This window comes from Malania oleifera, chromosome 1, assembly GCF_029873635.1.
Source record: "Malania oleifera isolate guangnan ecotype guangnan chromosome 1, ASM2987363v1, whole genome shotgun sequence".
Lineage (NCBI taxonomy): Eukaryota > Viridiplantae > Streptophyta > Magnoliopsida > Santalales > Ximeniaceae > Malania > Malania oleifera.
The window spans coordinates 136,117,405-136,189,493 of NC_080417.1; the positions used below are offsets into that span (position 1 = coordinate 136,117,405).

A 72,089-nucleotide genomic window follows, 5' to 3' on the forward strand; every position below is an offset into this window, starting at 1 on the left:
GGTTTACCCTATGCCCACATTCAAACTCAAGCCTAAACATTCAATTTTTTTGTGATCAAAATAAACGTCTCTAAATTCATGTTCTGAAAAATAAAAAAAGATATAGATAATTTTGTGATTAGTTATTAAATGTTTAATATATTACCAAATTATAATTTTAAAAACAACTTCAGATATTGTGTTATAAAATAAATTGTTCATTGGATAATAAAAAAATCATATTAAGGATGAGAATAAAGAATTAGTTGATATCCGCCACAAATTATCCAATTTGACCCATCATAAATTCGCAACTTAATCGAGTCGGATATGAATTGTAATACCTTCAACCGATAATTGGCTTCTTACCCGAACCACTTTGCGAGGTCAGAGGTCTACATAAAACCTCAATCATTGGTGATTACATAGGCTTGCAACTGTTTTCTAACCTGGGAGGATTGGCACATACGTCTGAATAATAATAAATAATAAATAGAGGAAAGCGGCGGAAAATGCAGCGATTTCTTTTGTATTATAATAATTATTATATTAATTATAATATTAATATAAATAATTATATTATATAAATTGTAAAGCAGGGGAGCAGTGAGTAGATGCTCTGGCTAGTGGCTACGCGGAGCGGCTAGTTTGGGCGGTCTGACGGCTCAGGGCAGCTTACGCTGCACGCCACTGGCCCACTGCTCATTACTAATTACTAATTAATGACCCCCCTGAGCAAATGTTCTACAACCTCCTTAGATAAAATATTTCTTCCCATTTTTGATAGCATTTAATTAAGGGATTGTACGATACAATTTGATTTAGTGATTTGATTATAATTCGTTTTGTAAAATGAATAATCATTTTAAAAGAAGTAAAGGCAATTATTTGAGAAGTAAATGTTTATTTATAAGTATTTAGTTTGTACTTATTTTTGGACAAGAAATTTTTGAGATAGTAAAATATTTGCAGTTAGTTTATTTAAATTTAAGCCACTAAAATTAATACTTTTCATTTTAAATATTTATTGTTAATTGATCATGTGTTACTTATTCTACAAACTCTCCTTTATTATTTTTTTAAGAAAAAATTTAATTCATGAACCATACGTATTTATTTACAAATACACCAAATCTAGTCTTATTAAAAATTAAAAATTAAAATAATCACTAGTTTCAATAAGTAACTACATGTAATTTTTAAATTGAAGAACTTCAAGACACTATTTTCACTTGTTATATTAATTAATTCACATTCCTTTTTTTTTTTTTTTTTTGCAATTTGAACTTTAATTAAATTAATAAGGCTGTAAATATTTATAGTGACAGAAACTATAGTAACATATATTCAAAAAGAAAATTATTGATTTAATCTCCCCACGATGACTCAAGTGGTATATTTAAAAATCTCTTAATTGAAATATCAAGGTTGAAGTCTTGAGAACTACGCCTTATTATTTGAGATAATATCCTGATATTTAAGTGGAAAAAGATAGAAAGATAGACTTATTATTCCAATGAACTAGTAGACTTTCCAAAGTATGTTGAGTATCATGGTCTTAATAAGAAAAATACATTTATTAAGTGGTTATATTTTAAAAACTTATTTGGATAATTATTTTTTTTTAAATTCAAAAAACAAAAGTTAGAATCAATATACAACAACAATAACAACAAAATCAAACCTTAAATCTTACTAGGTGGGATCAATTATATGAATCAATTTCAACCAGTTTATGTGGCCATGAACCATTTATTTTTAACAGATTTAGGACTATTAAATTCATACTATATCTTTCTAAGTTATTTTAGGTTTACTCGTATCTTTCTAAAGTTAGGATCATATCCCAACCAAAAAAAAAAAAAAAACAAAGAATGAGAGTACAAGAATTTTCACTATGGTTAGAAAACAAAAAATCGATTGCTCTTTAAAAAAAAAAAAAAAAAATTGTTTGGGTTATGTGTGTGTCAAAATTAAGAAGGCTTTTTCATAAATAAAAATATTCTATTGAGGTGACTTAGCTTAAATATCAAATATGAACCCCCTTATGGAAAATAGGTGGGACGACAGGTCTTCTTATTAGGGATCTAAGAACAACAATCATACACTAGTAAAATAAATGCGCAAAAAATAAGAACATCAGATTTATGTGGTCCGATCTAATCTGATTTACGTTCATGAAGCACACTAAATTTACTATAATTCGAAAGAAAACAAAAAAAAAAAGCACACAACTCTACTCAACTCTCTTCTCACCTTCCACACTTTCACACTTCTCACTCACTTACTTGCTTACGTATTCACACACAAATACTCTCATTATATAGATACATAAAATGATAATAAAAAAAAAATTAATTATGATTTAATGGGATAAATTTAATACGCGGTATTACCATTCTAGTTATGGAAGCTTATTCCTCCGTGACACTCATTCTTATATGCAACCCATTCTCGTCAAGATCATTAAATTTTTCCTTCCCATTTAATCTTTATTTCTTTGCTTAACCCTTCCCACATTCCACATGACATATTTTGTCTTTTATAAAAAAGCAAGCCCTGGCCTTTATGTCAGAAACACGTGGCAATTGCTCATATGCTCTTTTGGCAGAATAAAGTCAATCCAACACCGAAATTCTCGAAACATGGTTAGAGCTTACTGCTTAGCCGAGCTAGCTGAGACACCGACCCTGTTCCAAGCCGTCCAACTTGAATTTATTTATTTGTTTCTTAAAAAATACAACACCATCTTCGATCCACTGTACTGTTCTGTTCTGTGTCTTTGTCTTCAAAAGCAGAGGAAATTTAGTTTTAAAAAAAATATTACAGACATTCTTAAAACCTTTAACACACAGACACACACTACTAAATCCTAACCCTCCTTCCTCACTCTTCTTATACTCTTGCTTGTTTCTTCACTCTCTCTCTCTCTCTTGCTTGGTACTGAAGATTGATACAGAGGAATGAGGGGTCCTTTGGGGCCAGTGATTGGGAGGTACCCTTCAAGTGATGGGAATGCTCAGACGGATGGGATCATAAGCCACAACAGGAAATGCAGAGATGTTGGGGTTCTCATTGTCTTTATCGCTTTCTGGGTTGCTATGATTGTTAACTCCAGCTTTGGATTCAACAGAGGAAACCCCTTGAGGTGAGAATCTAACACTACACACTAGTACTTCTTCACATGCTTCATACCCTAAATGGATGCCTCCTTTATCTGTCTAGAAATGGGGTACCCTTGTTCTTATGTTTAGATGTGCTTACTTATTCTTTTAGGTTAAATGTACTCTTATCTCAGTGGTAGTAGTAATAGTAGTTGTTGTTTTATTTTGTTTTTCAATCGACCGAGGAGTTCATAATTGACATTTTCATCTTTCATGGGCATGCCATTTTTCTTTCAATTTTCTAGCACGTCACTCTGTCTCTGTTAAATTTATTAGTCTATGGTTGGTTGCTTAAAAAATGAAGGAAAAAGCAAAGGAAGAAACAAATTTTGGTTCTTGCTAAAGAAAAATGAGAAGTTTAGCTTAATTGAGTTTAGTTGAATTGGAACAGATAATAGTTTTTGTTTCATGGTTCTGCAAAATGAGAAATTCTAGAGTGAAACTTCAAAATCTTTACTCTTTTGATTATCCTTGGTCAGTGAAGAAGGCGTCACAGTTTAATTGTTTTTCTTTTAATCTGCAAAATTGTCCTGCAAAATTGACCATATGTACATTTAAGAATTAGCAAGATGAGATGACAAGGGTGTATCTGTTAAGTTGGTTACATTGTTATCAGAATCATGTGCTACCATTGGGTTTATAGCTTTTAGATTTTTCCCATTATCAGGAAGCTGTGTGAAAGTCATCTTTCTCTGTGCTTACATCTGGGCTTGGAAGCGTATTTCTGCGAATAGATGAAGGTAAAAAGCCTTGTCCTCGATCCCTCACACCATCTTTTGGATTATGTGGAAAGAAAGAAATGCTAGAGCGCATGAAGGAACTCCAACTTCTCCCATGATCCTTATGGATAGATGGCTCTTTATGGTTTCTTAATGGTTTAGTGAGCAGTACATGCTGGACATTCATTTAATTTTCAATCTTTGGTTAGACATATTGTCACACTGTTGATTGTACTCTTGTTTTTTCTCTCCTCTCTTGCTTTAAATGGGCCTTTTTTAGTGAGTTCTCTGTTTTCTAAATAAAGAAAAAAAGGTATCAGAGAGGCTATTGAGCTTGATTTGAGTTACTCATTTGAACAGGCATGTCCAACTGTGCTTTCTTGCTCTTGAAGGCCTCCATGAGAGGGCAAAGTTAAGCTGAATTTTGATGTATGCTCTTTTGTCTGCAGTTATGGAGTGGGGTACTTTGAGAGATTTGGGAGGGGAGTACTTTTTTAGCATTCCTCTGAACCAATTGGGAATGTTTTCAAAAGTTATGCTGAAAAATCCTAAATGTTTGCGGAGATCTAAGGGTTTCCTTCAGCATGGTTTGAGGAATATGGTGTTAGAGAAATATTTTAAACTTTTTATTTTTTATTTTTTTATTTTATAATTGGGTGAGTCCCGAATCTTCTGATTTATTTAGGTCTTTGCAGCATGTTCATTGTGTACGTGAGATTAGGGACCTGTACATGTCCTTAGGTGGTCAACTTGAAGTGATATTTTAGAGACACGAATTAGGTTTCAATTTTCTGGCAAAAGAATGGACATTGTCTTTCTTGTTTTTGGGGGGAGTGGGGTGTGGCTTTAGATCTCTTTTGGTTTTTCCAAGTTGGAGTTATATCCTTCCCTCTTTGGTGCTTTTAAGACTCTTTTTTGAAGGATTCATCATCCTTCGGATGTAATTTCGCACACACACAGACACACATATTCTAAGAAACCACTCTATCTAAAATCTTAAGACATCAGGTGAGGATCCAATAATAAATCTTACCAATATACATCCTCACGCGCATGCCTGTTGGATTTGAAAGTATGAACAAAGTATAGGTCCATCATTTACCTTGTGCCAAAATATATCTATAAGAATAGGAGGTGTTCATAATCTTTTTAAATTGGAGAGGCTTTGGTAATTGACATCATATTAAGGATCACTCCACCTAAAAGTAAAAGCATTGGGCGAGGTCACGAGGGCCTAAGAATAGGTTGATTATATAACAAAATAAAGGACCTAAAGTTTGGCCCTGCATCTCAGTCATTTTTTCCTGCTATTTGGATTAAATGGGTTTGAGGGACCATCTTTCTTGAATCCATACTAAGAAACAACACATTTTGTTTTGGTCTTAATAATTAGAAGAAATGGGGAATATAAAATTGAGGGTTTAGGAACCAGAAGGCAAGCTTTTGAGGTAGAGCTGTAGAGGTGAGTAACAAGTGTAGTTGGAACCTTCCTGAACCTGCAAATCAAAATCAATTAACGATTTGGCAAGCTAGGCATGATGTTATCAGCAATGGAGATAAAATCTCACGAGGTGCTAATAAGCGATGGTTAAGCTCCTAAGGGCTTTCTGCTGTTAATAAGCTTGGTCGGTTATTAGACTTGGTACAAGCTAGGTAAGGGAAATGGTTTCTCCAACAGTTTGCTCAAGTGAGCTGTCTTACATGTCTCGGATTGTATTCCAAATGGCACCTCCAAACCAATCCTACCTCCCACGTCTTGAACCAATTTGGATCTATCTTGGCAGCTTAGATGTTCCTTCTTAGCCTTGGTCACACACTCCCACACCCAAAGTTATGAATTGTCGGCTCTGATACCACTTGACATCAATCCATGCTGTCATTTTCTATGAAAGATCATTTGCAGACTTAGGATTCTTTAGTGAAGAAAGGCATTGTGGGTTCTTCCAATTGCCCGTTTTGTGGAGATAGCAGATAAAATGTTAATACTTTGTTTTTCTTGAGTGTGGTTTTTTAACAGCCATCTGGGCGTCATTGCTGCTGAAAGGCAGCCATATTGAATTGTTTGCTCGAGAGATCAATAAGTTAAGTGGTTGCAGAATCATCTCAAGAGGAAGAATTTCACAATTAGTGATATGAGAACAACAGCAACTGCTGCTATGTATGATTATTGGTGGAAGGGACAAATTTGGAGATTGCAATCAAACTTTTGCAGGGTCTTCTCTTGAGAGTTGTAGAGGATGTCAAACTGAAATTTTCTAGTTCTAATATGGTTGCAGATACAAGGAGAAACTCCGTATCTGATATCTAGTATCTTGTCTTTGATATTGTCCAATTATTTGGGGCTAATGCTGTGGTTTCCATTCGTTTGACCTGTTTTTTATTGTTCTGTTTGTTCATTGGGGCTTTCCTCTACATTGGGTTGTAAACCAGTCTGGGTTTTGTAATGCCTCTTGGCTGCCTGTCTTTTTGGTAATAAATTCACTTTTACCTGAAATTTTAAAAAATAAATAAAATAAAGATGTAGTTCTCAAAAGGTAAAGGTGTCTTGACATCCTTGGGGTTTTGGATGAAATTCTACAAGATTCTTTCTTCCCTGCACATATGCTGCCCCTTTTGGTAACAGTATAAGGTATGGTGCTTCTATTACCTTTTCCTCTTGCAAAACCAAATATTCCAACGAATGGTGGGTGTTAAGCAATGATGTCCAAAAGAAGAAGTGGCGTAGCGGAAAGCGGTTTCGAGGCACTTTACAAATGTGGTCTTCTATGAAGATTTTTTTTGCTTACACCACAATCAGTGTGTAATAGGTTCAAGCGAATGTCTTTTAGTATCCATGGGCATTTGCACAAACAAAGATGGACTATTGAATGCTTGCAAGTGAAAGAAGATTGCAATTCTGGAAGAATTGTCCCTGCAATGGACAAACAGTAAATAAGAAGATCTTGTAAGAGAAGGAAGAAATATGGCTGCCATTTCACTCTTTGATTGCAGTATTTTCTTCCAGCTCAATTACCAGTCCCTTCTATATTTAGTGTTAAAATCCCAAGTATCTTTGTGAATAATGAATAAATTATGAAGGTGGATAAACGTAGGAGATTTTATTTTATTTTATTCTATAGGGAGATTATTTCCTTATTTAAATTAGTTGGTTGTATTATAAAAGATTGGGATGTACATACGTAAATTGAATGGAAGAATTATTCATATAGAATTCTTCTTACATGGTATCGGAGCTAGGGTTTCTAAACCTTAGCTAACTATGGCAAACGAAGCCGCCGTCAACAGCAGAGGGTCAAGTTCCTCTGAAACTCTCGACGGCAACTCTAACATCATCTCAACCGTGAGTTCATAGGGGCTAGACAACATGGCCTTTCCACTCTCGGTGGAGAAATTGAATGGAAAAAATTTCCGTGAATGGGCTCAGTCCATTAAACTAGTGATTGAAGGAAAAGGGAGGTTAGGATACCTTACTGGCGAACGGAAGAAGCCCGCCACAACCGACATTGCTGCTTTGCAAAAATGGAAAGCCAAGAATTCCATGGTGACGACGTGGCTCACAAATTTGATGAAGCCCTCAATCGGCAAGATATACTTGCTCCTTCCAACGGTGAAGGATGTCTAGGACTCAGTTCGCGAGACATACTCTGATACCGAAAGTTACTCCCAAATCTTTGAGATTAAGACTCGACTGTGGCAGCTGTGGCAAGGAGAAAGGGAGGTCACCGAGTACTTCATGGAGATGACCACCCTCTGGCAGGAACTTGACCTCAGCATTGATGAAGAGTGGGAGTGCTTCCCCGACAGTATACGGTACAAACAACGCCTCGAGAATGAGAGGGTGTTCGAGTTTTTGGCGGGTCTCAATCGCGACCTGGATGATGTACGAGGGAGGATCCTTGGCCGGCGTCCCCTATCTTCGACTCGGGAGGTCTTCGCAGAGGTGCGGCGTGAGGAGAGTTGCTGCAAAGTGATGTTGAAGACGCACGACACTCCTGAAATTCCAGCCCTAACTCGAAAAGAAATGGGGCCTGAAGTTTTGGCCCTAATGTCAAAACACCCTATGAGTAGATTTGAAATACCTACGGGCTCGACCTCGGGCTTGGGCTCCGATTCTGGACAAAGGCCACAAAAAGGAAAGATTTGTTGCGAACATTGTCAAAAGTCAGGACATTCAAAAGACACCTGTTGGGAGATTCATGGAAAACCTACAGATTGGAAGCCGAGACAATATCAAAAAAATCGTGGGTATCAGGCTACTTCTGATTGTTCAACTGAAAAACCACAAGGTGAAAAAACCAACAATATTTCAAGTAGTGCATTCAGCCTTGGGCAGTTGGATCAACTATATAAAATGATTTCCTTAATTCAAACATCGGGTCAGTCTTCCATTGGTTCTCTGGTTCACCGAGGTAATTATTTGTCAGCCTTAAATACTATATCATGTTACAAACCACCATGGGTAATTGACTCGTGTGCATCTGATCATATGACTGGTTCTTATCAATTGTTTTCATCCTATTCACCTTATGCTGGAAATCTGAGAGTCAAAATTGCATTTGGTTCTCTTGCACCAGTCGTCGGTAAAGGAAATATTCGCATATCTGACTCTGTAACTTTAAAATCTGTCCTCTATGTTCCCAAATTATCTTGCAATTTGTTATCTATCAGCCAGTTAACGAAAGACTCCAATTGCTCGGCTAAATTTGTTTCATCTCATTGTGTTTTTCAGGACCTGTCATCGGGGAAGAAGATTGGCACTGCTAAGGCGTATGAAGGACTCTACTACTTTGAGGAGGCAAGCTTGAGTAAACAATATAATACTGCAATTTGTGATTCTGTATCTATTTCTAGAGAGAATGAACTTTTGTTATGGCATTCTAGAATGGGTCACCCAAATTTTTAATATTTAAAATGCTTGTTTCCATCTATATGTTCAAATAAAAAGTCTTCTGAGTTTCAATGTGAAGTGTGTGAGCTTGCAAAACATCGGCGTGCCTCTTTCCTATCATCCATATACAAACCATCCTGCCTATTTACTATGATTCATAGTGATGTGTGGGGACCCTCACGATCCCCCAATCGCACCCATGCAAAATGGTTTGTTATTTTTATTGATGACCACACTCGTCTTTGTTGGGTTTACTTGTTGAAAGATAAAATAGAAGTCCAATCCATTTTTGTCAATTTTCATTCCATGGTTCAAACACAATTCCAGACTCAAATTCAAATTTTACGTACTGAAAATGGTACAGAATATTTTAATGAAATTTTGGGAACTTATCTTCAAGAAAATGGGATTATTCATCAGAGTTCTTGTGTAGACACCCCTTAACAAAATGGGTACTTGAAGTAGCTCGGGCTTTGATGTTCACTACAAACATGAAAAACTATTTTTGGGGAGATGCCATCTTAATAGCTACCCATCTCATTAATCGAATGCCGAGTTGAGTACTTTCCTTTGTCACTCCTCTCCAGAAATTCCAGGAATTTTTTCCTACCTCTCGCCTTTCCTCCAGTCTTCCGCTAAAAATTTTTGGTTGCACTGCATTTATTCATGTTCATGCTCACCATCGGGCTAAATTGGATCCTCGTGCTGTTAAATGTGTTTTCATTGGTTACTCCCCTACCCAGAAAGGATACAAATGCTATGATCTTGTCTAAAAAAGGACGTTTGTTAGCTTGGATGTCACATTCTTTGAAACCACTTCTTATTTCTCCAAGACCTCTCTTTAGGGGGAGAAATGGAGTGAAGATCGGTTCGTTGACTTCTTTACTACTGAATATGTACCATCTGAACCCGTACTAGCTATTGAGCCTCCCAATGCAACATTCCCTGACCCATCTATTGAGTCTTCCATTGCTTCACTTCCTGACCTGCTGAACACAAAAGAGTGCTTAATCTCAGGGGGAGATACAGGAAAACAAAAAAACGCAGATATACTTGTTTACTTAAGAAAGCCGAACACAGAACAGGAAGAATCTCATACCTGAGGTACCAAGAGCGTTGGAACCAGTGATGACTCCGAATAACCATGAGTCCACATCCAATCTTGATCCGGTAATAGAGCTCCCATATGATAATCTTGTACCTGAAGACATCAATTTACCTATTGCAATCAGAAAACAAACTAGGTCATGTATTCAATATCACTGGTCTAAATACATGTCTTATAAAAGTTTGTCTACAGGATAACGTGCTTTTGTCTTTAATCTTGATAGGACTAAAATTCCAGAGAACATTCAGGAAGCCCTGGAAATACCTAAATGGAGGGAGGCGGTCATGGCGGAAATGTGGGCTCTAGAAAAAAATGGAACTTGGGAGTTAATGAATTTGTCGAAAGGGAAGAAGCCAATTGGTTGTAAATGGGTCTTCACAGTGAAACATAAATTTGATGGGACAGTTGAACAATATAAAGCCAAACTTGTTGCAAAAGGTTTTACACAAACTTATGACATTGACTATATGGAGACATTTGCACCAGTGGCAAACTTGAATACAGTTCAGGTCCTCCTGTCCTTAGCAGCCAATTTAGATTGGCCACTACAACAACTTGACATTAAGAATGCATTTCTAAACGGTGAGTTAGAAGAAGAAGTTTACATGACTATACCTTTAGGATTCAGCAGGAAAGGTGAAGAAAACAGAGTGTGTAAACTCAAGAAGTCCTTGTATGGACTTAAACAATCTCCCAGAGCATGATTTGACAGATTTGCAAAAGTAATAAAGAACCAAGGATATCGACAAGGGCAATTAGATCACACCCTGTTCTTCCAACAGTCTGAAAAGGGCAAGAGAACAATTCTAATAGTATATGTTGATGATATAATCCTAATTGGGGATGATACGGTAGAGATGAAAAGATTGAAGAGGGTTCTAGCTACTGAATTTGAAGTTAAAGACCTGGGACAAATGCGGTTCTTCTTGGGCATGGAAGTTGCTAGAACGAAAAAGGGAATTAGTGTTTCTCAGCGAAAGTATGTTACTGATCTCCTAAGTGAAACCGGTATGCTTGGATGCAAACCCAGTGAAACCCCGATTGAAGCAATAAAGAGGATTGAAGACTGTGGGATGCCAGTTGAAAAGGAGAGGTATCAGAGATTGGTTGGTAAGCTAATCTACCTATCACATACTAGACCAGATGTTGCATTTGCAGTTAGTGTAGTAAACCAACATATGCATTCACCAAAAGAAGCTCACTTAGATGTTGTGTACAAGATCCTTCGATATCTCAAGGGCTCCCCGGGCAAAGGACTCTTCTTCAAGAAATGTGAAAACAAGAAAGTAGAGATCTTTACAGATGCAGATTGAGCAGGATCAGTGGAAGATAGAAGGTCCACCACAGGATATTGCACATTTGTCTGGGGAAATCTGGTAACTTGGAGAAGCAAAAAACATAATGTAGTGGCTCGTAGTAGTGCTGAAGCAGAGTTCAGGGCAGTTGCTCAAGGAATATGTGAAGAACTGTGGTTACAGAAACTCTTGGAGGAACTACAGGTCCTGGTGGAATTTCCTATCAAACTCTATTGTGACAACAAGACAACCATTAGTATCTCTCTCAATTCAGTTCAACATGACAAGACCAAACATGTGGAAGTGGACAGACACTTTATCAAAGAAAAAATTGAAGAAAGAACTATTTGTATGACTTATGTACTTACTAAGGAATAAACTGCAGATATCTTCACTAAAGGGTTGGGACGACAGAACTTTGATGATCTCATTAGCAAGTTGGAGATGATTAATATCTATGATCCAACTTGAGGGGGAGTGTTAAAATCCCTAGTATCTTTGTGAATAATGAATAAATTAGGAAGGTGGATAAACGTAGGAGATTTGATTAGATTTTATTTTATTCTATAGGGAGATTATTTCCTTATTTAAATTAGTTGATTGTATTATAAAAGATTGGGATGTACATATGTAAATTGAATGGAAGAATTATTCATATAGAATTCTTCTTACATTTAGAGTTTATTGTTCCTTTTCTAGTGGTTGTATCTGTTGGGCATATTTAAATTTGCATCATCAAATCTGACATTTGAAAAGTGGTGGATATAAAAGGAGCCACGGGGTGAATCCTCAACCCACACTTCCAATTTCTCTTGAAAATTGGAAAATTTATAGATAACCAAAATTGAAAGGCAAAATTCTGTTCTGCCTCTTCATCATCTGGACTAAGATAAATGCAAGTACATGACAGCCTTGCACGTTAAATAAAGAGGCATACCCGGGCCACACGGCTCCCGGCTTTTCGAGGTGAGGGGGAGGGTCGTCACATCGTATGCAGTCGTACCCCTACTTTTATGCAGAGAGGTTGTTTCCTTGGACTCGAACTTGTGACCAATTGGTTACTAAGGAGTGACCTTACCATTGATCCAAGGCCCACCCTTCTAAATGTTAAATGTGTTGTGGAAATCGAGTATAGGATGCACAGAGAAATTTGTAAATTGCAGCAAATCATGAAACAAGACAACACAACCAGTATATTTGATAGCAAATGAAGAAACAACAAGAGAATATACGTAGTTCAGCAATGCCTACATCCACGGTAGCAATCCGGCCAAGAATTTCACTATGAAATGAAAGTTTACAATACACTTCATACAATGATTTCTCACACTTCAAAATATGCCCAAAAGGACCTATTTAACAACCCCTCAGAGGTTTCCCTCCAAGTACCCAACCTCCCCAACGTTCCAATTCAAAATTTGAATTCTTCCTCGCAACCCAAAACACTCGTCAACGAGAACAAGGCACTCGTTGATGAGAGAGAGAAGACCACTCGTCGACGAGCCTTCGAGTTTCTGATTTCTTGCTTTCGGTATATCAGAACTTTTGCAATTCTTGGGCTCTCAGTATCTACTCGTCAACGAGTTCTTGCTGCTCAACACCAATGAATCCATATGTTTTTCTTCTTCCTTTGTTTATGAGCCCCAACAAGTATAAGAGCCACACACACAAATACAACAGTCTCCACCTTGACGATTATATGCCCCTTAAGAGAACTTGAAAAAAAAAAACATATCTGATTGCTCCTCCTTGATCTTAGAACATCTGGTTGGGTTTGTCTCTCTTCTATCACTTGGAGACATGAAGTAAGTTCAAGCAATGCTTGAACTTTTCACTAGTGAGTGGTTTTGTCAAAATATTCGCTGTGTTTTCAGATGTATGAACTTTCTCCAATATAAGTTCACCTGAAGTAATCAATTCCCGAACCCTGTGGAACCTCACATCAATATGCTTAGTTCTAGCATGGTACACTTGATTCTTTTCTAAGTAAATAGCACTCTGATTTTCACAACGCAGTACAACCCAGTTTTGCTGTAAGCCCAGCTCTTTGACCAAACCGGTAAGCCATAAGGCTTCCTTTGCAATTTTAGCAGTTGCCATATATTCAGCTTCAGTTGTGGACAATGCCACCAGAGATTGAATCATGGATCTCCAACATATAGGTCCTCCTACAAGGGTAAAAACATAACCCGTTATTGACCTTATGTCATCCATATCTTTTGCATAATCAGCATTTACAAGCCCCATAATTGAAGGACTACCCCGTTGCTTGCCAAACATGATGCCATATCCCGATGTGCCCCGTAAGTATCTGAAGATCCACTTGACGGCTTCCCAATGCTATCTTCTTGGATTAGGATTAGAGAGAAACTTACTCACCACACTCACAACATGTGCATCTGGATCTTCATATAGGAAGATTGTCAACTTACTGGTTTCTGAGCTAGAACTCCCCGCAACCAAATTACCATGATTATTGCTGTTGCCCTGAGCTTCCAACTCCACCTGCACAACATGTTCATCTCTGCCTCAGTTTTCTAGCTTATGTTTCTGATCATCACAATCTTGAGTATGCTTCACCATAGCCTTCTCATCAAAGACTACATTTTACTAATCACTACCTTTTTTGCCGCTGGATCCTACAGCTTGTATCCGTTCACACCCTTTTGATATCCCAAAAAGTTACAACGTCTATATTTTGGGTCAAGCTTGGATCTCTCCTCACTAGACACGTGAACTTAGGCTGGACACCCGAATACTTTCAATTCGGAGTAGTCTACTGCATTTCCCGTCCACACATCTTTTGCCACTTTACCCTTTGGTGATGCCCTTGGTGATCGGTTTATCAGAAAACAAGCCATACTAACTGCCTCGGCCTAGAAGTTCTTTGGTAGCCCTGCATTAAGCTTGAGACACCGAGTTCTTTCAGCCAGAGTTCGGTTCATCCTTTTTGCCACTCCATTTTGCTGAGATGTCTGGCGAACGGTAAAGTGTCTCTTAATGCCCTGCTTCTCACAAAACTCCATGAACCTCGAATCAGTGTACTCGGTTCCATTGTGTGACCTAAGACATTTGATTCTCCTCCCTGTCTAGTTTTCCACTTCAGCTTTGAACCTGGCAAACGTATCGGACTTGTGCCGCATGAGTATACCCAGACTTTCCGTGAGTAATCGGCAACAAAACTCACATAATACACGTGTCCACCCTCTGATGGTACTCTAACCGGACCCCAAACATCATAATGCACTTAATCAAGAATATCTTTTTGTCTTGTGAACATCTGATTTAAATATTGCCTTGTTTTGCTTTCCTAGAACACAAACCTTGCAAAAATCCAGCTGACATGATTTCATACCTTTCAAGAGTTTCCTCTTGTATAGTTCCTTCATACCATGTTCTCCCATATGCCTGAGACGCATATGCCACAAGACATTTATATCAGATTCAGTATCTACGACTGTAGCTCCACCTGCAACAGTAGTTTCCTATAGTGTGTAAATATTTCTATCTAGCTTTTGCCCTTTCATCACTGTCAGATCATCTTTCCATACTTTCATAACCCCACCTTCGGACTTGTAATTGAAACCATTCAATCCAAGGTGCCAAGTGAAATAAGACTCTTCCTTAACTCCGGTATGTGTCTTACATTTCCCAAGGTTCTCACAGCACCATCAAACGTATTTATTTTAACATTTCCTATGTCAATGATCTTACAAGAAACATCATTATCCATAAGAATTGAACTTGAGTTTACCAACCCGTAGGTGTTGAACCACTTCTTGTTTGGAGTCATTTGGTAAGAACATGCCGAGTCAAGTATCCATGAGTCCGTAAAGTGATCCGTCCTTGATGAAACCTAAAGAACATCACCATCACTGCAAACTGAATCTCCTTTTTGAACCACATTCACTGATTTTGAAGTTCCCTCATGCTTTTCAGCATTTCCTTTCTTCCAATCTGGACATTCCGATTTTACATGCCCATTTTTACCGCACTTATAACACTAGATATCCTTTTTCTTCTTGGATTGAGTACGAGATTTTTTGACTCGATCCATGTTTGGATTTTCCTTTAACTCCGCCTGTGATGCACTTAAATGTCCTAATTTTTTCACACACAGCCGGTCCCAAGCCCGGGTTAAGGAGGAGGGTTGCGCTAGGTAGCTGACAGCCAGCGTAAAATTTGTCAGATCACTATGATATGAATCCTTACCGAATATTTGCTGGGGCGTCCCCTACGAGCGACGCGTTGCACTTGAACCACCCGGGTGTAGCGAAAAGTGGGCGAGGGTGGGCTAGGTCGTCGCCCCGAAGCGATGCGCCGTGTCGGCGCCCGGGTACGGTGTCAAATATGCGAGGGTTCCTGCATCATTCTGGACGTGGGCAAGTAAAGACGTTAGTTCAGGAAACTAGGATTAGATTAGCAACTTGGAATATAGGGACACTTACGGGTAAAAGCATGGAAATTGTGGATACAATGATTAGAAGAAGAATTAATATAATTTGCCTTCAAGAAACTAAGTGGGTGGGGGAGAAAGCTAGAGAAATCGATAAATCAGGTTTTAAACTTTGGTACACTGGAAAAGAAAAACATAAGAATGGAGTAGGCATTATTATAGACAAAAACTTAAAAGATAGCGTTGTGGATGTAATTAGAGTAAGGGATAGAATTATAAAAATCAAAATGGTATTGGGACAAGAGATAATAAATATCATTAGTGCTTATGCTCCTCAAGTTGGCTTAGCAGAAAATCTTAAGAGACAATTTTGGGAAGATATGAATAGTATTATACAAGGCATACCAGGGACTGAAAAAATATTTATAGGAGGATATCTGAATGGACACGTTGGAAGAGATAATAAAAATTATGAAAGGATACATAGAGGATATGGATATGGAGACAAAAATAAGTCTGGGGAGATGATCTTAGACTTTGCTATGTCATATGATTTTAGTATAATGAATACTTGCTTTAAGAAGAGAGAAGAACACTTAATAACCTTTAAAAGTGGACAAAATAGAAGTCAAATAGATTTTTTTTTAACTAGGAGGGTAGATCGTGTATCATGCAAGGATTGTAAAGTTATTCTAGGTGAAAGTCTAACCACACAACATAGAGTCTTAGTGTTAGATATATGCATTAAAAAATGGAAGAAAAAGGATAAAATAAACCAGTGTAGGAGAACTAGATGGTGGAACCTAAAAGGAGAAAATATAATAAAATTTAAAGATAAAATGATCAAAGATGGGAATTGGACCTTAGAGGATGGGATAGATTCAAATACTCTTTGGAATAGATTAGCTAGCTCTATTACAAAGATAGCAAAAGAGATTTTAGGCGAATCAAGGGGAAGATTCTCAAATAGCAAAGAAAGTTGGTGGTGGGATAAAGATGTACAAAAAATCATAAAGACAAAAAGAATTTGGTATAAAACGTGGCAAAAATGTAAAAATAGCGATAACTTTGAAAAATATAAGGAGGCAAGAAAAGATGCAAAAAGGCCGTTAGTGAAGCTAAATATAGATCATTTAATAGTTTGTATGATAGATTAGGTACAAAAGAAGGGAAAAGAGATATATTTAAACTTGCTAAAGCTAGAGAAAGGAAGAACAAGGACTTAGGAAATGTAAAATGTATAAAAAGTGAGGATGATATTGTCTTGGTTAAGGACGAAGATATTAAAGAAAGATGGCGAAGTTACTTTAGTAAGTTGTTTAACGAAAACCAAATAGAAGGCTTAAATTTAGAATTGTCAAATGAGGAAAAGACTAAAAATATAAGACTTATTCGAAAAATTAGAGTTAACGAAGTTAAGTTTGCACTAAAAAAGATGAAAAATGGGAAAGCTATGGGACCAGATAACATCCCAATTGAAGTTTGGAAATGCTTGGGTGATAACGGAATTATATGGTTAACTAATTTATTTAATACAATTGTAAAAACTAAGAAAATGCCAGATGAATGGAGGAAAAGTACTTTAATACCTATATACAAAAATAAAGGAGATATTCAAAATTGTAATAACTATTGTGGAATTAAACTTATGAGTCATACGATGAAATTATGGGAAAGAGTAGTTGAACAAAGATTAAGGTTAGAAACGAAGATCTCAGAAAATCAATTTGGTTTTATGCCTGGGAGATCTACCACAGAAGCTATTTATCTTTTAAGAAGATTAATGGAAAAGTTTAGAGAAAAGAAGAGGGACTTGCATATGATATTTATTGACCTTGAGAAAGCATATGATAGGATACCTAGGGAAGTTCTATGGTGGGTTTTAGAAAAAAAGGGTGTATGTTGTAGGTATACCGATGTCATTAAGGATATGTACAATGGAGTAATGACTAGTGTAAAGACTATAGATGGAGAAACTAGAGAATTTCCAATTACCATAGGTGTACATCAAGGATCTGCTTTGAGTCCTTATCTTTTTGCTTTAGTGATGTACCAATTGACTAAGAGTATTCAAAAGGAGGTTCCATGGTATATGTTGTTTGCAGATGATATTGTATTAATTGACGAAACTAGGGATAGAGTAGAGGCTGAGTTAGAATTATGGAGAGAAGCTTTGGAATCTAGAGGCTTTAAGATAAGTAGAAATAAAACAGAATATATGAAATGTAATTTTAGTAATGATAGGAGGAATATTGGAGACAAAGTTAAACTTGATGATGAAGAAATAAATAGCACTTGTAGATTTCGATACCTTGGATCTATTATGCAAGCTGAAGGAGAAATTGAAGATGATGTAATGCATAGAGTTAAAGCAGGTTGGGTAAAATGGAGAAGTTCTTCAAGTGTTCTATGTGATCGTAGAATACCCTTAAAATTGAAAGGGAAGTTTTATAGGATAGCTATAAGACCAGCTATGCTATATGGATCAGAATGTTGGGTGACGAAGAAACATAATATCCAAAAAGTAAAAGTTGCCGAGATGAGGATGCTTAGATGGATGAGTGGTATAACATTGAAAGATAAATTAAGGAATGAACATATTCGTGGTAAGTTAGGTGTAGCTCCTATAGAAGATAAGATAAGGGAAGGACGACTCAGATGGTATGGACACTTGCAACGTAGGCCTTATAGTGCACCTGTGAGGAAGAGTGACTTAGTTACTGTGGGGGGCAGTAGAAGGGGTAGGGGTAGACCTAAAATAACTTGGGAGGGGATAGTGAGTAAGGATTTAATATCTTTGAATCTATCAAAAGAAATGGTCCATGATCGCATAAATTGGCGGAAAAGGATTCATATAGCCAACCCCACTTAGTGGGACTAAGGCTTGGTTTTGTTGTTTTGTTGTTGTGTATGTTTGGATTTTCCTTTCCCACGCTCATAGTTACCTTTTACCACTAGTCCTTTTCCTTCATCACATATTTTCAGCATTTGATGAAAATTCAGTAAGACACTTGTCACCCCTTCTAAATTAAGAGTCTCTTTTCCCCATGTAAGAGTGGTAACTAAATTTTCATAAGTATGGGTCGTTGGCAAGGAGTTTAGTAACATCAAAGCCTTATCATCTTCATCAAACTTAACATCAACACGCATCAAATCACTCATGTTTTGATTAAAGGCGTTTATATGTTGATTTAAGTTCGATCCATCAACCATTTTAAGCCAATAAAGACACTGCTTACATCCATGGGAGCAATTTGGCCAAGAATTTCACTATGAAATGAAAGTATATAATACACTTCATTCAGTGATCTCTCACGCTTCAAAATATGCCCAGAAGGACCTATTTAACAACCCCTCAGAGGTTTCCCTCAAAGTACCCAACCGTCCCAACATTCCAATTCAAAATTTGAATTCTTGCTCGCAGCCCAGAACACTAGTTGACGAGAACAGGGCACTTGTCGACGAGAGAGAGAAGGCCACTCGTCAACGAGTCTTCGAGTTTCTGATTTCCTGTTCTCGATATCTTAGAACTTTTGCAATTCTCGGGCTCTTGGTATCTACTCTCACTTGTCGACGAGTCCTTGCTCCTCAGCATCAATGAATTCATATTCTTTTCTTCTTCCTTTGTTTATGAGCCCCAACAAGTATAAGAGCTACACACAAATACAACAAAATGTGCCTAGGAAAATGACTATTGCTGACTTGACTTTCCTAGACTGGGCCATAACAATGACACTTGGATAATAATAATTAATAAATATAATAATTAATGGTATTAACTATGCTTTTTCTGTTGCAGCAGTACTGCATCAAAGATTATGATGGTTCACATGGAGAAAACATGGAGCCATTTTTCGCAGTAGAATAAAGAGGTGGGGATCTGTCACCCTCAAGTGCGCACACACATGTTGGCAGTTCCTCGGTCTTTGTCGTCTTAATTTTTTTTTTTATAAAATTGTTTTAAAAAGAATTTATCATCCTAGTGTGTCTAACTTCACATCATTTCTCTTTTTTTCCTAGTTGTTTTCCTTATAAAATATTTAGCTTAAAAACATAGCAATTTAAGACCTAAATTTATATCACCTATAAATTCCAAACAAGCTGGAAAAGATATTGTTGTCAGGAAAAATTTCAAGATTGAACTGTGGTTGTTGATTAAGTGCCGTCATAATGTCATTGGAAACTTTAATCATCATCACCTCTCCACGAAACTATTTAGGGTCTTGTATGTGCATATGATCATAAGAATCCTGTATATTTTTTATAATAATGTATATTGGGGAGACATAGAAGAACAGGGCGCAAACAAACATAATGGTTACTGTAACCAATTTGTGCATCAATCCTATCTGCATTTAAATAATTTTTAATCCGTTTCCTGGGCTTATTTGTGCTTCTGAATGGAGTTCACATTTACCTTTTCTTTCCTTCATCTTATTGTTTTTATTTGTTTTGCTGTGTCTCACAAGGCTAACTTATGGCCTGGACTACAAAGGAAATATATGTGGGGACAGGCATGCAAATCCCAACCTTCGCCAACTGGAACTCAAATATTGGGTAAATCCTAATCAAGTTTATCAAAGTGGTTTGAAGAACAGCCAATTCGAGCTGGCTAATGCTAGGAGTATCTGCTTGATGGACTGCCCTACTCCGTCAGAAGATCAAGTAACTTGGGTCTGTGATTATCCAGAGGGAGAGTTCCGTCTTTCTATGGATGAATGGATTGATAGAAATTATGACTATTTTGAGTTTCTTATTCCAGAGATGCAGAACACTTCTCTTAAACTTCAAGGTCCCTGTTACCCTGTCATATTTCCAAGTGTAAATGGTAAGTGAATTTAGATTCCCTTCTGATGTTGTCATATGTTGGATACTTTGTTGTCATTTCACAAAGACACACGCAGCCTTTAGTAATGTCTATCATGGGGAGATGTTTTTAGAACTAAATCAGAAGAAGATTTGCTTCCTTTATTTTTTTCTTTTGATGGACATATCAGTCTTCCATCTCTAAAAAAAATAAGCATTTTGTATGGTTTTATGTTATTTGTTCTTTTTCAGTTTTATGGAGCTGCCAATTTATTGCTCGTGCATCGAACATGAGTTTGCGCCATTGGCAGCAGATGGGCGGAGTGAACATCGATCAAGACATTATGATAGATAAAGCCATTCACAAGTCAATCAATTCTCGGTCATCTGTCATAAAGGTTGAGGAATGTTTTGGGTTTTGGCTATCTCCTTTTATAGTGATCATGCTTGTATTATCTAGGAAAATATAAAGACTAATATGGTAATGCATTAAAATCAGCATTGTTGCACCCCACCTGTTAGTAAAATCCAAGCCTGAAAGTTTATTTAGTTATATCTTTTCTATTATTTCAAAGATATGAATATTGAAGAGCCACTTGTACTAAAAGCTTAAGCTTTTAGGCAAGGCCCCAGTAATGGGCTGTATTATTGAGCATTCGCCCTCAGAAGCAGGTTCATTTGACTGGAAAGGCTGGACAAGCATATACTTGCCATTTGCATTGTGCTGAAATTTAGTTAATTACAAGAATGGTAATGCCTGGCCTTCAGGTCAATAATGCTGCGATATCATATTGAAGAGCCGCTTAACCTAAAACCCAAAGCAGAACCCAAAGCAGTGAAGTGAGGCCCCAAGAATAGGTTGTATTATTTACAATGACATCCAATTCTGTTGGATGTCTTAAATATCTCAGTATTCCAATTAATTGAGTTGCTTATGCCTTGCTTCACTCTGTTTCTGAATAAGGTAATTCCTCTATTGTGTACTGTGTATCCTACGTTTTACAATGATTTGTTCATGATTTCATCTGCTTTTTGCAGAGATATGTGGCTGACATTGGAAAGGCATGGCCAGTATTGATTGTTTGTGGAGGCATTTTGCCACTCTTTCTATCAGTGATTTGGTTATTGATGATTCGGCATTTTGTTGCTGGGATGCCATGGATAACGGTTTTTCTTTTTAATGTACTGATAATATCAGTCACAATGTTCTACTACTTGAAAGGTCAGGACTACATCCTCTTATATGTGTAATATTTAGAAGCTTTTTTGAAAACCAAAGTTGTGCTTTCCATACACATGAAACAAGCATCATATGAAGAAAGAAAAATTCAGTTTTATTTGAGAATGAGTTTAATTGAAGTTCATTTTGAATTTACAGGCAGTTTGAATCATGTTCATTGGTGTTGCCTAGGAATTTTGAATCTTAAACATACTTCTTCAATGTAGTATGGCCACACTGTTGAGCTTCTCCCTCCCCCCTCTCTGTAACTTTTGTTCTCATATGCACTCATAATAGAAGCTTTTTTGAAAACCAAAGTTGTGCTGTCCATACACATGAAACAAGCATCATATGAAGAAAGAAAAATTCAGTTTTATTTGAGAATGAGTTTAATTGAAGTTCATTTTGAATTTACAGGCAGTTTGAATCATGTTCATTGGTGTTGCCTAGGAATTTTGAATCTTAAACATACTTCTTCAATGTAGTATGGCCACACTGTTGAGCTTCTCCCTCCCGCCTCTCTGTAACTTTTGTTCTCATATGCACTCATAATAGAAGCTTTTTTGAAAACCAAAGTTGTGCTGTCCATACACATGAAACAAGCATCATATGAAGAAAGAAAAATTCAGTTTTATTTGAGAATGAGTTTAATTGAAGTTCATTTTGAATTTACAGGCAGTTTGAATCATGTTCATTGGTGTTGCCTAGGAATTTTAAATCTTAAACATACTTATTCAATGTAGTATGGCCACACTGTTGAGCTTCTCCCTCCCCCCTCTCTAGTAACTTTTGTTCTCATATGCACTCATAATGGAACCAAAATAACAGGGACACTTGCTCCTTGGTCATCATTATTCTTTGTTTTTCACTTGTCATTGTGGTAAAACTACTAGGACTAAGTTTCTATCTTAATCCTACAACAACCACCCCCAAGTTGTAAGCTCCACTAGACTAGGTGGGGTTGGCTATGGATGCTTTTCCACCATTTTGCACAACATAGGGCAATATCCTCAAATTGTCAAATGCTTACTATCTCAATCCAAGTTATTCTAGATCTACTCTTCCTCCCCCATGTCATAGGCTGAACACTTCACACCTCGTGAAGGATCGTGAGACACTAGTTAAAGCACTCTTGCTTAACTAGTCAGCCAAAATTATATCATTGTTTACCACAAGAATGCATTCACAACCATCAAATGCAAATTAAGTGGAAGTAGTAAGCAATTCATGTAAGCAAATGGCAATCACACAATATACATTGAAGCAACCCAATTCGTTAACAACACCTTTGTAGGCAACATATGTTTAATGAGAGAGGCTAGTGTTGGGGATCTAGGAGCAACAATCACACCACAAGCAAAATAAACAAGCAAATTAAATACCAAGATTTAACGTGATTCAGTCCAAACTGACTTACGTCCGCGGAGCACACTGAACTTTACTAAAATTGGGAGAAAAAATACAGGAGGAGGAGGCTCCTGCACTCCACTCAACTCAACTCGCTCTTTCTCACACCTCTCTCTCTCTCTCCCCTTCAACTCAATTCCACTCATTTTCACATATAATTTCATGCCCACACATATCCATTTATAGATGGATGGGGATGGACATAAATGGAAGATGGGTAATAAGGGTTAATGAGGTATTTCAATGAGATGAGCTGGGATTAGCACCGATTCTCCAGCACATCAAAGCTGGCTCTCCACAGCTTATCAAGGCTGTCTTTCTATAGCTCATCAAGGGCTCATCAAGGCTCCGTTTCCATTTCAGATCAACAGCAAGTAGGTTAAACTCATTTACAAAATGCTCTTGAGTTTTACAATGACTGATGAACACTCTCCTCCTCAAAAGAGCTTTATATGCTATTTTAGCTTTGACACTAGGAAACATCAAACTAACTGAGGAGTCATACTCTCATTTTACACAAAGACATAAACCCAATAAATAAAAACTATACTACTATTTACATGATGTTAACCCATCTCATGCACACAAGATAAGCAGTCAAAGGAAAGCATAATGCCTTGAACAAGCCTGGCTCATAACATTTTGCCTTAGTTACGCAATCGGTGTCCTCATAGGCTTTGATGCTAAGTACCCTTCAACTTTGTCCACAAACAGCTCCATGTCTTTTGCTAACATCCATTTGATTTCTTTGTCTCCAAGGCCTTTCCACGTCATCAAGAACTTGTGTCGCTTCTTCCTTGATGTGAAAACTTTGTCTACAAGAATGACTTCAACTTATCTTTTGTCAAGTTGTGTTTTCTTTAGTAGGATTTGGTTGACTGATTTCTACTTGGATCTTCAGTGGCAGCGTTGAATGGTTTGAGGTAGCTTATGTGAAACATAGGATGCATCTTCATTCAGCTGAGAGCATCAACCTAGTAAGAGGTCTTCCCAACTTTGGCTAAGATGGGGACTGGTCCTTCATTTGTGCGAAGTAGTATCATACCTCAACCCCCATAGTGACTTGATTTGTTCTAGATGGAGCTTAATAAATAAGTACCAAATCACCCACGTTGCAGTGCAACAATCTTCTCCCTTGATCTTCCCACTTATTCATTTTCTTGGTAGCTTTCTCCAGGTATGCTCGGGCAATCTCCACATTCTATTTCCATTCTTTGGAAAAGATGTATGCTTTTAGATTCTTTCCTCTGTACAACTTGCCATTATGTGAAATTACAGTATCTACTAATCTATAACAAGTTCAAAAGGACTCTTATTGGTAATTGAGCTCTTTTGGGTATTGAAATAGAACTGAGCCACCACGAGTAGTTGCACCCAATTATTTTGGTTAGTGGTGATGAATGGTGTAGATACTCCTCTAATAGCCTGTTGAATCTCTTCGTCTGTCTATCTGTTTGTGGGGTTCAAAAGGACTCTTATTGGTAATTGAGCTCTTTTGGGTATTGAAATAGAACTGAGCCACCACGAGTAGTTGCACCCAATTATTTTGGTTAGTGGTGACGAATGGTGTAGATACTCCTCTAATAGCTTGTTGAATCTCTTCGTCTGTCTATCTGTTTGTGGGGGTAGCTTGAAAAGATGTCAAGATGTGAATTGCATATTCTAAAAAAGCTTTGTCTAGAAGTTCCTTGTGAATCTCAAGTCTCGGTCACTGATAATGTCTTGGTTTGTTCCCGAATATTTCACAATATGTTTGAAAAATATGCTGTCTCCTCTTCTGAATTGTACTTTGGTGCGGGTATGAAAGTACGCACTTCTAAAATTTGTCTATAACTAAGGGTGTACTCAGTTTTCATCTGTTCAATTTTAGGTAAAACCAAACATCGAACTGAAACTAATCTGTTCCTACAATTGCAATCTGCTACCAAACTGTTAACCGACAATTCAGTTAAATAAAAATCATAGTTCGTCGGTCCGATTTTCAGTTACTAACCGAACTGGACTAAAATTTTAATATTAGGCCCATTTTTAGAAGTTCAATGGGCCTTAAACAAGATGGACCAAGCAACAATTAATTTCTGCTGCTGCCCAGGCAGAGTACTCCATTTGAAGTAGGGTACCTGCATTTATAAGTAGAGAAGGCTCCTCCAATACTGATGGTAATCGATGTGGAACAAGGGCATGAAGGCCTGGTGTGAAGGCTGGGCAATGGAAGACTGAGCATCCTCATTCCTCTTGAGAATCTTGTTCCACATCGATAAACCATGCCCCTAATCCTCTCTTCTTCTATTATTGTATTGGAATGCATATTAACTTAAGTAAACTTAATATACAATAATTGAGTATTAGAAAGTTAATAATTGAGAGTTAAATATTGGGCCAAAATTTTTGAATAAAACATATATTTCGGTTTTTTTGGTTCGGTTTTCCCATATAAAAAAAATTGAAACTGAAAATCATTTTTTTAATACTGAGAAATCAAAACCAAACGCTGAAATAGAAAAAAACATACCAAAATGTTAAACGGTTTGGTTTCGATCCGGTTTTCGGTTATTCAGTAATTTTTGTTTACCCCTATCTGTGAATATAGACCCTGCATCTTCAACTCTAGGCAAGTTGGTGAGAAAGTCAAGTGAGAGACATTCCCACGGTCTCACTGGTACTTGAAGATGCTCCAATACCCTGCAATCTTCTTTTGTCAACTTAGTTTTGTTGGAAGGTGAGACAAGTTTGGGTATACACCGTATACTCGACCACCTCATTATGCACGTGTAGCCAGTGTACTTTTACTTCAAGTCTTCAACAATGCTGAAGTGTGATGTTATCTTGGGTGACCTACCCACATGGTGTCATGAGACTCTCTTAGTAGCGTCTTCCTCTAATCATGGCACGAATGTTAGGCACAAAGAGCCGGTTACCATGTGTTATCAACAATCCATCTTCTAATCAAAACTGACAGGCTTTGCCCTTTTTCACCAACTTCATGAGGTTCTGGGCTACTGGATCTTTGACAAGGTTCTCCTTAATGCGTCTCCGCATTGTTGTAGTAACCTTATTTTCAAGTGTGTTACATTTTGTAAGGCATCAAAAGCTTAGCTTTCTTTCTCAGTGCATTTGTGACTTGATTCATTTTCCTTGCCTTATGCTTGAATGAGAAATCAAGATCCACTAGGACTTCTTGCCAACAGGTTTGCTTGGGCGATAACTTTGGTTGTGTAAGGAAAAGACTGACAACCAAGTTATTTGTTTTCACCATAAACTTTGACCCAAGTAGGTAATGACGCGACACATGAAGGCAATGTATCACCATTAGCACCATCTTCTCTTGAGTTGTGTACTTTTGCTCTGCTTCGCTAAGCTTATGGCTCTTGTGCGTAATAGGATGTCCATTTGTAACAAGACTCCACCAAGGGCATATTATAATGCATCTTTTTGTACCTCGAAAGGGTTCCTATTTGGGAAAGCAAGTATTGGATCTCGTATCATGGCTTCCTACAAGTTGCCTATGGCTCCTTGACTTTTTTGTCCAGTTCCACCTTTGACCTTTTTTCAATAGTTCTGTCAATGGAGTAGCTCTCCTCGAGTATCTTTCCATGAACTTGCGGTAATAGTTGGTGAGTCCAAGAAAGGAACACAACTCCTTCACTGTCATTGGGATCTTTTAGTCTTGAATAGCTCACCTTCTCCATATCCATTTGGATACGATCTTGCTCGATCACATGACCGAGGAATTTGATGCTCTGAGAAAAAGTGCAATTCTCTTTCTTCCTATAAGGGTTGTTCTCCTTTAGCTTGTCAAACACCTATTGTAGATGCTCTTTATGTTCCTCTAGAGTGGAACTGTACACCACGACAAACTTGTCAAGTTACTCATGAAACACTTGGTTCATCAATGTGCAGAATGTTGCTGGCGCATGTTGAGAATTCCACTTTTGAGTTTGTCCCACATTGAAAAATTTTAGTGGATGATGGGTGTTTATATACATGGTTGGGCCCAAGACCCAATAGGCTTAAGCTTTTGGGTCAAGTTGGTGCTCGCTCATGTGTATCAAGCCCACCCATGGGCTCCTTCGGTGCTAACAAGTGGTATCAGAGCCGATGGTTCGTAACTCGGGGCGAACGAGAGCTTAAAGTCGAGGTGTGAAGCTAATTCTTTTGATGTGCTAACACTTAGAGGACCAAGTGTGTGACCGAGGCCAATAACTTGGCTTGACTTGACTCTAAAAACACCTTAGAGAATAACTCCCAAGTATAAAAGTGTCGGCAAGTAGTTATTAAGGGAAGTCCCTAAGTCATCTCCACAAGGAACGGTGTATGTGAATTCCAAATTTAACTATTATCCGAAATTGAAGAGAATTAAAACACTACAACTAACTAAAATGGTATTTACAATGAAATGAGGTTTTCAGACATGATTCGAAAATTGTTCCGTACATGATCCGAAAATGGTTCTTTTTCTTGATTTTGTATGAGATGGTAAGTTATCTGTTAAAATCCCAAGTATCATTGTAAATAATAAACAAATTAGGAAAGTGGGTAAATGTGGGGGATTTGATATTATTCGGTAAGGGGATTGTTTCCTTGTTTAGAATAGGTGATTGTATTATATAAGATTGGGATGTACATATGAAAAACTTAATTCAATGTAATTCAAGGCTTCTGCTTACATGGTATCAGAGCTAAGGGTTTCTTGACCTTAGCTAACAATGGCTAACAGCACCAGCAAAGGGGCACCCTCATCTGGAAAATCCGACAGGGATTCCGAGGTTACATCCGATGGGGGTTTGAATGGGCTGGATAATACAACCTTTCCACTCTCAGTGGAGAAATTGAACGGGAAAAACTTTCGAGAATGGGCTCAATCCATAAAGTTGGTGATTGAAGGAAAAGGGAAACTAGGTTACCTTACTGGGGAAAGGAGGAAACCCGCCCCTATTGATGTTGTCGCCTTGCAAACATGGAGATCCGAAAACTCCATGGTCATGGCTTGGCTCGTTAACTTGATGAAGCCAGCGATTGGTAAAATATACTCGTTCTTACCATAGAGAAGGATGTCTGGGATGCCGTTCGTGAAACCTACTCCGATGTTGAGAGCTATTCACAAATCTTTGACATCAAATCTTGGTTGTGGCAGATGAGGCAAGGTGATAGGGAAGTCACGGAGTATTTCATGGAGATGACCCATCTTTGGCAGGAGCTCGATCTGAGCATCAACGATACCGAAGGAGGTCGAAAACGAAAGCATCTTCGAGTTTCTTGCCAGCCTAAACCGAGATCTGGATGATGTGAGGGGATGCATCCTTGGCCGGCGACCTCTTCCTTCAACTCGAGACGTCTTCGCAGAAGTTAGGAGGGAGGAGAGTAGGAGGCGTGTGATGCTGAGGCCCCAAGTTGACCAGGTCGGGCTGAGCCTATCCGTATTCGCCCCAAATTCAAATGGGAACACTAATGGGCCTGATGTCTCGACCCTTTATCAAAAGGCCTAGGGGGATCCAGTCAACGACCACAAAAAGGTAAATTATGGTGTGAACATTGCCGCAAAACAGGTCATTCAAAAGATATCTACTGGGAGATTCATGGAAAATCGGCAGATTGGAAGCCGAGACAATACAAAAAAAAATCGTTAGTATCAAGCTAGCATTGACGGGTCAACTGAAAAATTACAAGGAGAAAAAACCAATAATACCTCCCCAAGTAGTGCATTTAGTCTTGAGCAGTTAGATCAGTTGTATAAATTGATTTCGTCAATTCAAACATCGGGTCAGTCTTCCTCTGGTTCCTTGGCTCACTGAGGTAATTATTTGTTAGCCTTAAATGCTACATCCTGTTACAAATCTCCATGGATAATTGACTCAGGTGCATCTGAACATATGACATGTTCTTATCAATTGTTTTCATCCTACTCACCATATGTTGGGAATTTGAGAGTAAAAATTGCAGATGACTCTCTCTCACTAGTTGTCGGTAAAGGAAGTATTCACATATCTGACTCTGTAACTTTAAAATCTGTCCTGCATGTTCCGAAGTTATCTTGTCACCTGTTATCCATCAGCCAGTTAACAAAAGACTCAAATTGTTCTTCTAAATTTGTTTCATCTCATTGTGTTTTTTAGGACCTATTATCGGGGAAGATGATTGACACTGCTACGACATATGAGAGACTCTACTACTTTGAGAAGGCAAGCTTGAGTGAACTATGTAATACTGCAATTTGTGATTCTACATCTATTTCTAGAGATAGTGAACTTTTGTTATGACATTCAAGGATGGGTCATCCCAATTTCCGATATTTAAAACGTTTGTTTCCTTCTATTTGTTTAAATAAAATGTCTTCTGAGTTTCAATGTGAAGTGTATGAGCTTGCAAAACACCACCGTACTTCTTTTCCACCATCCATATGCAAACCATCTAGCCCATTTACTATGATTCACAATGATTTGTGGGGTTCTCAGGTTCCCTCAATCGCACAAATACAAAATGGTTCGTTACTTTTATTGATGACCATACTCGTCTTTGTTGGGTTTACTTACTGAAAGACAAAATTGAAGTCCGCTCCATTTTCATCAGTTTTCATTCCATAATTTATACACAGTTCTAGACTCATATTCAAATTTTACGTACTGATAATGGTATGAAATATTTAATACTATTCTGAGAACTTATCTTCAAGAAAATGGGATTGTTCATCAGAGTTCTTGTGTGGATACCCCTCAACAAAATGGGGTTGCTAAACGAAAAAATAGACATATACTTGAAGTAGCCCAGGCATTAATGTTCACTACCAACATGAAAAACTATTTTTGAAAAGATGCCATCTTAATAGCTACACATCTCATTAATCGAATGCCGAGTTGAGTACTTTCCTTTGCCACCCCTCTTTAGAAATTCCAAAAATACTTTCCTACCCCTCGACTCCCCTCCAGTCTCCCGCTGAAAATATTTGGTTGTATTGCTTTTGTTCATGTTCATGCACACCACCGGGATAAATTTGATCCTCGTGCTGTTAAATGTGTCATCATTGGTTATTCCCCTACCCAGAAAGGCTACAAATGCTATGATCCTGTCTTAAAAAGGCTGTTTGTTAGTCTTGATGTTACTTTCTTTGAAACCACTCCTTATTTCCCAAAGCCCTCTCTTCAGGGGGAGAAATGGAGTGAAGATCGGTTCTTTGACTTCTTTACTACTAAATCTGCATCATCTGAACCCGTACCACCTATTGAGCCTTCCATTGCTTCATTCCCTGATCCATTTATCGAGCCTTCCATTGCATTACTTCCTGACCTGCCAAACACAACAGAACACTTAATCTCAGGGGGAGATACAGGAAAGCAAAACAACGCAGACATACTTGTTTACTCAAAAAAGCCGAACACAAAGAACAGGGAGAATCTCATACCTGAGGCACCAAAAGCGTTGGAACCGGTGATGGCTCCAAATAACTATGAGTCCACGCCCAATCCTGATCTGGTAATTGAGCTTTCTTTTGATAATCTTGTACCTGATGATATCAATTTACCTATTGCAATCAGAAAACAAACCAGGTCATGTGCTCAATACCCCTAGTCTAAATACATGTCTTATAAAAGCTTGTCTATAGGATATCGTGCTTTTGTCTCTGACCTTGATAGGATGAGAATTCCAAAGAACATTTAGGAAGCTCTAGAAATACCTAAATGGAGAGAGGCAGTAATGGAAGAAATGTGGACCCTAGAAAAAAATGGAACTTGGGAGTTGATAAATTTGTCGAAATGGGAAGAGGCCAGTGGGTTGTAAATGGGTCTTCACAGTGAAATATAAATCTAATCGGACAGATGAAAGATATGAAGCCATACTTGTTGCAAAAGGATTTACATAGACTTACGGCATTGACTATATAGAGACATTTGCACCAATGGCAAACTTAAATATAGTTTGGGTCCTCTTGTCCTTGGTAGCCAACCTAGATTAGCCACTACAACTTGATATTAAAAATGCATTTTTAAATGGCGAGTTAGAAGAAGAAGTATACATGACTATACCATCAGGATTCAGTGGGAAAGGTGAAGAAAACAAAGTGTGTAAACTCAAGAAGTCTTTGTATGGACTTAAACAATCTCCTAGAGCATGGTTCGACAAATTTGCAAAAGTAATAAAGAATCAAGGGTTATTGACAAGGGCAATCAGATAACACCCTATTCTTCCAACAGTCTGAAAGAGGTAAGAGAACAATTCTAATAGTATATGTTGATATAATCCTTACTGGTGATGATACAGTAGAGATGGAGAGATTGAAGAAAGTTCTAGCTGTTGAATTTGAAGTTAAAGACTTGGGACAAATGCGGTATTTTTTGGGCATGGAAGTTGTGAGAACGAGAAAGGGAATTAGTGTTTCTCAGCGAAAGTATGTTACTGATCTCCTAATTGAAACTGACATGCTTGGATGCAAATCCAGTAAAACCCCGATTGAAGCAGTAAAGAGGGTTGAAGACTGTGGAATACCAGTTGAAAAAGAAAGGTGTCAGAGATTGGTTGGCAAGCTAATCTACCTATCACATATTAGACCAGATATTGCATTTGCAGTTAATGTAGTAAGCCAACACATGCATTCTCCAAAAGAAGCCCACTTGGATGCCGTGTACAAGATCCTTCGATATCTTAAGGGATCCTCGGGAAGAGGACTCTTCTTCAAGAAATGTGAAAGTAAGGAAGTAAAGATCTTTATAGATGCAGATTGGGCAGGATCAGTGGAAGATAGAAGGCCCACCACAGGTTATTGCACATTCGTCTGGGAAAATCTGGTAACTTGGAGAAGCAAAAAACAGAATGTAATGGCTTGTAGTAGTGCTGAAGCTGAATTCAGGGCAGTTGCTCAAGGGATATGTGAAGGACTGTGGTTACGGAAACTCTTGGAAGAATTACAGGTCCCGATGAAATTTCCTATCAAACTCTATTGTGACAATAAGACAGCTATCGGCATCTCTTTCTAGTTCAACGTGATAGGACTAAGCATGTGGAAGTAGACAAACACTTTATCAAAGAGAAAATTGAAGAAGGAATTATCTGTATGACTTGTGTACCTACCAAGGAACAAACTGCAGATATCTTCACTAAAGGGTTGGGACGACAGAACTTTGATGATCTCATTAGCAAGTTGGAGATGATTAATATTTATGATCCAACTTGAGAGGAGTGTTAAAATCCCAAGTATCATTGTAAATAATAAACAAATTAGGAAAGTAGGTAAATGTGAGGGATTTGATATTATTCGGTAAGGGGATTGTTTCCTTGTTTAGAATAGGTGATTGTATTATATAAGATTGGGATGTACATATGAAAAAATTAATTCAATGTAATTCAAGGCTTCCGCTTACATTATCTAATCAATGGACTAAATGAAATTAAAATGCAGCATGTTCATAATCCAAGTAAGACATAAAATATAGTTACGTAACAAATTAAAAAATTCACATGCCAATGTCTGTGTCACCAACACTATTTTTGTCCCTAAATCATAAGAAATTGAGGATGTGTGTTGAATGAATAGTGATTATCCTTGCTTTGAGGAGCTAAACCACATTCAACATCATCATCTAATCCACTATTTCTAACAATAAATGGCAAAAAATAGTGTTCATGCTCTAATGGACATTTTATCAAACACCCTGTGTGCAACCTTGTTACTTAACCAAATTTTAGTCTTTTTGTGTTTTAAAACATCCCATGAATGCAAATAAAACCTAAACCACTACGCAAAACCAACGCAACCAATATTACTCACTCAATGATTCATTCAAACAATAAAATAAACGATAACAAAATTAAACGAACAAAATAATCCTACGTTTAAGCATTTAGACAAAGAACCAAATCCTATGTTTAAACATTCCGGACATGAACTAAACGTAAACATTCCATTAATCTAATAAACATTCGACCATGAAACAAACTCAATCCAACAATAACTTAAATGAAACAACTCAATCCAATAACTTAAATGAAACAAACTTAATCCAACAATAAATCAAAATACGGTATTGAAATAAACAAGAAATGAAAGCAAATAAAGGAAAAAAGATGGAAGAATGAAGGAGTGGAGAGAAGATTTTGTGGTGTGGCCGAATGGAGGGATTCCTCTCTAGGTTTGGCTGCCCCAATAACTCCAATCCGCAGCCTTGCAAGCTTCCTTCAATAGCCTTCAAAACAAACTCCAAAATGGTGAACACAATAGCAAGGAATGGAAGAATGGAGAGGGAAGGAGAGAAGAGTAGAGAAGAGGGTTCTAATATTTGTGATTACACAAAGATGCCCCAAAACTCCCAGCTGCTGCTGCTCTCAAGCTCATGGCCTCCAACCCTCTCCTCACATTTGGCCACACATACACCTAAAACCCTTGCTTTCCTTGCACACTTGCTGCCCTAGCCGTGCTTCTCCCTTGAGATATTTGCATGGGCCTCTTTGGATGGCCCCATGTAGCTTCTTTTCTTCCTAACCCAGCTGCCCTTGCAGCCCACAAGCTCTTGCACACGGCCAGCACTTAATTAAACATGTTTTTCATCCCAATTTCTGCCCTAGCCGTGTGGTATTCCTTCAAGTAGGCACATGGGCCTATTTGGATGACCCATGTGGTTTGTTTCCTCTTAGCTTGGCTACCCCTTGTAGCCCACAACATATATGCACGAATTTGCAACCTTCAAAACCCCAAATCCAACCAAGAATAGCCCCTTTAATCTTTTAAAACTCTAATCCAACAAAGGATAGCCACATGGGCCTTCTTTGCATGGCCCGTGCTCTTGTTTTTCTTTAATCTTCATGGTCCATCAAGTGTGTCCTCCTTGTGCATCCTTCATTGCTTTAAAATATATGTGCCTTCACCTTTTATTCCCGAGCATTGCCCTGCAATAATTAAGCACGAATGTCGTAAATTTATGGGCAAAGATAGGATAATTATCTCAATATCATCAATTGAGCTCCATGTTAAAATACTAGACAGAATTAGACATTTAAGTAAAATTGTAATACTTAATTAATGCATTTAAACACTTAATTATGCAACTTTGAAGCGTAATCAATGTGTTAACAGTTGGAGAACTGTGTGTGATCGAGGCCAATAAGGATCATCTAGGCTTGGGATGGATCTGAATAGCGTCGAGACGTGGGAGGTAAGATTGGTTTAGAGGCACGTGGAATGCAATCCGAGGCACGTAAGACTCTAGTGGTAAGACCCACTTGAGCAACTGTTGGGGAATTGGGCTTACTCCCATAAGGGAGATGGTTTCCATTTAAGGGGGAGCAGTTGCAACTCACAAGTGAGGAAGAGATTGTTGAGAATTCCACTTGTGAGTTTGTCCCACATTGAAAAATTTGAGTGGATGATGGGTGCTTATACACATGGTTAGGCCCAAGACCCAATAAGCTTAAGCTTTTGGGTCAAGTTAGTGCTCACTCATGTGAATTAAGCCTACCCATGGGCTTCTTCGTTGCTAACAGCGCATTCATTAACTCAAAAAGCATCACTAAGAACTCAGACACCCCGTACCACGTCATGCAAGTATGTATTAGACTCATCACCATTTGCTATCCTCACTAGATAGTAGCTTGACTGCAAGTCAAGTTTGGTGAAGCCCTTGACATGAGTTAGCTAATCAAACAAATCAACAATTAGCGGAATGAGATACTTGTTGCGCAGAACCACTTTGTGCATACAGTAGTCTACAAACATTTGCATGCTCCCATCATATTTCCTTTGAAACAACACCAGTGCTTTGGAAGGATGTATATAGTCCGTTTCCATTAACTCATCAAGTTGATTTCTTAACTTTGTTAACTTTGAAGGCATCATTTGACATGACCCTTTTGTAGGAGGCTTCACACCTGGTAATAACTTGATCTTATGCTCTGCACCTTGTAGATGCAAATTATAAGGTAGGCATACTCATCCAAGATAGCTAGGATGGTAGTAGGCATCTTCTCTTGGCCTACCTCTTCATTCACCACCAACATGGCAAAACATGCACCTCTAGTGTCCAAATTTTCTCAGTATTGGTTGTCATGATCTTTTACTGATGCTTCACACAATCCCACAATACAAAGACAACCAAATTCACGAAACAATTAATTAAGTTTGATACCAATTGTCATGGGGTGCACACTTCACACCTTGTGAAGGGCCATGCAGCACTAGCTAAAGGCTTCTTGCTTAACTAGTCAGCCAAAAGTATACTGTGGTTTACCATAAGAAAACATTCACAACCAGCATGTGAAGAAAGCTGAAACAGTAAGCAATTCATGTAAGCAAATGACAATCATGCGGTAAACATTGAAGTAACATAATTCATTAACAACACCTCCATAGGCAACATGTGTTTAGCGAGGGAGGCAAGTAGGCTAAACACGTTTACAAAATGCTAGTGAGTTTACAATGACTGATAAACACTCACGCTCTCCTAAAGAGATTTATATATTGTTCTAGCTCCGACACTAGGAAACATCAAATTGACTGAGGTGTTATACTCCCATTTTACACAATGACATAAACACACTATAAATAAAAACTAAACTAATGTTTACTTAATGGTAACTCATCCCATGCACACAAGACAAGCAGTCATAGGCAAGCATAATGCCCTGGACAAGCTTGGCTCGTGATACCTTACTATCACCAACAACAACTCACTCACTCCTTAGTGTTGCTATATTTAGCATACATTGTAGGAGCCCCAAACTATCTTAATCACCTTTCCCTTATCTTATCCTCTTCAAGTGTTGCACTTGGTTCATCAAGATGTTTTCGTTATCTATTTAATCTTTTAGAGTTATACCATTCATCCACCTCAGCGTCATCATTTTTGCAACATTTAATTTTTGGATATGTTTTCTCAACTGCTCAACATTTTGGTCTATATAGATTGTCTTATAGAATTAGCTTTTAATTTAATGGTGTTCTACGACCACACAACACACCCAAAGCACTTTTCAATTTTACCCAAATTGCTTGAACCCTATATGTGTTACTGTGAGCGGAATTCAATTTCAATATTTCTTGAATTATTTTAAATATGTACATCCCAATCTTACAATATATAATACAAACAAAGACTCTAAACAAGGAAACAATCTCCCTATAGAATAATACACAATTTTCTACATTTACTCACTTTCCTAATTTACTCAATATTGTCAAGGATACTCGGGATTTCAACACTTCCCCTCAAGTTGGATCATAGATATTAACCATATCCAACTTGCCAATGAAATCGTCAAAGTTCTATCGTGCTAACCCTTCAGTAAAAATATTTGCAGCTTGTTCCTTGGTAGGTACATAAGTCATACAGATGATTCCTTCTTCAACCTTCTCTTTGATAAAATGTCGGTCCACTTCCACATGTTTAGTTCTATCATGTTGAACTGGATTGAGAGAGATACCAATGGTTGCTTTGTTGTCACATTAGAGTTTGATAGGAAATTTCACCGAAACCTGTAGCTCTTCCAAGAGTTTCCGTAACCATAGTCTTTCACATATCCCCTATGCAATTGCTCTGAATTCAGCTTCAGCGCTACTTCGAGCCACCACATTCTGTTTTTTACTCCTCTAAAAATGTGGTTGACCTTCTGTCTTCTGCCGATCCTGCCCAATCCGCATCTGTGAAGATTTCCAATTCCTTGCTTTCACTTTTTTTTAAAGAAGAGTCCCTTGCCTAGGGAATCCTTACCTGAGGATTTTATACAGAGCATCAAAATGAGTCTTTTTTGGTGAATGCATGTGTCAACTTACAACACTTTCCGCAAATTCAATGTCGGGTCTAGTGTGCGATAAGTAAATTAGTTTACCAACCAATCTATGATACCTTTCTATTTCAACTGGTATTCCACATTCTTCGAGCCTCTTTACTACTTCAATCGGGGTTTCATTTGCATCCAAGCATGCCAGTTTCGGTTAGAGATCAAGGATATACTCTCGCTTAGAGACACTGATACCTTTCTTTGATCTAGCAATTTCCATTCCCAAGAAGTATCGCATTTGTCCCAGGTCTTTAACTTCAAATTCAGCAGCTAGGACTTTCTTTAGTCTTTCCATCTCCATTGTACTATCTCCAGTTAGAATTATATCATCAACATATACTATCAGAATTGTTTTCTTACTATTTTTAGACTGTTTGAAGAATATAGTTTGATCTGATTGCCCTTGTTGATATCCTTGATTTTTAATTACCTTTGCAAATCTGTCAAACCATGCTCTGGGGGATTGCTTGAGTCCATACAAGGACTTCTTGAGTTTGCATACTCTATTTTCTTCACCTTTCTTACTGAATCCTGGTGGTATAGTCATGTAGACTTCTTCTTCTAGCTCACCATTTAGAAATGCATTCTTAATGTCTAGTTGCTGTAGTGGCCAATCTAAGTTACCTGCTAATGACAGGAGTACTTGAACTGTGTTTAGTTTTGCCGCTGGTGCAAATGTCTCTGTGTAGTCAATGCCGTAAGTCTGTGTAAATCCTTCTACAATGAGTCTAACTTTATATCGTTCAACTGTCCCATCAGCTCTATATTTCACTGTAAAAACCCATTTGCAGTCAATTGGTTTCTTTCCACTCGGCAGGTTCATAACATTCCAAGTTTTATTTTTTTCGAGAGCCCACATTTCTTCCATAACGGCTTCCCTTCATTCAGGACTTTCCAAAGCTTCCTGAATATCCTTTGGAATTTTTATCCTGTAAAGGTTAGAGGTAAAATTACGATACCTTGTAGACAAAGTTTAATAGGACATGTATTTTGACCAGGGGTATAGAGTACATGACCTAGTTTGTTTTTTGACTGCAATGGGTAAATTTATGTCATCAGGTGTAGACTTATCAGAAGAAAGCTCATGATCTTTGATTACCTGATCAGGACTGGGCGTCGACTCATGGTTGCTCGGAGATATTACCGGTTCCAACTCTTTTGGTGCCTCAGGTATGAGATTCTCCCTGTGCTTTGTTTTTCGCTTTCTGGAGTAAACTAGTATTTCCTTTTGTTTTTTTGCATCTTCCCCTGAGTTTAAGTGATCATTTGTATATGGTAGGTTAGGACATGCAATAGGAGACGCAATAGATGGGTTAGGGAATGAAGCAATGGGAGACTCATTAGATGGCACAGATTCAGTAGTAAAGAAATCAAAGAACCGGTCTTCACTTCACTTCTCCCCCTGAAGAGAGGGCTTTTGGAAATAAAGAGTGGTTTAAAAAAAAGTGACATCAAGGCTAACAAACATTTTTTTGGAGATTGGGTCATAACATTTGTAGCCTTTCTGGGTAGGAGAGTAACCAATAAAGATGCATTTAACGGCACAAGGTTCCAATTTATCTCGATTTTGAGCATGAACATGAACAAATGCAGTACATCCAAAGATTTTCAGAGGAAGACTAGAGTGGAGTCGAGAGGTAGGAAAATATTCTTGGAATTTCTGGAGAGTTGTAAAGAAAAGAACTCGACTCGGCATTCGATTAATGAGATGTGTAGCTGTTAAGATAGCATCTCCCTAAAAATAGTTCTTCATATTTGTAGTGAACATCAATGCTCGAGCTACTTCAAGTATATGTCTGTTTTTTGGTTCAGCAACCCTATTTTGTTGAGGGGTATCCACACAAGAACTTTGATGTACAATGCCACTTTCTTGAAGATAATTTCCCAGAATATCATTAAAATATTTTGTACCATTATCGGTACGTAGAATTTGAATGTGAGTTTGAAATTGCGTTTGAATCATGGAGTGAAAACTGACAAAAATAGACCGGACTTCAGTTTTATCTTTCAACAAGTAGACCCAACAAATACGAGTATGATCATCAATAAAGGTAACAAACCATTTTGTATGAGTGCGATTGGGGGAGTGTGAGGGTCCCCAAAAATCACCGTGAATCATAGTGAATAGGCGGGATGGTTTGTATGTGGAATCTTGGATTTTGGGAAAGAATTATGCTGGTGTTTTGCAGGCTCACAAACTTTACATTGAAAATCAGAAGACGTTCTATTTAAACAAATAGAAGGAAATAAACATCTTAAATATTGAAAATTTGGGTGACCCATCCTAGAATGCCATAACAAAAGTGCCTTATCTCTAGAAATAGATGCAGAATCACAAATTGCAATATTACATTGTTCACTTGTATTTGCCTCCTCAAAGTAGTAGAGTCCCTCACACGTCTTAGCACTGCCAATCGTCTTCCCCGATGATAGGTCCTGGAAAACACAATGAGATGAAACAAATTTAGCAGAGCAATTGGAATCTTTTGTCAACTGGCTAATGGATAACAAGTTGCAAGATAGCTTAGGAACATGTAGGACATATTTTAAAGTTATAGAATCAAATATGCGAATACTTCCTTTGCCAGCAATAGGTGATAGAGATCCATCTGCAATTTTTACTTTCAGATGTCCAATATATGGTGAATAGGATGAGAACAATTGATAAGAGTCAATCATATGATCAGATGCACCCGAGTCAATTATCCATGGTAATTTGTAATGGGATATAGTATTTAGGGCTGACAAAAAATTACCTCGGTGAGCTAGAGAACCAGTGGAAGACTAACTCGATGTTTGAATTGAGGAAAACATTTTATATAGCTGATCCAACTGCTTAGGACTGAATACACCACTTGGAGTGGTATTATTGGTTTTTTCACCTTGTGATTTTTCAATTGAACTGTTAGTAGTAGCCTGATACCCACATTTTTTTGATATTGTCTCGGCTTCCAATCTACGGGCTTTCCATGAATCTCCCAGCACGTTTCTTTTGAATGACCTGGCTTTTGACGGTGCTTGCACCATATTTTACCTTTTTGTGATCTTTGCCTGGATCCCGCAGGGCCTTTTGATATAAGGGCCGAGACGTTAGGCCCATTGGGATTCGGCCCATTCCCATTTGTACTTAGATTTTGGATGGACAGGTCCGACCCGATACGATCTCCTTGGGGCCTCAATATCACTCGTCTCCTGCTTTCCTCCCTCCTTACCTCGGCAAATACTTCTCGGGTTGAAGGCAGAGGTCGCCAGTTGAGGATTCGTCCCTGCACGTCGTCCAGATCTCGGTTGAGGCTGGCCAAGAACTCGAAGACCCGTTCGTTTTTGAGCCTCTTCCTGTATCGCGTGTTGTCGTCGGAGCACTCCCATTCCTCTTCGATGCTCAAATCGAGCTCCTACCATAGATGGGTCATCTCCATGAAATACTTTGTGACATCTCTATCGCCTTGCCTCATCTGCCACAACTGGGTTTTGATTTCGAAGATTTGCGAGTAACTCTCGACATTAGAGTAGGTTTCACGAATGGCGTCCTAGACATCCTTCTCCATAGGCAAGAACAGGTAGATTTTTCCGATTGTTGGCTTCATCGAGTTGACAAGCCAAGCCGTGACCATGGAGTTTTTAGACCTCCATTTTTGCAAGGCGATAGCATCGGTAGGGTCTGGTTTCCTGTGTTCGCCGATAAGGTAACCCAGTTTCCTTTTTCCTTTAATCACCAATTTTATAGATTGAGCCCATTCATGGAAGTTTTTTCCGCTCAATTTCTCCACTGAGAGTAGAAAGGTTGTATTGTCCAGCCCATTCAAACCCCCAGCGGATGTAGCCTCCGAATCCATGTTGGGTTTTCCAGAAGAGGTCGATCCTCTGCTGGTGTTGCTAGCCATCGTTAGCTAAGGTTGATAAACCCTAGCTCTGATACCATGTGAGCGGAATTCAATTTCTATATTTCTTGAATTCTTTTAAATATGTACATCCCAATCTTACAATATATAATACAAACAAAGACTCTAAACAAGGAAACAATCTCCCTATAGAATAATACACAGTTTTCTACATTTATTGACTTTCCTAATTTACTCAATATTGTCAAGGATACTTGGGATTTCAACAGTTACATTTTCTTTAATATCCTGCTGAAATGTACAAGGCTGAGAATTACTTGACCATCAAATTTAATATTTTTTCTCTAATATTCCTTCTTAACTGAATAAAATTAAATTTTGTTGTTATGTCTTCTACTTATCCTCAAACTACTAGATTCTAAAATTTCTATTCATAATTCCAACTTAGATTCCACTGCACCTCAGTTTCATCAATTAAAATAATGTCATCTTCAAACAATAGATTCCATGGAACCTCAGTTTTGAATGCCTCAATTTTTCCTAGTCATTATAATTTTGTTAAATAAACTAGATACCATATTACTTCATTACCTCCTAAGCATTTCCATCATATGGGATGTGCTTGTCCATTTTTCATCTTCTTTAATGTATGGTTAACTTCATTGACTCTAATTTTGTGGATGGACTTCAAAAGTTTAGCCTTTTCCTCATTTGCAATTCTAATTTTTAGCCTTCTATTTGGATTTCATTAAATTCTTTACTAAAATAAGTTTCCCATATTTCTTTCACATTTTTTTTTTTCAAAAAAAAAAAAAACTAAGACACTCTTCTTTATAACAATTTGATATTACCTAGGTCTCTATTGTGTCTTTTACTAGCTATAGCAATTATAAATATTCTTATGCTAATCATGCTTATCATAAAACCTCTTAATTGTGAGGCCACGGGTCTTACTCATCATCTCACTGTAGTTTGAGAAATGGGTTTTGATATATGAAGCGAGGTGAAATGTCTGACGCTGCATTATAATATTTATTTGTTTATTAATGTTCTAGGATGTAAATATGCAGGGTGTAGATCCCTCCATGTGGGCCCAGACCTTGTATTTGCCAGCATACATCCTTATACAGAGGGTTCTGAGATATTTAATGATTCCTTAGGATGTTGGCTTAGCATGTCCACCTTGTATTTGTAACATATCCACATTCACACATGCAATTCTAGGTGAAAGCTTTGGATGGTCGATTGCAGAGCTGTGTTGTGCCTTAAGTCCTTAGATATGCTAATGGTTATTGTGGGTTTTTCCTCTTTACTTGCTTGGAATTCAAGCATTTTGGATTATGAAGTATGGTTTTCAAATTCATTTCTTGTGTGCTTGTAGTTCTCATGCATCAATGAAATTCTCTGCTGACATTATTTTCCCTTTCTTTTAGCTGGATGGATTGGGAATGATGCTGTGTCCCCCATCATCGGTGAACATGATCCATACTATCAAGTGTCTGGAAGGGTGGGTATCCATCCAAGTTCTTTACATTTGGAAGCCATTATCTCTCTTATTCACTAAATTGTTTGCATCACTCAGGGAATACATCATCTTCGGGCAGCTGCAGTTCTAATGACTATTATAATGATAATTTCAGTCTTATCGTCCATTGCAATTGTCCGTCGCATCCTTATGGCAACCTCTGTTCTCAAGGCAAGTATGACATCTATATTATGGCAAAACAATAAATATAGGCTTTTTCCATATTTAAACTTAAACTTCAAGTTGAAATGCCATCAATTGTGGCAATTCTCAAAGTGTTGTCAGTGTGATGAAGTGGTCAGTCAGGATATAGGTAAATTAAATGAGATCATATAAAATAGTTAATGTTCTTGCTAGAGTGCTACTTGGTGCCATTTCCTAAAGTTTAAGCTGTTAGAAAATATGCCTGCAATTATATGAGGCTAACACTTGTCATGGTTTATTGCTTGATTCTGTATATAGGTTGCAGCGAAGGTCATAGGAGAAGTTCAGGCCCTTATAATTTTTCCAGTCATACCATATACTATCCTTGCAATTTTTTACATGTTCTGGTTTTCAGCAGCTTTCTATCTATTCAGTTCTGGTCAGATTCTCCAGAATGAATGTAGCTCCAACTGCTGTGCATATGATCTTGTGTCAAAACGGGTTAGCTGTGATCGCTGCTGTGGTTATAGCATCCATTACACTCCCCATATTGGAGCTGCCATTCTTTTTCACCTATTTGGATGTTACTGGGCTACCCAGTTTATTATAGCATGCTCTTCAACTGTGATTGCTGGGTCTGTTGCTTCCTATTATTGGGCTCGTGGTGAAACATCTGTAAGTTTCTGAGCTTTATGTATAGATGCACAAGACATGCATATTTATGCTTTATGGATAGTGTAGACCTTAAAGTTGTGGCAGAATCTTGTCTCTTCCTGTAGAGAAAGTCAAATACAGATACACAAATGACACTACTTACATTTCAGACTTGGTCATTTACCTTTTCCTGAGAAGAAAAAAAACCTTTCTTAATGCCCATGAAATCACAAATGACACTATGACGCCCTGAAGATTGTTAATTGCAAGAATATTGCTATAATGTGTCACACAGCTCACATGGAGCAATTACAATTAGTTTGAATCACCAGGGTCAAACAAATCTGCAGTTTAGGAAAATTGATTTATATCAAGAACAGTTGCAACAAGAAGCACCGCCCAAATTTTATTGTTGCAGTCATTTTTTTTATTATTATATTTTAAGTGTTTGGGCACTTTCAATAATTATATAGGTTGTATTCAATTTCATTTGGTTGTGCATCGTATCCATCATTGATTTCTCTAATATTTGAAAATGCAGCCGGTGATTCCATTTCTGCCTGTTTTTTCCTCAATGAAGCGGCTTATGCGTTACAGCCTTGGGTCCGTGGCTCTTGGTTCTTTGATTGTATCATTTGTTGAGTTGATACGCTCTATACTCGAGTCAATTCGCCGCAAATTGAAAGTAGCTAATAACAGGCCAGAAAGCTGGATTGGGAAGTTGGCATTTTATTCTTCTCGGTTTTTCCTGAGGTGTATTGAGTGGACAATCAAATCAGTGGATCGCAATGCCTACATAATGGTAATTATAGAAATACTACATTCTTTGAAATGTACACGTGTATCTAACATGAATTTTCTGTGTGGGAGTGCATGTGTTTTTTTGGCAATGCTTGTTCTTCAACAGAAATGGGAGAATTGACTGGTATGGGAGAACAGAACGAGGCCTCTCGCCCAGTGGCTTCCTCAAAAGGATTGGTTCCTGCACATGGGATTTATTTGCAAAAGATTATATTATGCATTGATATCTAATAAACATTGCCATTTGTAGGAAATGCTTTAAACATCACATGCTATATTTGCAGTAAGCAATAGTTGGAAATGTTGGATGGCATTATGATTGAATTTGTTTTCTATTCCTTTATTGAAAGAATTTCTATAGCCAGCAGTTTGAAATTTATTCAGGGAACAGTGTTCAAACTATGATTTTGTGTTTTGGACTTCAGTTGGGTAAAATTGCCAGTCTGGTTCCCAATAACGTGAGACAGAAATAAATAAACAAATGATAAAACAGCCCAAAGGGAATTTACTATGTAGTAGAATCTGGTTTAAGCCTCTTGTTACACGTGTCAGTTCATGATTGTGTTCTGGACTTGTAGCATATGAGGAATAAGCGCTTGGTGCACGTGTACATGTTAAGTTTTGATATTTTTTTGTTCCTTATCAACCATGTGCTTCACCTTCGTGATGCATGCTTCCAACTTTTGCAGATTGCTATTACTGGTAAAAGCTTCTGTAAAGCTTCTGCAATTGCAACAGAATTAATCATCAGTAACATTCTTCGCATAGGAAAGGTGAATGTGATTGGAGATGTTATTTTGTTCATTGGGAAATTGTGTGTCAGCCTTTCAAGTGCTGTTTTTGCTTTCCTCATGTTGGATACTCACAAGTACAGATCGGCCCATGACAAGATTACCTCCCCGCTGTTTCCTGTGCTGGTATGTACTTTATAATTCAAGTGTAGATCGGAAATATGAAAACTAGGAATAAATTTCATTGAATTAGCGAAAACAGTTTACTAGGGTACCCATGTTGATAAGGAATAGGAAAGCTACTGTTTGGAGTATTGAATTTGAAATTGAAGCTTTGCCTTTTTTTTTTTCGCAAATCTGTAGAGGTCAACCTGAAACACGTTTTCCCGAGGCTAGAGCAGATATATGGAAATTGTGAATCAGTGCTTTATGAAATGATGTCAAGGTGGCAAGTAGTTGGTTGAAACTTGAAAGCAATAAAGGGCATTTACAGTTTTTAAGAGGAGAAGCAACAGTTTGGAACCTTTTCTTTAAATTTGATGCTTAGGTACATATCATGTGAATCAAAGGAGTCTAAACTGAAAAAAAAGGCTGTAATCAAATTTCAGATTTTGATGATGTCTATCCATTCAATATATCCTTTTCTTTGCTATATATGGAGGATATTGTTAAAATGTCAACTCAGTATATCTTTGTAAATAAAGTACAAATTAGGAAAGTGGGTAATTATGGGGGATTTGATATTATTCAATAGGAAATTGTTTCCTTGATTAGAATAGGTTATTGTATTATATATTGGATTGTTCGGAAGAACAAAATTATGAAAGAAATATTTTTTCCCAATCTTTTCTTCTTTCATGGTATCAGAGCTAGGGTTTCTGAAACCCAGCTAAACAATGGTTGATAGTAGAGACGCTACCTCCTCTGCAAACATCTCTGCAAACATCATCGGCGATTCAGAGGTTACGTCCGGTGGCAGTACGAATGATAACACAGTCTTTCCACTTTCATTGGAAAAACTAAACGGAAAAAATTTCCGTGAATGGGTTCAGTCCATGAAACTGGTGATTGAGGGAAAAGGAAAGCTTGGTTACCTTACCGGTGAGCGAAGGAAACCAAATCCTTCCGACGCCGTAGCCTTGCAAAGATGGAGGTCTGAAAATTCCAGGGTCACGGCTTGGCTTGTCAATTCAATGCAACCAGCAATCGGAAAAATTTATTTGTTTTTGCCGACGGTGAAGGAGGTTTGGGAAGCCGTACGTGAGACGTACTTCGATGGCAAAAGTTACTCTCAAATCTTCGACATCAAGACCCAATTGTGGCAGATAAGGCAAGGCGAGAGAGGGGTTACTGAGTATTTCATGGAGATGAGTCGTCTCTGACAGGAGCTCGATCTGAGCATCGACGAAGAGTGGGAGTGCTCCGGCGATAGCACGCGATACCGAAGGAGGCTCGAAAACGAGAGGGTCTTCGAGTTTCTTGCCGGCCTGAATTGAGAGCTTGACGACGTGAGGGGACGGATCCTTGGCCAGCGACCTCTCTCTTCAACCCGAGAAGTTTTCGCAGAGGTCAGGCGGGAGGAGAACAGAAGACGGGTAATGTTGCGGCCCCAAAATGAATCCGCTGGGTTGGACCCGACTGTACATGGATCTGCCCAAAAATTAGATGGGCTGCACGCTGGGCCGGATGCCTCAGCCCTTGCATTAAAAGGCCCAGGAGGACCTAGTCAACGACCACAAAGAGGAAAAATATGGTGTGAACATTGTCGAAAAACAGGTCATTCAAAAAATACCTGTTGGGAGATTCATGGAAAACCGGCAGACTGGAGACCGAGACAATATCAAAAAAATCGTGGGTACCAGGCCAACACTGGCGAATCAACTGAAAGACCACAAGGAGAGAACAATGATACCCCATCCGGCAGTGTCTTAAGTCCTGAACAATTGGATCAGTTATGTAAGATGTTTTCATCAATGCAAATATCGGGTCAGTCCTCTTCTGGTTCTCTGACTCATTGAGGTAATCATTTGTCAGCTTTAAAAACCACATCTTGTTACAAATGCCCTTGGATAATTGATTCGGGTGCATCCGATCATATGACTGGGTCGTATCAATATTTTTCATCCTACTCCCCATATGCTGGGAATTTGAAGGTAAAAATTGCAGATGGATCTCTCTCATCAGTTGCTGGAAAAGGAAGTATTCGCATATCTGATTCCTTAACCTTACAATCAGTCTTACATGTTCCCAGTTATCCTGCAATCTGTTATCTATCAGTCAGTTAACAAAAGACTCGAATTGTTCCGCTAAATTTGTTTCCTCCCATTGTGTTTTTCAGGACCTATCATTGGGGAAGACGATTGGCACTGCTAAAGCGTATGAGAGACTCTACTACTTTGAGGAGGCAAGTTTGAGTGAACTATGTAATACTGCAATTTGTGATTCTGCATCTACTTCTAAAAATAGTGAACTTTTGTTATGGCATTCACGGATGGGTCATCCCAATTTTCAATATTTAAAACGTATTTTCCTTCTCTTTGTTCAAATAAAATGGCTTCTGAGTTTCAATGTGAAGTGTGTGATCTTGCTAAACATCATCGTACTTCTTTTCCATCATCCACATACAAACCATCTCGCCCATTGCTATGTTTCACAGTGATGTATGGGGTCCCTCACGTTCCCTAAATTGCACCAATACAAAATGGTTTGTGACCTTTATTGATGACCATACTCGTCTTTGTTGGGTCTACTTACTGAAAGACAAAACTGAAGTTCGATCTGTTAGGCTTTTGTGGAGCCTAGTTGTGTTTTAATTTGGATGACAACCCGACCTCTATTTAATTAGAGATTTCTATCCTAAGGCTTAGTCCATGGAGCGAAGGCTTGGGCCGTAAGGGAACCCTAGGCGCAACATATAGAAAAGGATTGCTTTCGAGTGATTAGGGTTCGTGTGGTTGTACCTGCGAGAGAGCGAGAGGGAGAACATTGTATCGCCGCACTCTGTGTTTTCTTCTTGATAATATTGAAATCCCTACAACTCCGTGGACGTAGGCAAAATTGCCGAACCACGTAAATATTGTCTTGTGCGTGTGATTGATTTTTCTTTGGCGTTATTTTTCTTCTATTTTGTTTCTCACAGGTTTCGAGAATTTGTTCTTTATTCCCAACACGATCCATTTTTATCAATTTTCATATCATGATTCATACACAGTTCCAGATTCATATTCAAATCCTACGTATTGATAATGGTACGGAATATTTCAATACCATCCTAGGAACTTATCTTCAAGATCATGGGATTATTCATCAAAGTTCTTGTGTGGATGCCCCTCAATAAAATGGGGTTGTTGAACGAAAAAATAGACATATACTTGAAGTAGCCTGGGCTTTAATGTTTACTACCCACATGAAACATTATTTTTGGGGTGATGCCATCTTAACAGCCACACATCTCATTAATCGAATGCCAAGTCGAACACTCTCATTTGTCACTCCTCTGTAGAAATTTTAGGAAAACTTTCCTACCTCTTGACTCCCTTCTAGTCTCCCACTGAAAATTTTTGGCTGTACTGTGTTTGTTCATATCCATGCACACCATCATGATAAATTGGATCCTCGTGCCACTAAATGTGTTTTCATTGGTTATTCACTTACCCAAAAAGGCTACAAATGCTATGACCCGGTCTCAAAACGACTGTTTGTCAGTCTTGATGTCACCTTTTTTGAAACCACTCTTTACTTCTCAAAGCCCTCTCTTCAAGGGGAGAAATGGAGGAGTGAAGATTGGTTCTTTGATTTGTTTACTATTGAATCTACGGTTACTCCAGTTACTTCATTCCCTGACCCATCTTTTGAGTCTTCCATTACAGTACTTCCCGATTTGCCAAACACAACTGAACACTTACCCTCAGGGGGAGATGTAGGAGAACAAAACAACGTAGACATACTGGTTTACTCAAGAAAGCCGAAAACAAAGGAGAAGGAGAATCTCATACCTGAGGCACCAAGAGCGTTGGACCTGGTGATGGCTCCGAACAATCATGATCTGGTAATTGAGTCTTCCTCTGATAATTCTGCACTTGATGAAATCAATCTACCTATTGCAATAAGAAAACAAACCAGGTCATGTACACAATATCCTTGGTCGAAGTACATGTCTTATAAAAGCTTGTCTACAGGATATCGTGCATTTGTCTCTAATCTGGACAGGATGAAAGTACCAAAAAACATTCAGGAAGCTCTAGAAATACCAGAATGGAGAGAGGCAGTCTTGGAAGAAATGTGAGCCCTAGAAAAAAATGGAGCTTGGAAGTTGACAGATCTACCGAAAGGGAAGAAGCCAGTAGGTTGTAAATGGGTTTTCACAGTGAAATGTAAATTTGATGGAACAGTTGAAAGATATAAAGCCAGACTTGTTGCAAAAGGCTTTACACAGACTTACGGCATTGACTATACTGAGACATTTGCACCAGTGGCAAACTTAAATACAGTTCGGGTTCTCTTGTCCCTGGCAGCCAATAATTGGCCACTACAACAACCTGATATTAAAAATGCTTTCTTAAATGGAGAATTAGAAGAGGAAGTTTACATGATTATACCACCAGGATTCAGTAGAACAGGTGAAGAAAACAGAGTGTGTAAACTAAAGAAATCGTTATATGGCCTCAAACAATCTTCGAGAGCGTGGTTCGACAAATTCGCAAAGGTACTAAAGAATAAAGGGTATCGACAAGGGCAATCAGACCATACACTATTCTTCCAACAGTCTGAAGGAGGTAAGAAAACAATTTTAATAGTGTATGTTGATGATATAATTCTTACTGGTGATGATACTGTAGAAATGGAGAGATTGAAGAAGGTTCTGGCTACTGAATTTGAAGTTAAAGACTTGGGACAGATGCGGTATTTCTTGGGCATGGAAGTGGCAAGAACAAAAAAGGGGATTAGTGTTTCTCAGCGAAAGTATGTTACTGACCTCCTAGTTGAAACTGGCATGCTAGGGTGCAAACCCAGCGAAACCCCGATAGAAACTATAAAGAGGGTTAAAGATTGTGGAAAACTAGTAGAAAAGGAGAGGTATCAGAGATTGGTTGGCAAACTGATCTACCTATCACATACTAGACCAGATATTGCATTTGCAGTTAGTGTAGTAAGTCAACACATGCACTCACCAAAGGAAGTTCACTTCGATGCCATATACAAGATCCTTAGATATCTCAAGGGATCCCCAAGAAGAGGACTCTTCTTTAAGAAATGTGAAAGTAAGGAAATAGAGATCTTTACAGATGCAGATTGGGCAGGATCAGTGGAAGATAGAAGGTTCACCACAGGATATTGTAGATTCGTTTGGGGAAATGTCGTGACTTGGAGAAGCAAAAAACAGAATGTGGTGGCTCATAGTAGTGCTGAAGCTGAATTCAGGGCAGTCGCTCAAGGGATTTGTGAAGGATTGTGGTTACGAAAACTATTGGAGGAATTACGGGTACCGATGAACCTTCCTATCAAACTCTACAGTGACAATAAGGCAGCTATTAGCATCACTCTTAATCCAGTCCAACATGACAGGACTAAACATGTGGAGGTAGACAGACACTTCAAAGAAAAAATTGAAGAAGGAATTATATGTATGACTTATGTACCAACCAAGGAACAAACTGCAGATATCCTCACTAAAGGCTTGGGACGACAGAGTTTTGATGATCTTATTAGCAAGTTGGAGATGATTAATATTTATGATCCAATTTGAGGGGAAGTGTTAAAATGTCAACTCAATATATCTTTGTAAATAAAATACAAATTAGGAAAGTGAGTAATTATGGGGGATTTGATATTATTCAATAGGAAATTGTTTCCTTGATTAGAATAGGTTATTGTATTATATATTGGATTGTTCGGAAGAACAAAATTATGAAAGAAATATTTTTTCCCAATCTTTTCTTCTTTCAGATATTTATTTTTCATTAAGGATTGTTATTTGAAAGCTCTTGTGGACTCCAATACTCATGGTCGGTGTCTTTTTGTTTTGTTCTCGTTTCTTTTTATGCAGGTATGCTGGCTTCTTGGCTATGTTGTGGCCACTCTTTTCTTTGCCGTGGTCGAGATGTCAATAGAAACCATCATTCTCTCATTCTGCCAGGATTCCGAAGAGCACCAAGGGACCGCTCAATATGCTCCACCCCTTCTCATTCAGACCCTCAATGACCAAAATGAGATGCAGAGACTTACTCAAGCACCCTATTGAAAAATCACAATGCTGCTTTTTCTTTGTTCTTTTTTCCTTTTTTAACCACATTTGCTTGATGGAATCAGGAAGCTTACTATAGCATTTAACTGCCAGCTCTTTTCCTTCCCCATCTTCATTTTTCCATTTCTTGTGTTTACCCTTGTAACATTTTTTTCTCCTCATTGTATATATTTTAATGCCGGGTAAAATTATCTTCACCGGCATATTCTCCACCAAAAGAATATGTTATAAGTATGCTATTTTGATGATCCAAGAGAAAAGAAGACTTCGAGTTTGCCTCTCTAAAAATGGTATGCATGTTGCAGTAAAGAATTTGGATTATCCTGCTAATATGGCTTTTATTTTTGTTGTTCTTTTACCTAAATTACAGAGATCCCCTTAAGCATTGTTTGCTTGTTTGTTTGTTTTTTATTCTCTTTTTTATTTTAAAAAAAAAATTAATTTTGTTTATATTGTAAGGACCTTTTGGCCGGCGCTTTAGTAAATAAATATTTTTTTTTTCACTTGCATTAATTTTTTAGGGGGTAGGGCTTATGCCCAAGCTGCATGAAAGGTTAAGCAGTGCTACTGATCCCGCCCATCTAGATTTAATTCTCTGTTTACAAGTGCTAGTTGTAACTGTTGGGAATAAAGAACAAATTCTCGAAATCTGTGAGAAACAAATAAAGAAAGAATAACCCCAAAAGAAAATTCAATCACACGCACAAGACAATATTTACGTGGTTTGGTAATTTTGCCTACGTCCACGGAGTTGTAGGGATTTCAATATTATCAAGAAGAAAGCACAGAGAGTGCGGCGATACAATACTCTCGCTCTCGCTCTCTCGCGGATACAACCACTCAAACCCTAATCACTTGAAAGCACATTTTTTATATGTTGCGCCTAGGGTTCCGTTCCGAATGGGCTCTAAGCCTTCGCTCCATGAACTAAGCCTTAGGATAAAAATCTCTAATTAAATAGGGGTCGGGTCGTCATCCAAATTAAAATACAACTAGGCTCTACAAAAGCCCAACAATAACAATACAGGCATGCATTCATGAGCTAAAATTAACTAGCAAATTCTTAATTTTTTTTTTAATCTCTTGCTAGTTAACTCCCAGTCTACCGCAATGTTCCTAGATGATTTCCCAAGCTTGGGCATATTCAGGTCCGAACTATTTTAGGAATTGAGGGTATGTAGTCTGGTGGCTAGAGTTTGTCGGACTGGATTGGACTAAAATAGAATACACTAAACCAGACTTAACTAGGATAATTATTCTTTCTCATACTCGGATGGTAATAGTATGGTAGACCAATTTTGAAAGTCTAAAATACCCTCTAATTTTTAAGATAGAACTCTGTCTATAGAAAGAAAAGTTCCCAAATTAAGAACAAAAATTTTGATTCTTAATCTGCTTCTTAATTATTGTACAATTCAAGTGACAAATCCTCTTCTTAGTTTGGGTATTTCTGGAGAATAAGAAGCACACGTTTATCTGTGGAACCCTTCTCGGCATCAGCATTTGGTGGTGTGTTGGTGAGCTTGAATTTGACTGGCGGGCGCGGGCTAGCAAGTTTGGCTAATCGGGTTTGGCTGGTTTGTGGACCCAACGAAACTGCTACTAGCTGTGGCTCGCCTTTGCAGGCACTGCGGTGCTCCCCAATTGCGTTTGTTGTCAGAATTTCAAAGCAACACCTGTATCTCTTCGATTGCACTTATCTTGTTTGCATAGAGCACTACTAATTCTTGTAATCTTTCAGAGCCGTGAATATAAGAGTTGCTTCAGGAGCAATCTCTAAATCATTTGCCAAGTATACTTCGGCTGCTTGAGCAGCAATCATAATCTGATGGAATGAATAGATGAGGTCTTCTTGCTTTACTACTCGGTATGAACTAAAGCCTACGATTGCCAAAAGTCTCATCCGAGTTATCATGTATGTTCAATAATAAACTCCACAATACATCATTTATTAGTATCTTGACAATTTATTTCCATTATTGTTAAGTATCTAAATCTTGTTTTTGGATTGTGTATCTCGCCTCTCACAAGAAAAACAAAAATATTCTGCTGTAGCGTGTGGGACCTTGGCGAATCGGGCCCTGCCCACCTTGACTTGAGACGGCGAGGGAGAGAGGCATCATTAAAGGTTTGATGGTGTGCCAACGTTATGGAGCGCCAACTCCAGAAAAGGGATGGGGAACTAGATTGCCTCGGCTGAGTGGTGAACTCGACAATATATGAAGCCTGATGTAATATATGAGATTGAGAAATGAGTTACTTAAAATTCAACCGAATCGCCACTAATATATTTACTTTAAATGCAGTTAGAACATCTATTTTATATGCCACTAAGTCATTGATCACTAAACTACATCTAACTCCAAGAAAATTAGTGGTCGATGGTTTGTGTCACCAAGTTAGGTTTGAGAGTACACTTATGCAAAGGGAAGATATTAACATTACTTTACATCCGTCTAGCGGACAGTACCTGATTAGTCTAAGATTACTTTCAAAGTTTACTGATTAGGACTTCAATTCTTCTATTTATTTAATTACTTGACCTTTACTCGCCAAGAGGACTTGTATTAGTCAAAAACCTCCCACTTCTAATATTCAAAGACATGCAAAGACATAACCTTCAAGATTGGAGGAAAAATTCCTTATGGATTTGATTTATTCAGAACAACATAGGCAAGGAAAATACATAAAAATAAGAAAATTAAACAATATAAGATATGCAACTAATATTATAATTCAAGAAAAAATTAGACACAAGGTGTGCACCATGTTAGTAACTTGTGAGCAATCAGAAAGATGTGACACTAGAAATTTAACGTGGTTCGGTCAATATCAACCTACGTCCACGGAGCACACACTACAAATTCACTATTCGCCAAAAAATTACAATTCTCTCTCTCTCTCTCTCTCTCTCTCTCTCTCTCTCTCTCTCCCTCTCTTCCTCCTCTCTTTCTCCTCTCTGCTCTCTGAGCTTCTCACTTGTATCTATTACATTCCTCAGCCCTCTATATTTAAATCAATATTTAATCACAATTAAATATAATCAATCACAAATGGAAAGTTTACAATCATGAGATAAATGGAGATTAATTGCAAACCACGTTCCAACTCTTCACGCGTCTCCATCTTCTGGCTCTCCTGTCTCCAGCTACAACAATCTCCCACTTAGAGACAGAGATGCCTCCTTAACCAGTATCATGAATAAATGATGTGCTCAAAATATGTCTTTAAGCATGAAGACCAATTTAAGTTGAACATAACTTCAGTTTCTCTGTAGTCACCACCTTCCTGTCTGCTCGATTCCTGCGGACTAATCTGATGGTTGTCAGTTTCACAAGTAGTGCAAAGATGCTGGTGTAGTCAATCTCTTCCTTCTGTTTGAACCCTTTGACTACCAACCGAGGCTTGTATCTTCTGGAACCGTCATGCTCCTCTTTGATTCTGTACACCCACTTGTTGTGAAGGCCTTTGGGCAACTCAACTAGTTCCCATATTCTGTTGGAGGTGAGGGACTTCATCTCATCCTTCATCGCAAGCTCCCACTTGCTCGTATCTACCACCTGACATGCTTCATCGTAGCATTCGGGCTCTCCTCCATCTATAGGAAGTAAGTAATCAATATACCTTCTGTTTGGTACATGAGATCGAGTAGATCTCCTAAGCTCCGGAACTGGAGTAGGAGGTGGTGGTGCGACGATCTGCTCCACTGGTTCCTCCACCTGAGGATTCTTTGTATTCTGCTGTTGTGTCCCGACACATTCTGAGTGGACTAATTCTAGTCTCTTCTTCTTTGGGGCACGGGTGTTTATCTGGAAATTGACCCTCTTCTGTTTCTCGACTATACAATCCTCACATATGTCAATCTGCACTGATTATAGACCACTCAATTTTCCCTTTGAGTGCATTACCCTGAGTCCCTTCTTGCTTATGTGACTGAGTCATTGGTGCCAGATGTTGCTTTCGTCATTTCTTGTAGCAACTGAAATAAACATGGAGGCATTGGAGGTTAGAAAAAGTGTTCCTCTTTTCTTACCTCGCGCAATTGTTAGTACACCCTTTGAAACTTTCCATTCATCGCCAATGAATTTCATCGTGTATCCCTCATTTTCCAGCTGACCAATTGAGATCAAATTCTTCCTCAGGTTTAGAATATATCTAATATCCTTCAGCTTCTATACTGACCCGTTTATATTGATCTTCACAACTTCCTTGCCGATTATGTCGCAAGGTTGATCGTTACCCAAGGTACACCTTACCAAAATTACTTGGTGTGTACTCCTCTACGCAATCTCTGCAGCAAGTGGCATGAAATGAGGCTCCAGAGTCTAAGACCCAAGACTCCTGCTGGCTCTCTAAAGAGTAGATCAACATCTCATCATTTTCGGAAGCAATATTTGCTTCTGTCTTTGCCCTCGTCTCATATTCTTTCTTCTGATTCCTGCACTAGTTTTTGTAATGACCAGTTTTTCCATAGTTCTAGCACTCAATAACTTTTGTGCTCTGAGAACCTGTGTCTTGAGTGCCTCTGGGATTTCTGAATTTAGACTGCCTAGGCTTAAACATGCCACAGTTGTTTCATCGTCCATGCTTGTTTCCTTTGCCTTGACTCTCCATGTTCAAGGCTGAACTTGAAGTGGAGCCATGGTTTGACTGCATTTTGATTTCCTCCGTCAAAATCATGCTAACGACTTCATCGTATATAAGCTTTGATTTTCTTGTGGAGCTACTGATGGCAATAAAAAAACCATTCCAACTTTTAGGCAATTGACTGAGAATCAATAGGGCCCAAATCTCATTATCAAATGTTATTTCGACTGAGACGAATTGATGCAAAAACTCATTGAAATTATTCAAATGTCTACTGAAACTTTCACTTGCATATATGCTCATCGTAAATAGTCGTTTTATGAGATGTACCTTGTTTGCGGCTGAAGGCTGCTTATACATATTAGAGAGCGCATCCATTAGAGTCTTGGTGGATGATATATGCTTGATATTGAACGCTATAGACTTCGACAACGTCATTCTGATGGCTCTGAGGGCTTTTCGATCAAGCAACTCCCACTCATCCTCATTCATGGATGCTGACTAACCCTTCAACGGTAAGTGTAATTCCTTTCCAAACAAATAATCTTCTATCTTCTTCTAGAAATCGAATTATTTCCATTGAACATTTTGATTTTTGAGCTCTTTTCATTCGACATCTCGATTCTCTAATCTAGAAATGGAATTAACTCAAATGGATAGCACGGTTGGATCCAGAGTGATCGAAAACCCTAGAAATGGTTCAAGTCGCTAAAAAAATGGACCCAAAACGATTCCGAAAAACTCAGTCAAAGTTTTAGGTCAAACCTGGTCAACTAGTCAAGCTGACATGGCAATGTTGACGTGGCACGCAGACATGGTAGTGGGGTCCACTTGCTGATGTGGCAGTGGGGTCTGCCTGTGGACATGGCGGTTGATGTGGTAGTGACGTGGCGCCCTCGGGTCTTGATTGGTTCAAGTCAGATATGGATTTGCGGATCGGGTCGTGGGTTGATCCGATCCGAGAGAGGATTCGGGTCTAGTCGGGTTGAGGCGGTCCGGGCGAGGAAGACGCGTGCGATGCAAGAGGAGCTGGTCACCAGCGCGTGTCGAAGCGTCTTGCTCCAGCAAGGCATGTGAGGGCGCGTGAGCCTTCGTTTGGACTCCGTTCGAGCTCCGGCTTGCACGGTTCTCTTCGTATCGGTGAGCTGAATATGATGGTGGCCTCAAAACTTAGTTTCAAGGCACTGGACAGAGCTATGATTTCGGGATCACTTCTGATCTGGCTTTTCTGCTCCAACCAGGCTCTGATACCACTTGTTAGGAACCTGTGAGCAACTAGAAAGATGTGACACCAGAAATTTAACGTGGTTTGGTCAATATCGACCTACGTCCATGGAACACATACCACAAATTCATTATTCGCCGAAAAATTACAATTCTCACTCTCTCTCTCCCTCTCTTCCTCCTCTCTTTTTCCTCTCTGCTCTTTGAGCTTCTCACTTGTGTCTATTACATTCCTCAGCCCTCTATTTATAGGGTTGATATTTAAATCAATATTTAATCAAAAATTAAATATAATCAATCACAAATGAGAGGTTTACAATCATGAGATAAATGGAGATTAATTGCAAACCACGTTCCAACTCTTCATGTGTTTCCAGCTTTTGGCTCTCCTGTCTCTAGCTACAACACACCAAAATTTAGAGATTTTAATAGAACACTAATAGAAATATTCAAAGTGGTTCTATTAGAATCTCCACCCCTTAGTAGATAATCGAGGACTAAAGAACCCCAATTTACTAAGAATTCCTTATATGGATAGTGCACACGCATAAAAGAAAGAGAGCACACATTCATATGTCAAGCAAGACACCAATAAGAAAACCACATAAGAAAATTGACCAAAATTGAGCAAAAAGGGTCCTAGAATTTTCCTAATATTTTTATCTATTTTTTAGGATTTTTTTTTTTTTTTGCAATTTTTAAATATTTTTAGAAAAATTTCCCAAGTTTTATTTATTTTTGTGAATTTTGAATATATCTATAGATATTAACTTAGAGAATTTTTCCTATTTTTCTTTGTTTTTTTTTTTTTTTGTGATTTTTCTATAGTTTTTCCCAATTTTTTGGATTAAAAATGAATTTTCAAAATTATTGGGTCTCAGAGTTTTGACCCATTTCTTATCACATGCATTACCCCTTTTATGGTAATCTTGAGTCCTCCATTTGGTTGAGACAACATGGAGATTTGACCCCTGTATTTCAGGAGTTGGCCCCTCTAGGACGTTGCGACACAAGATATTGGTTGTTAGCATTTTAATTTGAGTTTGTAATGTTGTGAAATTGGAAAGTATGTATTTGGAGGTGAAGGGGGTAACAAATATCCATATAACGAAAATCTCTTTGATTTTTGTTTTGCAGTGAGGTGGGACGATGCTAAAGAGGAAATTTTGTCTACTAGAGAATTACGCATACCAAAAATAACCTAAGTGATGCACAAGAGCTCGACAAGTTGGAAAAATATGGGGGGGGGGGTGATATTTGACAATTAAGTGTAGCATTACTCTAAGCAAAATGAGAACTTTCCATAGTAAGAAAAAGTGATCCCCTACAAGGTTTACTACAATGCAATATGAAAGACCTTAACCTTATTTTCGGAGAGATTTTGAATTTGAATTTGTATTGAATTTGGATAAGACATAATATAAAGTTATATTAAAATTGATCCAAATTTATCAAAATTTAAATTCAAGATATGAAATTCATGCTACCAAATGCAGTGTAAATGATAAAATATTATTTAGTATATTTGAAAATGAACATTTTTATTAACCCCTGTGGCACTTATTTTTATAAATTTTTTGAAAAGTTAACTTGAAATATTTTTAACAATTAATTTGTCGTTTTTAAAAGCTAAAATTATTATTGATAAGATTTTTGCTATTCGAAAGCCTAGACAAAATGAGATGTTTGAAAAGTGGCTTTTTTATGATTATGTATCAGTTGTCTTTGATAATGTAAATGAATTTTTACAATTGTTTTTGCTTTTGTGTAAAGCATATTTAATGATGTAGTTATTTACTTTTATTTCACCATTTGGTCCTGACAAAATCTACCAATAAAGTGGCTAATTCTTCGGTGATTTAATTTTATGGTTTCTGATTTCCTGAACCTTAGCATAAAGGGGACCAAAGGTTATCATAAAGAGGCCAACCCTTCTTTAATTTTAACATGAACATGCTCTAATACTTCAGGTATCACACGAGCAATCGATCATCAGATTTTGGAGATCAATTGCTCGTGTGATACCTAAAGTATTAGAGTATGTTCGTGTTCAAATTAAAGAAGGGTCGGCCTCTTTCTAGTTTGATCGATGGTTAGCCTCTGATCCCCTTTGTGATAAGGTTCAGGAAATCAGAAACCATAATCTACGAACACGAGATTGTTGGGATAAAGATGGGTGAAATGTTGATTTATTAGTGGATCAGTTGGGTGAAGAACAGGTTGAGGAAGTAATGAACTCTACTATTTCTTGCAAGGAGGGTCTAGATACAGTAATTTGGGAACCTTCAACAGATGGGAAATTTATCACGACAAGTGTTTGGGTTATTATAAGGGAGCGTAAAAAGGAATTTTTTAGTTTCAAAATGGATCTGGCATCCTATGTTGTCAAAACGGGTGTCAATTTGTATGTGCAAGTCTTGGTTCATTTGTCTTCCTTTTGATACTCGTATTCAAGAAGTAGGTGTTTAGATGGCCTCTCAGTGTGATTATTGTTCAAATGCCAAGATTGAATCTCTAGACCATGTGTTTTGCACGGGACCTTTTGCTCAGGAGGTATGGAAACAAACAGTAGTGGCGTTGGGTGTTAGTTGTATGACAACGAATACATGGAAAGTCAGAGTTAATTTTTGGTTTAGTTGTGCAAAATGGGCCTCATAGTTAGGCATTTTGGAAGGTCTCATACCTATTCTCATCATTTGGAGACTTTGGACTCGTCGATGTAAAGCCAGGATGGAATCAATTAATGATTTGGTGAGAACTGTGTGGTTTGATATTAAATATTGGCTGAGATCCATTTCAGACAAGTTATCTAAATGTGCATCTGCTTCTTGCACATATATTGCAGTCATTCGTTTTTTGGATATTCAAGTAAAAAATGTGAGGGTTCGTCTTCCTCGTGTAGTCAGATGGTGTACACCTGTGATAGGTTGAGTTAAGTTGAATGTGAATGGAAGCTGTAGAGGTAACCCATGTAATTGTGGTGGTGGAGGCGTGATAAGAAATAAAAGAGAATTATTTAAAGCAACTTTTTCCTCATTACTGGGTTTTGAAACCAATAATATTACTCAATTAAAAGTGATTATTGTTAGATTACCACTTTACCTAAAATCTTAAGTTGTTAGGTTGTGAGCCAATAATATATATCAAACTTTAATACTCCCCCACACGTGCAGCCCGACAGCACGTGGAAAGATAAACACATGATAAATGGCACCTATAATAGGGAATGCAATAATTTTTTAAAATTGCGGGCAATAAGACTAGAACCCAAGACCTCCTGGTAACCAGCTCTGATACCATGTTAGATTACCACTTTACCTAAAAGTTTAAACTGTTAGGTTGTGGGCTAATCATATATATCAAGCTTTAACAATTATTATAGGGATTAATCTGTGCAAAGATCTCGAATTTGATCAAGTGGAGATTGCCTGTAACTCTACTTTGTTGGTTTAGTAGATTAATTCTGGGAAGTGTTCGGCTTGGAACATATGAGAATTGTGGCAAGAGCTTGTGTTAGCATTGAGAGACATACATTACAAAATGCATGTTTATAGGGAGGCAAATCAAAGTGCGGATTTCTTTGCCAAGCAGGGTGAATCTAGTATATCTCGATCATATAGTTGTCAGGATGAGCTTTCACAACAAGTCAGGGAAATGATTCGATTGGATTTGTTGGGATTTCCTTCCTTGCGCTCGTGAAACTCTGTGCTGGTGTTTGTGAAGGTTGGAGTGGTTGGTTTATTCCTCGAGATCTTCTGGAGTTTTTTTTTTTTTTTTTTCTACTTATGGTTGTTTAGTTCTTATTTATTTGTTTGGTTGTTGGTCATTGATTTATTGGTTTTGAATAAGTTGGTTAAGTCAGTTTTAGATTCTTGAGATTTGATTTTATTTTCCTCAAGTCTCAAGATTGGAACATTTCTCTGTTATAAGTGAGGGGTTTTCTAATAAAGATAGGAATGCCACCCTCTTTTTCAAAAAAAAAAAAAATGCGTTGGAATTCTTTTTGTTTTCATTTGTAGACGATATGGTTCATGAACCTTTATTTTTTTAATTTATTTACTTTAGGGGAAAGCAAATAATAATGTTAGTATGAGGAATTAAATTGTTTATTTTAGCGCATTAGGTTTTTCCTTTTTACTAATATTAAGCATATATCAAAGTTTTTAAAAATATTCACTGATTTATTTTGTGATATATTTTATAGTCATTACACATTATTAAATGTATGATGTGAAAAAGATGAGTGTTCTGGTTTAATATTATATTTATTGTGTTTAATTACAAAGAGAAGAGAAAGCAATACTGATTTTTTTTTCCCTCATTCTATAGTATGATAAGATAATTCTAACAAATGAGAAAAAATAGATTTTATATTTTAAAATTTAAAATCTAATAAATTAGCATTTGTGATCTGGAGCTATCTAAGATCATAAGGATGCACTATTTTAATGTATTAATATAGATTGTCACGGTTGTAGCCACGTGCTTGGATATTGATGAGGGGTCAAATATGACCATTGGAGTAATGACTGATATCTTATCCTAAATGCGGCTATATTCAATTGGTCTGCTAGTTACACCAAGGTCTAAGGAACAAGTTGATAAATAGGCATAAGCTTAGGAAACAAGCTTAGGATTGTGTTGACTCTGTTCAAGGTTAAAGGGTATTGAGCTCAAGTTTGAGGGCTTTGTGTTTCAAATTTAAGTGTTGGGCGAGTTCACTATGTAGGCACTCCATTTTGTTCGGGGTTTTATTCAGTAAAAAACTACTTTTATAAGGTTTGCATAGTAAAAAATTCAGAAAAAAAAATACATGAAAAATAAAAAATAAAAATTCTAGTGGGCAAGCTCCTCCATACTTAATGCCTACACACACATCATAAGAGAAATTTCAGTTAGCAAATAGGGAGAAATAAGGGATTGATGTTTAAGTAGTAAGTGTAGCATTACTCTAAATGAAATTGGAGCCTTCTATAGTGAGAAAAATTGGACACCCCCCTTTTTTCCTCTTTTCCCTCCACCCCCCCCCCCCCCAAGCGGGCCCCCAAAAATGCCCACAGGGTTTCCTATCACACACTATGAAAGACCTTAACGCTGCGTTTAGGAGTATAAATTTCAGACTTCGAATTTAGATTTGAGTAGATTTAGAAAAATTTCAATACAATTTTATATTACATCTTCTCTAAATCCAAAACAAATCCAAATTTGATGTCTATCCAAACATGGGGCAAATATTTTTATTAACTCCCTATGCCACTTATTTCTATATATTTTCTAAAATTTAACTTGAAACTTTTTTAACAATTAATTTGTTGTTTTTTGAAAGCTAAAATATGAAAAAGTGTTAAAATTGGAGAAGAATAATTCTCTCTCTATTGATTCACTCTAATTACAAGGATTACAAGGGTATATATATACATAAGATAGTTGAAAAAATGGAAAGTTTATAGTTTTCTAAGATGGAAAGTATATTTCTCTAATACTCCCCCTCAAGTTGGAGCATGAAGATCTGTAATGCCCAACTTGCGTGATAAGTCTTGGAAATGTTCACGACCCAAAGCTTTGGTGAAGATATCGGCAAGCTGACTGTGGGTAGGAATATGCTTAGTGAAGAAGAGGTCAGCTCGTAATTTCTCACGAACAATGTGACAATCGATTTCAATATGTTTTGTACGTTCGGGGAAAACTGAATTCTGGGCAATGTGAAGAGTTGCTTGGTTGTCACAATATAAGAGCATAGGCTAGGAATGCGGTACTCTAAGATCATTTAAAAGAGTTTTGAGCCATGTAAGTTCACATGTAGAGGAAGCAAGTGCATAGTACTCAGTTTCGGCGGAGGAGCGAGACATGGTAGTTTGTTTCTTAGTGCGCTAGGAAATCGGACTAGTGCCCAACTGAATGAAAAAACCAGTGGTGGAGCAGCAAGTGAGAGGACAACTAGCCCAATCTGAATCAAAATAGGCTGAGACTTGAAGAGTGTTGGCAGTATGAAAAAATCAGCCCTGTCTTGGAGATGTTTTAATGTATCGAAGAACATGTACAGCAGCATCATAATGTGGTCTTCTAGGCTAGTGCATAAATTGATTGAGAATGTTGACCAGAAACACAATGTTGGGACGAGTGATGGTAAGATATATCAAACGTCCAACGAGTCGGCGAAATGAGCTTGTATCGGAGAAAAGATCACCATCAGTATTATTGAGCTTGAGATTTTGTTCCATAGGAAAGTGGGCAGGATGAGCACCAAGATGACCGCTATCAGTGAGGATGTCAAGGGCATATTAGCGTTGATTAAGAAATATGCCAGTGGGAGAGTGAGCATGTAACGACCCAAATTAAAAATGGAATTTAAATAATAAAGAGAGAGGAATATAGAAACAGAAACAGAAACAGAACGAGGCCGTAGACTTCGTTGACGAATGTTACGCTTTTGTCAACAACATTGCATGTGGGAGGGGGTTAAAAGTAATTTTTAAAGATTGCCAAAATTTGTCGACGAACACAGGGTTTCGTCGACAAAGTCTGTAATAATTTCGTCGACGAACACAAGGTTTCGTCGACGAAGTCTTCAATGATTTCGTCGTCGAACACAAGGCTTCGTCGACGAAGAAATACCGAGAAGGGGGTTTGAGTTGACTGAATTTCGTTGACGAAGCCTGATTTCGTCGACGAAATTTGTGAAGGACTCGTCGATGAAAATCGGGCTCGTCGACGAGTTCCGCCGCCTATAAATATGAAAAATCTGATTTAAAATTCATTTTTAAGTTTCCTCTCTCTCTCCTTCGGCTCTCTCACACTCTCTCTCTCTCTTCGATTTTGGCCCTACCAGTCTCCGGATCGAAGATCTGAGGCTACCACGACGCTCCTGGCGAAGTTCTCCACAAGTTTGCCAGAGCGGATCGTCGGGAAAACAAAGTTGGAAATCATCCCTGGGTTGAGGTAAGGCCTTTTAAGCTATATTAGACTTTGTGATAGTTATGGAAATTGATGTATGCATGAAAATATTAAGGTCTAATACTGGACGTTTTGAGTTTCCGGGTATTGAGTAGGAAATCCTACGGGGGTCAGGCTAGGAATTTTAGGGGCTTTCTCAGTAGTCAGGTAAGGGAATAAATTAAAGCAGTTATTTTCCATACAAACTATTATTGATTATGAGTAAATGTATTTTCAGAAAAGCCTATGTTATATTTGTTTATCATATATGAAACGTATGTTTGGAAAATACTGCTTTTATGAGAAAAATGTATATGTATGTATGAGATGCTAGAAAATCATGATTTTAGTATGACTTTTAACAGAGCATGTGTGGCATGAATATTATTTTACATAAAATGTGATATGATATGGATACTTTTACGAGTAAAACACATTTTCAGGTATTTTGGAAAGACGAGTTATGCTATATTGAGTTTGACGAATATATGATAAATAAGTATTTTCAGAATGTAAATGCCTGAAACGATTTGGCGCAAGGCCATATTTTATGCTATCAGCACGAGATCGTATTTTATGCTATCGGCGCGAGGCCATATTTTATGTTATCGGCCCGAGGTCGTATTTATATTTTTGGCACGAGGCCACATGTATGATTTCGGCCCGAGGCCGTATCTATATTTTTGGCACGAGGTAGTAATGATGTTATGTATGATCATGTCTTATATGTTTTCACAATTAGGATGTTAGTTTAGTTCAGACCAGGAGCTCGGTACCGTAGCTATGTGTTGATTTTGGCACGAGGCCTTATTAGTGCTATCGTCCCATGAGGGGATGGAAGATGGATAGTCGATGTGGCTTTCAGTAGAGTGTGAACGTCCACCTGGCAGTCCGGACCAGGGTGCGGCGGGCCTATCGTACTTACATACATAGTTGATTCGGCAGTGGTCAGCCATCCATTATCGGGTCCCACCTTCGGGCTGCACAACCCGTCATGAGGGGTAATACATGACATTAGCTAGCTATTCATCTTGGGTTGATTTTCAGTATTACGAGTTATAACAGATGTTTGTGTATGTTATGATTTATTAACGAATATGAAAGTACGTGATTATCCAATATGATATTATGATTATTTCCAGAGTTATAAAATGTACTGTATATGTATAAACACTTTAAATATTCATGTTGCCACACAGTTGTGTTTAGTTTATTTTCCTTTACTGAGAAGTGTCTCACACCCTCAACATTGATATATTTTTCAGGAAATCTTGAGAGTCCGGCAGGTTAAGGCCGTCGTTAAGTTAGTGAGATTACCCGTGAGAAGGGTAAGATTTTGTACTAGGGTTATAGTTATTTTTGTGTGACCTTAGAGATATTTTGATGTATATGGATATGTACAGAAGTACAGTATTATAATGTTATAAAAGCTCTGGTATTATGTTTTATGAATGGATGTATGGATTTTTTTATGTTTACTGCTGCGTACATTTTCCGCTGTGTATGACCTGTCCCTGCTACCTACGGGTTCGGGTTGATCATTTGATGTATTATGTTATATTTTATTGAGGGACGTTACAGAGCAACTTCCAAGCCAAGGAAATATTTCAATTTGCCAAGGTCCTTTAGTTTGAATTTCTGAGCAAACACGATTTTGAAAGTGTTAATATTGGAGAGATCATTACCTGCCATGAGAATGTCATTAACATAAACAAGTATAAGAGTTAACGACTGATCTAGAGAACGGGTGAAAAGAGAATGGTCGGCCTGAGATTGGGTGAAACCCGCAGCAAGTAAAACATAAGATAATTTAGAGAACCAATTGTGAGATGCTTGCTTAAGACCATAAAGGGATTTCTGAAGACGACAAACACGAGTCTCCACCTGTTTGCAATAACTTGGTGGAGGGAGCATATAGACCTCCTCATCGAGGTCACCATGGAGAAAAGCGTTGTTGACGTCCGATTGAAGGAGATGTCAATTCCGTGTTGCAACCACTTCAAGAACACACCTAACATTAACGAGTTTAGCAACAGGAGCAAAAGTGTCATGATTTTCCAAACCTTCTACCTAAGTGTAGCCCTTGGCCACCAAGCGAGCTTTGTGTCGCTTTATGGATCCATTGGCCCAAAGTTTTGTTTTGAACACCCATTTACAACCAATTAGTTTTTTTCCAGGTGGAAGGTGTTGAAGAACCCATGTATTATTGGTTTCTAAGGCTTGGATTTTAAAAGACATGACATCACGTCAATGTGGGTGCAGCACAGCCTGAGAATATGATGTGGGTTCGGGATGTTGGTTAGAGAAACGATGATAAGATAAAAAAAAGGAGAGACAATGAACCGTACCTGAGGAACATCTTGAAACTTGTGAAGTTGTGGAGGACTTTGGTAAAGTAAGGTAGATATAATCAGCCAAGTAAGAGGGATGTGTGACAGCTCGTTTGGGCCGTGAAGAGGTGGGTGGAGAGGGTGGTGGATGGGGTGAGGGTGGAGGTGTTGGGGAGGAGACCAAGGGAGAAGGAGGGAGAGATGAGGGGTTAGGGTTAGGTGTGGATGGTGGAGAAGGTAAAGTGTAGAAAGGATGTATATCAGGAATAGGAAGAGGAAGGATTGGAGAAGATGTAGGAGTGGGAGAGATGAGATGATAGGGAAAAACATTTTCTTCAAAAGTGATATCACGGGAGATGAAAATTTTTTTGTTTTCAAGATCGTAGACATGACAAGCCTTATGATAAGCAGGAAAACCTAAGAAAACACATCTAAGAGCACGGGGAGAGAATTTATCGCGATGTTGATGAGCAGTTTGGGCATAGCACAAGCACCCAAACACTCGCAAGTGTGTATAGGACGGTGGTTTCTGAAAAAGAAGTTCATAAAGGGACCTATGATTGAGGCTGGGTGAAGGAGTGCGATTAATTAAATAAGTGGCTGTAAGAATGCATTCATCCCAGAAAGAGATGGGAAGATTAGCTTAAAAAAGTAAACACCGAGCCTCATTAAGAAGATGGCGATGTTTATGCTCGGCAACACCATTCTGTTGAGGTGTATCCACACATGTGCACTCATGAAAAATACCTTGATCATGGAAAAAAGTTTGGAGTGAAGTGGATAAAAATTCTCTACCATTAACAGTGTGCACGTGCTTAATAGTGTAATTGAATTGATTTTTAACCATGGCGCAAAAATTCATAAGGCAAGAGAAAGTATCAGATTTCATGCGCATAAGATAAACCTATGTAGCGTGCAAGTAGTCATCCACAATTGTTAAAAAATGATGTGTACTAGAAAGTGAAGCCGTAAGATAACCACCCTATATATCACAATAAAGCCGATTAAAACAAAATATGCTCTTAGTTGTAGTTAAAGAAAAAGGTAAATGAGTGTGCTTTGGTCTAGCACAAACATCACAAGGTAGACAAAAATACGAAATATTTAAGGTTTTCAGAATACATAAGATAGTAGGGTGACCAAGATGTTAATGCCAAAGAGTAGTATCAGATACACGTTGAGAGTGGAAAACTGAGGCGGAGGGAGGTTTATAGTGGTAAAGCCCATCCCGTACTTCACACGTTCCAATCAGCCTCCTTGTTGATAGGTCCTGAAAGACACAACACAATTGAGACCCTTGGTAAGTTTGTTGACGGATAATAAGTTAAATTTAAATGAAGGCACATAAAAAACATTACAAAGAGAGAAAGTAGGAGAAAACCGCATAGTGCCGGTATGAGTTACAGAAACAATGTCATCATTTGGAAGCTTAATGGGGCATGGCTGATTGAGAAGTTGAATATTATCAAGAGAAGACAAATTGGAAGTCATGTGATCGGAGGTACCTGAATTAACAATCCATTCAGTGTTAGAAAGAGAAGTAGAATGATAAGACACAAGGTTACCAACAAAATTGGCAAAGTTGGTGTAGTAATCCTAAAAAAAATAAAAAAATAAAAAAAATAAAACATAACAAATAATTTATTATTATAAAAAAATAAATTAAATTAAATTTAAATTAATTTTTTTAAAAAAAATTTAATTTATTAATTAAATAAAATAAAATAAAATAATAATAATATAATATTATAAAGATATAATATATATATATATATATATATAGTTTACCTTCCTGAAGTATCTTCCTTTAGGAAGACAAAATACAAAGACATTTTTTTTTTCTTTCATCTCCTCATCCTCTCTTTCTCCCTCTCATCTATCTCGTCTCCGTTATTCGGCTGATCAAAAATCCAAAAATACCGTTGCACTCTACTTACTGCCACCGACATTTCTACTGGAGCGGATTTATCGTAGGAGTGACGTACGCATATCTCCTGAGGTAAGGCCAAATCATAAACTTATCTCAATTTCTCTTAAACTATAAGCCCCATTAACGAATGAAAATTGTCAGGAGACTCGTGGGGAGATTCTCTACAATCTAACCAGAGCGGGTTTTTGAATTGGAGCTCCGGGGTACCAATCCTAAATCGAGGGTAAGTTTGATAATTTAAACTTTTATTAGGCTATTTAGGGTATTCAAAACTTAGGGAAATTTTCGGAAAAGTTACTCTAGGAATTATGACAATTAATATGGTGAAATTTGAATTTCAGGGTTCAAGGATTTTTGAACACCTGGGGCGTAGGCCGGGGTGTTAGCGAGTTTTTTCAGGAATCAAGTAATGGGATTAAGTTAAGTTAGTAATTTTATGAAATTTGAATCAATTTAATTGTTACGTTTATATAAATATATTTATTTATTCATTTGGGAATTTAAAGGTTATTTTGAAAACCAACCGTTCGAAATGGATTTTACAAACTTAGGATATATGGTATGGTATTTTTGAATAAAATGAACGGAGGAAAGATTGTTTATTTATATGGATATGTTAAAATATGGAAAATTGTGTGGCAGATGACTTAATTTGTATGGATTATTGTATATCTGGATTTGGGATTTTGAAATACTGAATTGTTTGAGAAATATTGGAAATGCTTGTGAAAATATTAGAATTATTTAAGAAATGCAGGTGTTTGAATTAACGGCTAATGGCCGGGTGTTATTTGATTGGCCAAGGGTCAGGATTATTATTTGACGGCCGAGGGCTGAGTTTTAATTGATGGCTATATGTCGGGTTATATTTTGTGGCCAGGGGCCAGGTGTTTGGAATAACAGGAAATATATATGAATTAATATTTTAAATGGTGATTTCTATTATCTAAATTGCATGATATGCTTTAGGAACCCTGGGGACCAGTGTATTGTGAGCACGGTACCGTTGCTAGTTAGACCATGGGCACCCACATTGTCTGGATAGAAGTGTAGGGGGTTCAGCCGACTGCCTGCGTGAGGTTGAAGTAATGGCGTCAAACTTACAGCTTTGCTGTGGATACCTGCAGATGTGTTTGTAGAGGATGTTGTTTTTGACTTTGTTTGGATTGATCACTCAGGCTTAGTCCAGCCTTCGGGCCGCACAACCCGTGCCATGAGGATGTAAATGGCGTGTTTATCACAAGGAGTATCTTATATGCATATCTGTTAATTTATGTGAATACGGTTAATTAATAAGATAATTTCGAGGGATTACTAAAAAAGGTGAGTGCCTTGGTAGCAGTAATGGTACTGGAGCAGAGGGAAGCTACTTGTATGAGCATGTAATCTTCTCTATCCTCAGCTAATTGTGTGTGTGAGTGTGAAATAAGAATGTTTTCATAAATGGGTTTATTTGTTTGGTGAACTGGTTATTTTCTATACACTAAGTGCATATTGACCACACACTAACATTAACTTAGTCTTTCCTTTACTGAACTATGCCTCACCCCTACTTTACAAACTATCTTTTCAGGAAATCCTAGAGATCGGGTCTAGCGGACTAGAGGAGCCAGGCTAGAGGTGTAAATTTATGTAGGTAGTGTGTAGATAGAGATTTTATTTTTGTTTAGTTTTATGGAATGTAATTATGTGAAAATGAGTATATTTGTGTATAAAGATAGTTAGAACTCTGGTAATGTAATTTGAGGATTTTATATTTTATTTTCGCTGCATATGTGTATTTTATATTTGATGAATACGGTATTAGGTACACTGACGTCACTAAAGTAGCACTCCAGGCCCACGTGGCGGGTCGGGGTCGTTACAGTTGGTGTTCAAGGGCGACAAAAGATCCAAGAGTTGAAGGTATTGTTCGCTGGTGAGACCAAGGATAGCAATCTCAAAAGAGGTTGAAGAACCTGTGACATTATTTTCAACCATTGAAAAACCAGATGCTTCGATAACGTCAGATATTCACATAAATAAAAAATTGCCGAATTGGGTCAACTCAGAGCTTTGTAACGACCAAAAAATATAAACCTTCTATTTAATAATCTTCGAGTTTAGTCAGAGAAGCCGAAGGTGCCGTCGGAGTGTTGAGACCACTAAGGCAAGCTGAAACTAAGACAAGGATTATACTTGCAACCTGTAGATTGAGAGCTCTTAACTAAGGATCAACTGGAAACACTTGGAAATCCCAGATCAAATATCCAATCTTCGAAACTTGGAAACATTGGACCTATCCAACAATCATCTATCTGGCCAAATCGCTCAATCATTGACTAGCCTCAATTTCTTGTCTTTCCTTAATGTCTTAGACAAAAATCCTCAAGGACCAATACCGATAGGTACACAACTCCAGGGCTTCAAGGCATCTACATATAAAGGAAATCCAAGGTTGTGTGGGCCACCACTTCCCAACCCTTGTCAAGTTCCTGATATCACCAATGAACACAAGGATAGGGATGAAAGCCCTCGGATTTGTTTGAGCAGAATGCTTGGATATATTGTGGTGTTCTTCGGTGTTCAATACTTTCTAGAGATATATTATTAATTTTCAATTCTCAACAGATATATATCAAAGATCGACTCTATGGATATCAGAGAAGCCGAAGAACTGAGAGAATGCCAGACTGGAGCTGCCCGAACATAAGCAAAGAGGGATGTCGATGGCGGCAGTTCGAGAGAGTGCCGAGAGCGAAGACTGAACGCCGAACTGATAAGAGATTGTAGGGAGAAACAGCCGGGAATCTGCTGCACTGGCTTCGCCGAACTGAGAGAGATGGCTGAAGCGAGAAAGGAACTAAGATAGACGACTGAAGCGAGAAAGGAAAACTCTCACCATCGGTGCGACGGTGCAGAACTCTAAGAAGGAGATGCCGTTCGAGGAACGAGAGAACGCCGGAACGATGAGCTGCCGGAGAAAGGCTGAGTGGGAGGCCGAGCATCCGTTTAGAAATGGTGGGCGGTAGCGGCAAAGAAGGAGAAAAGAAAAGAAAAAAATAGGTTAAGATCTAAACCTCTGATACCATGTTAAAATTGGAAAAGGATAATTCTCTTTATTGATTCACTCTAATTACAAAGATTACAAGGATATATATATACATGAGATAGTTGAAAAAATGGAAAGTTTATATTTGTCTAAGATGGAAAGTATATTTCTCTAATAAAAAGAATGGTAAAAAAGGATAAGATTTTTGCTACACAAAACTTAGACAAAATGCATAGATGCTTTTGCATGATTCCATGTAAGTTGTCTTTGATAATGTAAATTAATTTTAAACTTTTACAATTGTTTTTATCTTTATGTAAAGGATATTTAACAATGCAACTATTTACTTTTATTTCACCATTTGGTCTTGAAAAAATCCACAAATAAAGTGGACAATTGTCCGGTAATTTAACTTTATTTTATGTTTTGATGCCTACAAATGCTTTGGGATTCTCTCTGTTTTCATTTTTAGACGATATAGTTCATGAACCTTTTTAAAAAAAATATTTATCTATAGTAGGGGTGATGCTTTCTATAGTTATTTTTTTATCTGTAATATGATGATCTAAAAATATATATACGATTAAAGCATAATAATAATAATAATAATAATAATAATAAAATGGTCATTAAGTTAATATCAATACAGAAGTACTTTCTGTAGGATTCTTGATTCTATATTTGATGCCTAAGAAAGACCTTGTCTTAGCGAGTATTCAGAGACCATTGTGGCTCAGTCGCTCCTTGAAGGTTCCTGGTCAAAATGGAATTTCATAGGATAAACAGGATAAACACTGTTTGTACACGTAAATAAATACATATACATAAAATAATGTTTTGATAGACATAATTTGTAAAAATATATGATAAAATACTAATAATAATATAGGTATCCTATGATGGGCCCATAAGAGCTCCGAAATCATGTGGGGTCCACATGAGTCCCGAAACTATGTAGGACTCATAAAACCATGTGAAAACTATTAGAGTTACGTTGGACCTACTTGGGTCTCGAAGTTGTGTGGGGCCCATAAAATCATGTGAGGCTCACATGAGTTTTGAAGTCGTGTGGGGTCTACATGAGTCCCGAAATTATGTAGGGCTCATAAAACCGTGTGAGGATTATTGGAGTTACGTAGAATCCGCTTGGGTCTCAAAATTGTGTGGGGCCCACATGAGTTTTTAAAATACGAATTTAGTTCTTTTTTTAAAAAAAACTACTAAAACATTGCTTACAAATAATAACAATGATAATGATAATAATAATAATAGTAATGATTTAAAAAATTAAAAAAAATTAATTAATTAATTAATTAAAAATTAATTAAATGAGAGTGGTGGCAAACATTCCCATATGATCTCTATCCCTATCCC

At 37.8% G+C, this 72,089-nt stretch overlaps 1 protein-coding gene across 4 annotated transcripts; it reads left to right on the forward strand.

Annotated features, from left to right (window-relative positions):
• The first annotated feature begins 2,679 nt into the window (after positions 1 to 2,679).
• Positions 2,680 to 50,968, forward strand: LOC131162433 (choline transporter protein 1). 4 transcript variants are annotated; one of them, XM_058118894.1, is made up of 11 exons: positions 2,684 to 3,127; positions 20,019 to 20,377; positions 20,608 to 20,753; positions 21,394 to 21,577; positions 37,847 to 37,909; positions 42,015 to 42,088; positions 42,164 to 42,277; positions 42,569 to 42,925; positions 43,446 to 43,706; positions 44,395 to 44,622; positions 50,483 to 50,968. In XM_058118894.1, the coding sequence occupies exons 1-11, from the start codon at positions 2,943 to 2,945 to the stop codon at positions 50,675 to 50,677; spliced, it is 2,166 nt and encodes a 721-aa protein (XP_057974877.1). In that variant the 5' UTR covers positions 2,684 to 2,942; the 3' UTR covers positions 50,678 to 50,968. The 4 variants fall into 4 exon arrangements, with proteins under 4 accessions (XP_057974894.1, XP_057974904.1, XP_057974877.1 ...); XM_058118911.1 differs by lacking the exon at positions 44,395 to 44,622 and having other exon boundaries at positions 2,680 to 3,127; XM_058118901.1 differs by lacking the exon at positions 37,847 to 37,909 and having other exon boundaries at positions 2,686 to 3,127.
• The last annotated feature ends 21,121 nt before the right edge of the window (positions 50,969 to 72,089 follow it).

Coding starts and splice junctions, on each gene's coding strand:
- LOC131162433 (XM_058118894.1), top strand. CDS start 2,943: ATGAGGGGTCCTTTGGGGCCAGTGATTGGGAGGTACCCTTCAAGTGAT. Junction 3,128..20,018: donor AACAGAGGAAACCCCTTGAG/GTGAGAATCTAA, acceptor GTGTCTCACAAG/GCTAACTTATGGCCTGGACT. Junction 42,089..42,163: donor ACTATCAAGTGTCTGGAAGG/GTGGGTATCCAT, acceptor TGCATCACTCAG/GGAATACATCATCTTCGGGC.